Source organism: Kogia breviceps, chromosome 6 (assembly GCF_026419965.1).
Source record: "Kogia breviceps isolate mKogBre1 chromosome 6, mKogBre1 haplotype 1, whole genome shotgun sequence".
Classification (NCBI taxonomy): Eukaryota; Metazoa; Chordata; class Mammalia; order Artiodactyla; family Physeteridae; genus Kogia; species Kogia breviceps.
The window spans coordinates 34,810,552-34,882,640 of NC_081315.1; the positions used below are offsets into that span (position 1 = coordinate 34,810,552).

Below are 72,089 nucleotides of genomic sequence, written 5' to 3' on the forward strand. Positions count from 1 at the left end.
TTTAAAATAGAAATCAGAGGACCTCTCAGTCCTCTGCTCAGATCTCTGTGATGAGTTCTCCCAGAACAACCAAAGATGTTACAGTAGATTGCAAACCCCTCTGTAATCTGACTCTCCACTGCTGTTAACCTCTTTTCCTCCTACTTATCCCTTTTTCTCCTCCTTCCATACTAACAGCCTTACTATTCCCCAAACATACTTGGCACATTTGCACCTGCTGTGCCCTTTTTTCTGGAATGCTCTTCCTAAAATATCTATATGGCTCACTCACTTTTCTTATTCAGATCTCTGTTCAAATGCTACCTACTCAGAGATGAATTTCTTGATCACCATATTTAAAATAAACTACTCCTTACCTTACTTCATCCTGCTTTACTTATTAGAAATTAATGCTAATCACTATTTGGAAGTCTATATGTCTCATTTATTTTGTCTATTTCCTGCTTCATCTCAACAGATTGTGGGGAATTATATCTGCTGTTATCCACTGTTGTACTTTGGTGCCTACTAGGCCCTCAATAGATACGTGTGAAACGAAAAAAGGAAAAATAATGTCTTTCAATCTCTGTTCTGAAAATGATGGGATTTAAAAAGAAAACACCAGGGAGACAGCCACCTTCAACCCTGCCACAAAAGTATGATGCTCAATGAAATTGAATATCAGTGCTGTGGTAAGTTTTTAATACCGATATTTGTTCATATTATCTGCAAGTAAACATAAAATTTCTGGAGCAGAGATCAGAGGTATTATTACTCACCGTCATAACTTTACTAATTCCTTTTACCCTAATTATTTCTCTGAAGTAATGTGATAGCCAGATGGACACGCCTGCAAGTAAGAACGCTGTTTTTGCATTACAGGAGTGGAACCTGAAAAATATGAATACAAGTTTATATACATGTTGCCTTCCTCTGGTCCAGAGAGAGGAAGGAAAGCTTAATTTCCCTAATTTAAACAAATTATAATTGGGAAATGAAAGAGAGGGTTTCAAGGTTCTTATCCTTTGGAATGTAAATGAATGTCTCCAGGGGGGTTGGAATGTGTCAAATACCTCCAGTTTTGCAAGCCCAGGAAAGTTTCCTGGATTCCAAATGTAAATGCATACCTCCCACAGAGTAAATCTCAGTCATCCTTTAACTGCCAAGGCTTGTTTCTTAACCTAGGTCCCAGATTTCTTTGTTCAGAAAGACTTAACTATACAAAAATTTAAAAATATTTTCTCTGCAGTCCTGCCATCCAGTCACCTTTTTATCTACGCTCTTTTTCTTCTACTGAGCATTCTTATTCTTTCTTCTCAACAAGTTTTTAATTTCCCAAGTAATACACACACATACACACAATCCTACACCATTACATTTTATAAATTCAAATGATTAGAGAAAACAAAGTCACTCTTTTGTACCACCCAATTTCATATTCTTCTTTAGAGATTCTTCCAAATCAGTTTGCAAGCATTTTGCCTATATATATATATATATATATATATATATATATATATACACACACACACACACACACACAATCAGATATGTATACATATATTAAGAAATATATAATTGTTAATTTTACTTTAAAGAGATGACACTTTATGAATTGTTTTTCTCCCAGTTTTTGTCACTCAAGAATGTTTTAGAGATAATTTCATATCAATATATACACCTCATTATTTTTAAGTGCTAAATGATTAGATGTCTTACACCTGCTCTTCTCTCTAATTAGAATGTTATTTCTTCTCTTCCGTTTTGTTCTTAAGAGAAATTTGACTCATCCTTTAAAACCTAGCTCAAATATTACCTCTTGTATGAAACATTTCCTTACCATTCAGGGTACATTAACTTCTGTTCTAATGGCCTGAAAGGCTGGGAGGAGAAGAGGAATAACCCCTGAATTAAAGGACCCAACCCATGTGTAGGGTTCATCCCCTTGGAGGGGTATCATAAATTAAAGCACAAGGTCCAGTGGAGTGGGATGAACTGGAGTATAATTGTGGGCAGTATTCATATCTATGGGCGAAAAGGGTAATAATTACAAATCAGTGGGCAAGAGGGGGAAGGTTTGTACTGGCGTTCTAGATATTTTCCTTTTTTGAAATAGGATTTTTTTTCTACTAACTAGAGTGACCAAGGAAAGCATCTGATCCTAAAGGAGATAGAATTAGGGTCTGTGTCAGGATCTCTTCCAGTTTGTCTGAGGTTCAGCATAGAATTCCAGTCCCACTAAGAGACTATGGAAGAAATGGTTTCATGTGGATTAGCACACTTTTGAAATTAATGGAAAAGGTTGTAATAACACCATGAATAAAGAACTTTTCTGAGGAATGATCTTAAAATGAGAAAAATAATTTTAAATCCTTCTTTTCTACCAGGCTCTATCAGGTTTGGTTCAAGAACTTGAGGGAATGACACTAGAAAAAAATGTTTTTTTCTGAAATTGGTTATGGAAGGGAGAGTGAAGGCACATACTCTTTCTCTCAGTACTTCCTTTGTATGTTACTGTTATCTTTAATGACACTTTCTGATAGTTAATATAGTGTGAGATCCTTGAAGGTAAGATTTACCTATGATTGAACTATGTGTGTTCAGTGACTAACATAATACCTGGCACTTAGTTGATGCTAAGACATTGTTTCTCAAATTAATTTTTAAATCATTAACTATTTGAATTTCTTCAAAAAATGAAACAAATTTATTTACTCTTACAGAACTTAATAAAACAGCAGAAAATTAGAATTGATTATCATTAAACTTTCTGATTATCTTTGATATTCACTCTGCTCCAAGCCAGAAATCTAAAACTGAACTAATGCTGCAGTCAAGCTAGCAGCAGATATTGATATGTGCCAGTAGAGAGCAGCATGACTCTTTACTGCTAGTAGCACAAGGATTCTTTCCAGGACAAAACTTTAGTCAGGCTTCTCTGAGCCCTCTGCTCAACTAGGCCTGATCTTGGGATTATCTTAATACTTGTAGAGTCTAGTTTTGGCAGAATCCTGCTAAGTGCATTTAGCCAGAATCCCCCATGATTAATATCTGATCACCCTCAATATCTGCCCAAATTCCTTTATCCTCTACTATGCCCCAGGTAATATCTGATCATCCTGACCTACCTTCAGCAAGAATCTTGTTAGGTCAGTTTAGCAAGAATAACACCTTTCCCTCTTACTAATTTTCCATTTATTTCCACCCTGCCCCTCTTATTTGCTCCTTGACTATAAATTTCTACATTTCCTTGCTGTATTCAAAGTTGAGCCAAATAGCTCTCCCCTACTGCACAATTCCATTGCAATAATCCCTATACAAATTGCAGCAGTCCTGAATAAAGCCTACCTTCAATCTCTAAGAAGTGTCATGAATAATGTTTTCTTTAACACAAGCATAGTCTAAAACCTCAGAAAATTCTGAGGTTGATCAGCTGGTATAAAGTCTTCTACAGTAAGCTACTCTACTTCTTTATATACAAATGCACTTTTAAATAAACAATTCAAATAATTGAAAGATATAGTTTTCACCATCAAAGAGCTGATATTTCTATAATTAATAAGTGAAATTTTCTTTTTGCATTGACATTGCATCAGTTTTGCTCAAACATTTCCCAGATAGTGAGATTTAAACAAGAAGCTTGAATATCTAAAGTTTGAAAGGATTTATATTTATTTATTCATATGCCTTCTTTTTCTACAATATATTTGAGGCTACTCTAAAATAAACAAATATATACATATACCACAAAAAAAGGAAAATTAATGTGATTATTTCTAGGAAGTGTAATTGATACTTAATATTCATTTCATCTATTACAATATTTTTGGTTTTATGGTTTGTTTTTTTCTTGGTACAATGGCTATATATGTCTTTTTAAATTAAAATGTAAATGTGGGGAAAACACTTAAGGCATTTGGTGTCCACTTGTTCCCTTGAGTTGAGATTGGCCAAATCTGATAGTGAAGAAGTGAAAAGAAGAAGGGCAGGAAGAGTACTAACTAGTGACCACTTAGTAACCACCATCAAAGTGGTGAAAAGCTCACTCTGAAATGCAACTCCAAGAGCTTGCGATTAATAAGGGAATCAACTGATAGAAGAGATAATGAAGAAAACTATTTACAAAAGCAGCAGTAATAACAAGAACAGCAACAAAGATGAAACACCCTTCCACATAAAACTGGATTCATGTAAGACTTAAATGAAAAAAAATCATGAAACCTACAGAAGGATGCAAACTAAGACTTGAGTAATTGAAAGATTCTCTGATTTTACATAGACACAAATTCATACAGTTAAGAATGCTTCCTGGGCTTCCCTGGTGGCGCAGTTGTTGAGAATCCGCCTGCCGATGCAGGGGACACGGGTTCGTGCCCCGGTCTGGGAAGATCCCACATGCCGCGGAGCGGCTGGGCCCGTGAGCCATGGCCGCTGAGCCTGAGCGTCCGGAGCCTGTGCTCCACAACGGGAGAGGCCACAACAGTGAGGCCCGCATACCACAAAAAAAAAAAAGAATGCTTCCTAAGTTAGTTAATAAAACAAAAGTGATAAAAATACAGGGTTTGTTTTATATTTTAATTAGATATGCTGATTCTAGGGAAAGTCATATAGAAAAGTCAGCTCCTGTGAGGTGGCCTCTTCTCCAGCTCTCACTGGGTTCTCGCAATATCCTTTTTCCTAGCCCCTTCAGGCCAGGAGTGGTGATCGCTTTCTACTGAAGCCAGTCTCTGGGTGCCTCATTATTCCTTATCAGTTCAGGTCCCTTAATCTTGCCTGCATCTTTGGAAATAACCTCATGAAACTCACTTTAGTCAAATCCTCTTGAGTGGAATTATTCTTGCTTAGCTACAATCCAGTTTTTTGAGTGATTAGGTGGTAAAACAAAACTTGCCACCCCAAAATGTGTCTCTTTGGCTTGATAGTTTGAGCTGATAGTTTTTAAGAATCAAAAGGCTCAGGAAGTCTTTCTTTTTTCCTCCCCCTTAACTGCCTAAAAGAATTTAGATAAGGGGCCTTGTCCAGGAAGAGCCCTCTCACCAGAGATATCTGCAGATAACATGGGCTACTGTGGTAGGGAAACTCAGCAGGGCCTGGAGACCAAAGTCCACTCTGTGTCCCACTGTCTCTATGGCATAGCAAACATTTGTTTACCAAAAATTTGTTTTTCCATCTCCATGTGAATTGACTTCCTCCCCTCTGAAGCCTCAAACTCCTACCCCCCTTCTTCCCTCAGATGGCATATAAGCCTCGATTGCCTAACTTGTCCTTGGGCCTCATAGTCTTACGGAATCTCTATGCATATGCAGTTAAATTTGGTTTTTCTTCTGTTAATGTTTCATGTCAATTGAAGTGTTAGTCCAGTCAGAAGAACCTAGAAGAATAAAGTTTATTTCCTTCCCCAACAAATATAAATTGACTTTTGCAATTAGGTATTTTTTCAACTGAGGGTTCAACTTGTGTTGATTAGTTTATGCTGGATGAGAACAAACAATTGAGAGAATATTTAAATTGGGTATGTCTTGATTTCCATTTAAATTAATTAAATACTAAAGCAGTATAGGATGCTGGTTTCATCAATAAAGTACACTCCTTACATGGATGCACAGATCATATATATAATCTCTCCTTTTCATTTAATCTTATTCTGATCCAATTTTCAATTTGCCTTTCTAAAAATAAAAAAAGGGGACTTCCCTGGTAGTCCAGTGGTAAAGAATCTGCCTTACAATGCAGGGAATGTGGGTTTGATCCCTGGTCAGGGAACTGAAATCCCACATGCCCGTGGGGCAACTAAGCCCATGCACCACAACTACTGAGCTCACGTGCCTCAACTAGAGAGCCTGTGTGCCACAACTACAGAGCCCACACACCCTGGAGCCTGCACACCACAACTAGAGAGAAGCCCACACTCTGCAAGGAAAAGCCCGTGTGCCACAACTAAGACCCAAGGCAGCCAAAAATAAATAAAATAAGTAAATAAATAATAAATCTTTAAAAATTAAAAAATAAAAATATAATAAATAATTGAAGAAGTTTGTTATAGAAATATACAGCTTCTGAAGCTAGACACACAGTTTTCCCATGAGGGTAATCTTGGATCCTAAGGTCAGGGGTGCAGCATTCAGAAAGATACTTGAGACCAAAGAGAAAAGCTCCCAAGGATTTATCTTTTTCTCACATCTGCTCTTTTCTTCTCTCCCCATATGGCTCTATCTACTCTTCAATTTGCAATGCAAACAGAACTTTGCTGCTCTGGTGCCATAAATGAATTGTTTAAGAGCTCAACCCCAAATCCTATAGAACCTCTAAATTTAGATTCCCGGTCATAACCTGATTAGCCCTACCTGGGAGAATATCTTAATTCCTTCTTGATCATCTGTGACCAAAAGGGTCACTTTTACAAAATTGACTTTTGAGGTTCTAAAGCTGTAGAGTTCAGAACATCATTTTTAGCTGGAAACATACCCAAAAAGGTTTATTATTTCCAGAAACGGTGATCATCTTTTTAAATATATAATTTCATATAATCTTCCAGAAACCCTATAAGCAAGTTACTATATGAACATAATTTATAGATAAACCTCAAGGAGCGTCAATCAATTGTTCAAGGTCACAACAATTAAGTAAGAGAACTGGTATTTAAATTCAGGTCTGCCCCAAGTCTAGAGTCAGAGCTCTAAGCCGCTCCATCAAACTCCTGTATCAAGTCTTGGCTCAATGAAATTATTTTATGAGAAGACAAAATAAGCGAGTGTAAGTACATAGCTCTTTGACGGCCTGCCTTAATCCAAAAGTAACATTTTAAAATATCCAGAGAAACAGATAGAATTCACCCCCCCAAACAGCTCTCTATAAATATTGCTTTTCATAACCTGGCTTTTGATATGTACTGGACAGCATAAAATTTAAAGTTGCTATCTCTGGCAAGCTAAACCTAATTTACTCTTTCCTACTTAAGCAAGATGTAGAGGCAAGCTAGGGCAGAGGAAGCAGTATGTTCTAACAAACTAGCAGAGAGAACACTGGGCTCTTTCTGTCCCCTTGCACCTCTGCACTCACTCATTTGTTCAGCCAATATTCATTTTACACATATTAAACTCATATCTGATGTTTTGCAATTTACAAAGCATTTCCAAAGGTTTTCATATTTGCTCCGTTCCTTATAGTAAGAGAAGATGTGTTATTCTCTTTTATATTAAGAAATAGTAGTGAAAATAATTCCCTTGTGTTGCTCAGTTCATCACAAGGAGACCAGGTAGCCACACTATCAGGTCTATTTTCATTCACTATCTTGTCTGGTATTCTATGGAGGGCACCATGAACGTCAAGGGAAAAAATTACATTTGATTTCTTATCTCAGTGAATTTACAATTATGCGGACAATATTGAACTTTACCTGTTGTCCTCTGGAAAAGGGATTATTGCAAAGAAACACCCTTTCCTATATGACTTTGGTAAGAGTCATGGATGCCCCCTTGTTTACTGGTAACACAGACACAGTTACCCACCACATTTCCATTCTTGCCTTGTAAATGATTAACTGAACAAAATGTTTGTTGACTAAACTTTGGTTATGATTCTTTCCTCACCCGAGGAGCCTGAACTTTGTCCTACCATCTGCCTGGATCAATAAACAACCCCATTTTATAAAATTTATTTTTTTATTGAAGTAACATTGGTTTAGAACATTATATGTTTAATGTGTACAACATTATATTTCTACTTCTGTATAGACTACACCGTGCTCACCACCAAAAATTTAGTTTCCATCTATTACCATACAGTTGGCCTCTTTACCCATTTTCCCCTCTTCCCCCACCCATTCCCCTTCAGTAACTATTACTCTCTCCTCTGTACCTATGTTCATTTTCATTTGGTTTGGTTTGTTCATTTATTTTGTGGTTTTGTTAGTTTGTTTTTTAGATTCCACATATGAATGAAATCATACAGTATTTGTCTTTCTCTGTCTGACTTATTTCACTTATCATAATATCCTTAAGATCTATCTATGCTGTTGCAAATGGAAATATTTCATCTTTTTACATGGCTGAGTAGTAACAACCCCTTTTTAACAGCCTATCTGAGAATAGGCTGGCCTCAGGGTGAGACATTCTCTGATCCTCTATTCCATCACACCACCCTTCATCCCACTTCTCCACTCATGGTTCTTTCTAGCCTTGTTGATTTCTCTGAATGAAAGAAAAAACCTTTTGTCTAGCTCTCCCACCCCCAGCTTTCCTGAGGTATAACTGACAAATAAAAATTGTGTACATTTAAGTTGTGCAATGTGATGATTTGATATAAGCATATGTTGTGAAATGATTACCATGATCAAGTTAAATAACATGTCAATCATCTCTTACAGTTAACTTTGTCTGTGTGGTGAGAACACTGAAGATGTACTCTCAGCAAATTTCAAGTATACAATAGAGTATTATTAATTATAGTCACCATGCTGTACATTAGATCCCGAGAACTTATTCATCTTATAGCTGGAAGTTTGTACCCTTTAACCAACATCTCCCCATTCTCCCACCCACCAGCTCCCTGGTAACCACCTTTCTACTCTCTGCTTCTACAAGTTTGACTTTTTAGATTCCACACATAAGTGAGATCACATAATATATAACTTGCCTGACTCTTAAGATGCTTGCTGATCTATCAGTCAGAATGTTCTCCCTATTGCAGTGGTTCTTCCTCCACCCCACCCCACCCCAATCCTCTGTCATCTTGAAATAGTTTAATTCTTTTAAATAAAGTTTCTTTCTACTAAGTCCAGATTTGTTTGTTTTTTGAAACTACAATATTACAATCTATAAGGGACATTCTCCTTTTCACGGTCAGAGTAAATGTTCTTTTGAAACAGTAATCTGACTTTATCCTTATCCAAGGTCAGATATTCCCATGTTCTTAGCTCTAGGTATTGTCCAATTCTCTTCATAATACCAACCCTAATTTTTAAAGCATTTTATAGCTCTTCACTTCTAATTATATATGACTTATGTCCTAGATAAAACAAGACACCTTTATTGTATTACAAAGCCATATTTTTTTCCTTAAATCTGTGCAGAGTCCCATAATACTAGATTACTTTACTGTGCTCTGTAATATTTTTCTAAAATGCAGTGTACCTCCCTTATATTAATCAGTATCATATATAGTATCATATATATCATGACATGAATTAATTTGACCATTATTTGTTTATTCAGATTGGTTCATTTAGAAAGATACAGCTTTATTTTCTAGGATTTGCTCATTTGGCATTTATTGAAAGAACAGACAACTGCAAAACATCAGTGACTTATAATGTGAAAAATTAATTTCTTGCTCATGCCACTTGAAGGCTACAATTCAGTTATGGTGTAGTTGGGCTCTGCTAAGCTTCATTTGTCTTCTCATTCAAAGACTGAAGATGAAGGAGGAGGTATTATCTGGTACATTATGTTCTCTTGGTGGAGGATAAGGACAAGAATGACAGCCAAAACACACAAAGACATTCCAAGCTTTTGCTCAGACATGGCCTATGTCATGTCCTTTCATATTCTATTGGACAAAGCAAGTTACATGGTCAATTGTAACATTATTGTACTAGAGAACTATACTTCACCTTCAGCAATGGCTGTGCATTTGTTTCCTAAGGCTGCCATAGTACCACGAATTAGGAGGCTTAAAACAACAGAAATGAGGAGGAGACTGGAAGATGGCGGAAGAGTAAGACGCAGAGATCACCTTCCTCACCACAGATACATCAGAAATACATCTACACATGGAACTGATCCTATAGAACACCCACTGAACGCTGGCAGAAGACCTCAGACCTTCCAAAAGGCAAGAAACTCGCCACGTACCTGGGTTGGGCAAAAGAAAAAAGAATAAACAGAGACAAAAGTATAGCGACGGGACCAGCACCAGTGGGAGGGAACTGTGAAGGAGGAAAGGTTTCCACACACTAGGGAGCCCCTTCGTGGGTGGAGACAGTGGGTGGCGAGGGGGGAAAGCTTCAGAGCCACGGAGGAGAGCACAGCAACAGGGGTGAGGAGGGCAAAGCGGAGAGATTCCCGCACAGAGGGTCGCTGTGGACCGGCACTCACCAGCCCGAGAGGCTTGTCTGCTCACCTGCCAGGGCGGGCAGGGGCTGCGAGCTGAGGTTCGGGCTTCGGTCGGATCCCAGGGAGAGGACTGGGGTTGGCGGCGTGAACACAGCCTGAAGGGGTTAGTGCGCCAAGGCTAGCCGGGAGGGAGTCCGGGAGAAGTGTGGAGCTGCAGAAGAGGCAAGAGACTTTTTCTTCCATCTTTGCTTCCTGTTGCGTGAGGAGAGGGGATTAAGCGCACCGGCTAAAGGAGCTCCAGAGACGGGAGCTGAGCTGCTGAAGAGACAAGATACTTTTTCTTGCCTCTTTATTTCCTGGTGCGCGAGGAGAGGGGATTAAGTGCGCTGCGTAAAGGAGCTCCAGAAACGGGCGCTAGCTGCGGATATCAACACGGACACCAGAGACGCGCATGAGACGCTAAGGCTGCTGCTGCCGCCACCAAGAAGCCTGTGTGAGAGCACAGGTCACTTTCCACACCTCCGCTACCAGGAGCCTGTGCAGCCCGCCGCTGCCGGGGTCCCTGGATCCAGGGACAGCCTCCCTGGGAGAGCACACTGCGCGCCTCAGGCTGGTGCAACGTCACGCCGGCCTCTGCCGCTGCAGGCTCGCCCCGCATCTGTACCCCTCCCTCCCCCAAGCCTGAGTGAGCCAGAGCCCTCGAATCAGCTGCTCCTTTAATCCCGTCCTGTCTGAGTGAAGAGCAGACGCCCTCAGTCGACCTACGCGCAGAGGCGGGGCCAATCCAAAGCTGAACCCCAGGACCTGTGCGAACAAAGAGGAGAGGGGGAAGTCTCTCCCAGCAGCCTCAGAAGCAGTGGATTAAAGCTCCACAAAAAACTTGAAGTGCCCTGCATCTGTGGAAAACCTGAATAGACAGCGAAATATCCCAAGTTGAGGAAGTGGACTTTGGGAGCAAGATATATTATTTTTTTTCCCCCTTTTCTCTTTTTGTGAGTATGTATGTGTGTGTGTGCTTCTGCGTGAGATTTTGTCTGTATAGCTTTGCTTTCACCATTTGTCCTAGGGTTCTCACCGTCCCTTTTTTCTGTTTGTTTGTTTTTTCTACTTTTTAAAATTTTTCTTCTTAATAATTATTTTTTATCTTAATAACTTTATTTTATCCTACTTTATTTTATCTTCTTTCTTCCTTTCTTCCTTTCTTCTTTCCTTCCTTCCTTTCTTCCTTTCTTCCTTCCTTCCTTTCTTTCTTTCCTTTCTATTTTTTCTCCCTTTTATTCTGAGCCGTGTGGATTAAAGGCTCTTGGTGCTCCAGCCAGGCGTCAGGACCAACACCCTAGCCGAACAACTAGCAAGACAGGACCGCAGCCACATCCATTAGCAGAGAGGCTGCCTAAAATCATAATAAGGCTACAGACACCCCAAAACACACCACCAGAGATGGACCTGCCCACCAGAAAGACAAGATCCAGCCTCATCCACCAGAACACAGGCACTAGTCCCCTCAACCAGGAAACCTACTCAACCCACTGAACCAGCCTTAGCCACTGGGAACAGACACCGAAAACAACGGGAACTATGAACCTGCAGCCTACAAAAAGGAGACCCCAAACACAGAAAGATAAACAAAATGAAAAGACAGAAAAACACACAACAGATTAAGGAGCAAGGTAAAAACCCACCAGACCTAACAAATGAAGAGGAAATAGGCAGTCTACCTGAAAAAGAATTCAGAATAATGATAGTAAAGATGATCCAAAATCTTAGAAATAGAATAGACAACATTTAACAAGGACCTAGAAGAACTAAAGAGGAAGCAAGCAACGATGAACAACACAATAAATGAAATTAAAAATACTTTAGATGTGATCAATAGCAGAATAACTGAGGAAGAAGAACTGATAAGTGACCTGGAAGATAAAAGAGTGGAAATAACTACTGCAGAGCAGAATAAAGAAAAAAGAATGAAAAGAACTGAGGGACAGTCTCAGAGACCTCTGGGACAACATTAAATGCACCAACATTCGAATTATAGGGGTCCCAGAAGAAGAAGAGATAAAGAAAGGGACTGAGAAAATATTTGAAGAGATTATAGTTCAAAACTTCCCTAATATGGGAAAGGAAATAGTTAAGTCCAGGAAGCACAGAGAGACCCATAAAGAATAAATCCAAGGAGAAACACACCAAGACACATATTAATCAAACTATCAAAAATTAAATACAGGGCTTCCCTGGTGGTGCAGTGGTTGAGAGTCTGCCTGCCGATTCAGGGGACACTGGTTTGTGCCCCGGTCCAGGAAGATCCCACATGCCACAGAGCGGATAGGCCTGTGAAACATGGCCACTGAGCCTGCGCGTCCAGAGCCTCTGCTCTGCAACGGGAGGGGCCACAACAGTGAGAGGCCCGCGTACTGCAAAAAGAAAAAAAAATTAAATACAAAGAAAACATATTAAAGCAGCAAAGGGAAAACAACAAATAACATACAAGGAAATGCCCATAAGGTTAACATCTGATCTTTCAGCACAATCTCTGCAAACCAGAAGGGAGTGGCAGGACATATTTAAAGTGATGAAGGAGAAAAACTTACAACCAAGATTACTCTACCCAGCAAGGATCTCATTCAGATTTGATGGAGAAATTATAACCCTTACAGGCAAGCAAAAGCTGAGAGAGTTCAGCACCACCAAACCAGCTTTACAACAAATGCTAAAGGAACTTCTCTAAGCAAGAAACACAAGAGAAAGAAAAGACCTACAATAACAAACACAAAGCAATTAAGAAAATGGGAATAGGAACGTACATATCGAAAATTACCTTAAATGTAAATGGATTAATTGCTCCCACCAAAAGACACAGACTGGCTGAATGGATACAAAAACAAGACCCATATATATGCTGTATACAAGAGACCCACTTCAGACCTAGGGACACATACAGACTGAAAATGATGGGATGGAAAAAGATATTCCATGCAAATGGAAATCAGAAGAAAGCCGGAGTAGCAATTCTCATATCAGACAAAATAGACTTTAAAATAAAGACTATTACAAGAGACAAAGAAGGACACTACATAATGATCAAGGGATCGATCAATGAAGAAGATATAACTATTGTAAATATTTATGAACCCAACATAGGAGCACCTCAATACATAAGGCAAATACTAACAGCCATAAAAGGGGAAATCGACAGTAACACAATCATAGTAGGGGACTTTAACACACCAATGGACAGATCATCCAAAATGAAAATAAATAAGGAAACACAAGTTTTAAATGATACATTAAATAAGATGGACTTAATTGATATTTATAGGACATTTCATCCAAAAACAATAGAATACACATTTTTCTCAAGTGCTCATGGAACTTTTTCCAGGATAGATCGTATCTTGGGTCACAAATCTAGCCTTGGTAAATTTAAGAAAATTGAAATCATATCAAGTATCTTTTCTGACCACAACACTATGAGACTCGATATCAATTACAGGAAAAGATCTGTAAACAATACAAACACATGGAGGCTAAACAATACACTACTTAATAACGAAGTGATCATTGAAGAAATCAAAGTGGAAATCAAAAAATTCATAGAAACAAATGACAATGGAGTCACGATGACCCAAAACCTATCAGATGCAGCAAAAGCAGTTCTAAGAGGGAAGTTTATAGCAATAGAATCCTACCTTAAGAAACAGGAATCATCTTGAATAAACAACCTAACCTTGCACCTAAAGCAATTAGAGAAAGAAGAACAAAAACCCCCCAAATTTAGCAGAAGGAAAGAAATCATAAAGATCAGGTCAGAAATAAATGAAAAAGAAATGAAGGAAATGATAGCAAAGATCAATAAAACTAAAAGCTCGTTCTTTGAGAAGATAAACAAAATTGATAAACCATTATCCAGACTCATCAAGAAAAAAGGAGAAGTCTCAAATCAGTAGAGTTAGAAATGAAAAAGGAGAAGAAACAACGGACACTGCAAAAATACAAAAGATTATTAGAGATTACTACAAGCAACTGTATGCCAATAAAATGGACAACCTGGAAGAAATGGACAAATTCTTAGAAATGCACAACATGCTGAGACTGAACCACGAAGAAATAGAAAATATGAACAGAGCAATCACAAGCACTGAAATTGAAACTTTGATTAAAAATCTTCCAACAAACAAAAGCCCAGGACCAGATGGCTTCACAGGCGAATTCTATCAAACATTTAGAGGTGAGCTAACACCTATCCTTCTCAAACTCTTCCAAAATGTAGCAGAGGGAGGAACACTCCCAAACTCATTCTATGAGGCCACCATCACCCTGATATCAAAACCAGACAAAGACGTCACAAAGAAAGAAAACTACAGGCCAATATCACTGATGAATATAGATGCAAAAATCCTCAACAAAATACTAGCAAACAGAATCCAACAGCACATTAAAAGGATCATGCACCATGATCAAGTAGGGTTTATCCCAGGAATGCAAGGATTCTGCAATATATGCAAATCAATCAATGTGATACACCATATCAACAAACTGAAGGAGAAAAACCATATGATCATCTCAATAGATGCAGAGAAAGCTTTTGACAAAATTCAACACCCATTTATGATAAAAACCCTGAAGAGTGTAGGCATAGAGGGAACTTACCTCAACATAATAAAGGCCATCTATGACAAACCCACAGCCAACATCGTCCTCAATGGTGAAAAACTGAAAACATTTCTACTAAGATCAGGAACAAGACAAGGTTGCCCACTCTCACCACTCTTATTCAACATAGTTTTGGAAGTTTTAGCCACAGCAATCAGAGAAGAAAAAGAAATAAAAGGAATCCAAATCTGAAAAGAAGAAGGAAAGATGTCACTATTTGCAGATGACATGATGCTCTACGTAGAGAATCCTAAAGATGCTACCAGAAAGCTACCAGAGTTAATCAATGAATTTGGTAAAGTAGCAGGATACAAAATTAATGCACAGAAATCTCTGGCATTCTTATACACCAATGTTGAAAAATCTGAGAGTGAAATTCAGAAAACACTCCCATTTACCATTGCAACAAAAAGAATAAAATATCTAGGAATAAACTTACCTAAGGAGACAAAAGACCTGTATGCAGAAAATTATAAGACACTGATGAAATAAATTAAAGATGATACAAATAGATAGATAGATATACCATGTTCTTGGATTGGAAGAATCAACATTGTGAAAATGACTTTATTACCCAAAGCAATCGACAGATTCAATGCAATCCCTATCAAACTACCACTGGCATTTTTTACAGAACTAGATCAAAAAATTTCACAATGTGTATGGAAACACAAAAGACCCCGAATAGCCAAAGCAATCTTGAGAATGAAAGATGGAGCTGGAGGAATCAGGCTCCCTGACTTCAGACTATACTACAAAGCTACAGTAATCAAGACAGTATGGTACTGGCACAAAAACAGAAATATAGATCTATAGAACAGGATAGAAAGCCCAGAGAAAAACCCACACACATATGGTCACCTTATCTTTGATAAAGGAGGCAAGAATATACACTGGAGAAAAGGTAGCCTCTTCAATAACTGGTGCTGGGAAAACTGGACAAGTACATGTAAAAGGATGAAATTAGAACACTCCCTAACACCATACACAAAAATAAACTCAAAATGGGTTAAAGACCAAAATGTAAGGCCAGACACTATCAAACCCTTAGAGGAAAACATAGGCAGAACACTCTATGACATAAATCACAGCAAGATCCTTTTTGACCCACCTCCTAGAGAAATAGAAATAAAAACAAAAATAAACAAATGGGACCTAATGAAACTTAAAATCTTTTGCACAGAAAAGGATACGATAAACAAGACCAAAACAACCCTCAGAATGGGAGAAAATAGTTGCAAATGAAGCAACTGACAAAGGATTAATCTCCAAAATTCATAAGCAGCTCATGCAGCTCAATATCAAAAAAACAAACAACCCAATCCAAAAATGGGCAGAAGACCTAAATAGACATTTCTCCAAAGAAGATATACAGATTGCCAACGAACACATGAAAGAATGCTCAACATCATTAATCATTAGAGAAATGCAAATCAAAACTACAATGAGATATCATCTCACACCAGTCAGAATGGCCATCATCAAAAAATCTAGAAGCAATAAATGTTGGAGAGAGTGTGGAGAAAAGGGAACACTCTTGCATTGCTGGTGGGAATGTAAGTTGATACAGCCACTATGGAGAACAGTATGAAGGTTCCTTAAAAGGCTACAAATAGAACTACCATATGACCCAGCAATCCCATTACTGGGCATATACCCTGGGAAAACCATAATTCAAAAAGAGTCATGTACCAAAATATTCATTGCAGCTCTATTTACAATAGCCAGGACATGGATGCAACCTAAGTGTCCATCAACAGATGAATGGAAAAAGAAGATGTGGCACATATATACAATGGAATATTACTCAGCCATAAAAAGAAATGAAACTGAGTTATTTGTAGTGAGGTGGATGGACCTGGAGTCTGTCATGCAGAGTGAAGTAAGTCAGAAGGAGAAAAACAAATACCGTATGCTAACACATATATATGGAATCTAAAAAAAAAAAAAAAAAATGTCATGAAGAACCTAGGGGTAGGATGGGAATAAAACACAGACCTACTAGAGCACGGACTTGAGGATATGGGGAGGGGGAAGGGTAAGCTGTGACGAAGTGAGAGAGTGGCATAGACATATATACACTACCAAACGTAGGGTGGATAGCTAGTGGGAAGCAGCCACATGGCACAGGGAGACCAGCTAGGTGGTTTGTGACCACCTAGAGGGGCGGAGTAAGGAGGGTAGTGGGGAGGGAGATGCAAGAGGGAAGAAATATGGGAACATATGTATATGTATAACCGATTCACTTTGTTGTAAAGCAGAAACTAACACACCATTGCAAAGCAATTATACTCCAATAAAGATGTCAAAAAAAATAAATAAATAAAATAAACAAAAATTTATTTTCTCATAGTTCTGGAGGCTAGAAGTCCAAAATCAAGATGTCAGCAGAGCCATATTTCCTTTGAGACTGTAGGTAGAATCCTTCCTTGCTTCTTCCTAGGTTTGATGGTATCTGTCAGTCCCTGGTGTTCCTTGGATTGTAGATGCATAACTCCAATCTCTACCTCCATCTTCACATGGAGTTTTTCCCTTATATCTTTACACTGTCATCTATAAGGACATCACTATATTGGATTAAGTCTCCTCCCTGCTACAGTAAGATCGTTACTAATATTCTGAGGTACCAGGGATTAAGATTTTAACATATATTTTGAGGGGACATAATTCAACCCATAACAAGCAAAGAGGGAACTCATTCTTACAAATTATAAATCTGCCACCATTTTTCTTCCTTTCTCCCTATTAGTAACCTTTCAAGAATATACACTATAACAGTTACCTCAGTTACCTCTGACATTGATGAAGTAGAGGAATGGATCAAGATTCAAGATGGAATTCTTTCTTAGAAGATGGCCAAAATAGTAGAAAGTAGACTGACTACAGAGTGGAGATCAGAGCAGAAACCCACAGTTGCAGTGGACCAGTATAGGTGCAAGCTATTTCTGTGGCTTCAGATCTTCAGGAATTGCCCCAGTTCACCAGTCCCCTGGTGTAGTTGACTATGAGATTCCTGTGAGCAAAAGGAATATGGAAATTACACCTGAGTCTCTAGGCACAGAGGCAGAAGCTCTTAGGTAGGTTAGAATGATTATCCCTTTCCAGAATTGGTTCAACTCTAGCTAGGCAATCTCATCAGAGACAGAACTATCTGGAGCTAGTGAAAAAAAAAAAAGATGAAAATAAAGTAGGAATTCAATTTTCTGTTTAAAGATTAGAGAATTACTGGACTTGACTAAGCAATTAGGGGAATATCTAAAAAACCGTCTCTTCTCACTCCCCCCAAATCTTTCTGGTTTCCACAGTTGTGGCGTCTCCTCGTGCCCTGAAGCCAATCCTGCTAAGAATGAGGATGAAGTGAGAAGACGAAGCTAGAGGTGGTGCAGGGAAGTGAGGTGTACTTAACTGCTACAGTCCTTTGCCACAAGATTCTTTGAATGAGCTTTTGAATCAGCTGGCTTGGGTTCAAATCCCAAGTCAGCCACTTAGTGGCTATAAATTTTTGCTACTTACCTAACCTAACTGAACTTCTTTTCTTTTGTCTTAAAATTAGGATAAAAGCACTAACTGATGTGAGGAGAAAAATAGATAATCTATGAAAAGTACTCAGCATAGTTCCTCAGCAATGCATCTTAGATCCATCAGAGAAATGAGGTCACAGGGCAAACTGCAGCCCCCAAAACTGGAGAGACAGGAGAATACATAGAATGAGAGCCAATGAGAGTGAAAGCCAGTGGAGCCAGTAACTGGTAGGAACTGACGAAATGCTGGAGGCTCAGTGTGGATTAGTTTAAGAGTTAAAAACTCCGGAGGGCCCAGTCAGAGAAAAGCCCCAGGCTTTTGTGAGTTTTACTTCCAAGAGTCTCACCAGGTTATCATGTTGAAGAACAAATGGAGAAAAATCCCCTGGGTTCAGACAGTGAGAAGGGAAAAATAACTATCTAAAAAAAAAACAAACCAAAAAAACCTAAAGGGAAAAAATCAGAATGCAAATTTCAAAAGTACCTGAAATTAGAAGGCTTTGAAAAGTGTCTATAGTCATTAGGATATCCTTCGTCCTGCCTTCTTAATATTACAGTTGCATAGATTTTCCAAAAGGAACATTATTTCATCAATATTATCCTTACTTTCTATGCAAAGCTCACAATGTCTTCATGATTAATATGTACAGAGACAATATCAATGTATTTGATTTGTGTCTGTGTTTATTTTTAAAATACATTTAGGCCTAGTTCAAATATGAGAAGTGTCTTCAAACTTGAGGGTCATGGGGAAAAAAGCATAGATTCATCTACTTAATAAAGCCTTCCTGAATGTTAGAGGATATTTTGAAACTTAAATCTGCTTATAAATAAAAGTTCCATCTATGGGAAAGAATTGGAGGTAAACAAAAAGAAAAATGTAGCTAAATATTCTGTCTAGTATTTGTACTGTTGAAAGATAATTGTCTTGTTTTCTTCACCCTTCAAAATTCATTGAAAAATTTAAATATTTAAGGAAGTGTTTCCTAGAGTTCTTCTTTTCAGAATTTCAATGGCTATTTTTTTTTTTTTTTTTTTTTTTGCGGTACACGGGCCTCTCCCGTTGCGCGGAGAGTTGTGGCCTCTCCCGTTGCGGAGCACAGGCTCCGGACGCGCAGGCTCAGTGGCCATGGCTCACGGGCCCAGCCGCTCTGCGGCATGTGGGATCCTCCCGGACCGGGGCACGAACCCGTGTCCCCTGCATCGGCAGGCGGACTCTCAACCACTGCGCCACCAGGGAAGCCCTCAATGGCTATTTTTGCTCTGTGTCTTTCAAATAAACTTTATAACCAACATGTTTTGCCGAAGGAAAAAATAAAAATAAAAAAATAAACCTAGAGTGTCCTCCACAAAGAAAAGAAAAAGTTAAAGAAAAAGATCTTACCATAATCTTATCTCACGTGGTGGACGGGAAATACTCAACTACAGACTCCTCTGGGCTTCCTGTCTCATAAAGGGGAGGAAAAAGATAACAGAGGAGACCAAAGCAAGGACACTAGAGGAAATTCAAGTAAGTGACACTATAGCAAACATTAAATACAGCCTAACTCTTAGTCAGATAATATCCAAAATTCTTACAATACCAAAGTCTGGTGAGGATGTGGAGCAGCAAGAACTCTGATTCACTGCTGGTGGGAGTGCAAAATGGTACAGCAACAGTGACAGTTCCTTACAACGTTAAACATAGTCTTAACCATTCAATCTCACAATGACACTTCTATATATTTATTCAAATGAGGTGCAAACTTATTTCCACACAAAAACCTGCACGTGAATCTTAATAGCAGCTTTATAGATACTCGTGAAAATTGGAAGCAGCCAAGAAGTCCCTCGAGAGGTGAATGGGTAAACAAATTTTGGTACCTTCAGACAATAGGATATCATTCAGCAATTAAAATAAATCAGCTATCAAAGCACCAAAAGACGTGGAGGAACTTTGAATGTACATCATTAAGTCAAAGAAGCTGATCTAAAAAGGCTACACATGCTGTTTGAGTTCAACTATATGGAATTCTGGAAAAGACAAAGCTACAGATACAGTAAAAGAATCAGTGATTGTCAGTTCACAGGAGGGAATAGATATGAATAGATATTCTTGTGTGTCGGGGGTGGGGGGTGGCGTTGAAACTATTCTGTATGACACTATAATGGTGGATGCTTGACATTAAGCATTTGTCAACACCCACAGAAATGTACAATACAAAAAATTGAACCTTAATATAAACTATGGACTTCATTTAATACTAATGTTTCAACAACGGTTCTTCAATTATAACGGATATACCACATTGATGCAAGATGTTAATAAACAGGAGAAAGCAAACAGGAGATAAGAGATATATCAGACCTCTCTGTACTATCTGCTCATTTTTGTAAACCCAAAACTGTTCTGAAAAATGAAGTCTGCTACTAATAATAGCAATAAAATCCACTCCGTCACACTGCCACAGGTTTTCACTATAAATATCGAAATCTTGTCATTTATAAAACAAATATTAGGACCCTCAAATTAGATCTAAAAGAAGTAAGTGTGTCATACAGAAGGAAAAGACAAGAGAGATGGCGTGAAAGACAAGAGAGAAGGTTAAATTTGTTCATATTATTAGCCTTTGCTCATCCCTAACTTTTTAGATCAAAGAATATCTTGGTAAACAATGAAGGAAACATCACAGATCCTTATCTTTAAATAATGATAATTTACGGGCTTCCCTGGTGGTGCAGTGGTTGAGAGTCAGCCTGCCGATGCAGGGGACACGGGTTCGTGCCCCGGTCCTGGAAGATCCCACATGCCGCGGAGCAGCTGGGCCCGTGAGCCATGGCCGCTGAGCCTGCGCGTCCGGAGCCTGTGCTCCGCAACGGGAGAGGCCACAGCAGTGAGAGGCCCGCTTACGGCAAAAAAAAAAAAAAAAAAAAAGGTAATTTAAAAATTAAGTTAAGCTACACAATAGTGTTAAATATTACAGTGTTAAATATTAAATTTGTATATTTAACAATTAAATGTTTTAACATTTTATTCAACTCAAATAAATATAAAAAATAAAATGACCAACTACATAAGACCAAATCATATACAATCTAAAATTAAGTCCCTGGCTAAGCCTGCTCTACTTTGATTTTCTATCATGAAAAAATTATCATTTTTCAAAAACCACCGAACTGTTCATTTTATTTTATTTTTTGTTTGTTTGTTTTCGGGGTTCTTTTTGCCTTTTTTTATTGGAGTAAAATTGCTTTACAATGTTTGTTAGTTTCTGCTGTACAATGAAGTGAATCAGCTGTATGTATACCTATATCCCCTCCCTCTTGTACCTCCCTCCCACCTCCACCCCCCATCCTACCCATCTAGGTCATCACAGAGCAGGAAGCTGAGCTACCTGTGCTATACAGCAGGTTCCCACTAGCTACCTATTTTACACATGGTAGTGTATTTATGTCGTAGGGCTGGATATTAATGCCTTTTACAATTAACAACCACAGTTCTCTTAACTCCTTTTTTTTCTTGAACACATGAGCCACTTTCATTCAGTTAATATGTATTCAATGCCCAGCCTGCTAAATGCCATGCAGTGAGCTAATTACAGAATAGCACTCTGTTTTAAATGTATACACAGACTAATAAGGGAGTTGGACAAGTAAATTTTAATTACGGCACAGTGAGGTAAATGCTAAATAGGATGCGGTGCAAGGTTTCAAAGGTCACTTGGAGGGATATTCAGTCTTGCAAGAGTCAGGAAAAGCCTTTCAAAGAAAGTGCAATCAAATTAGAGTCAAGAGACAAAGGAGAACTAATCAGGCTTTGAATTAACTGGGTTGGAGGTATTGATGGGGGTATAAGGTGGGAGCAAAGGAGAATATCCTCAGCTGAAGACAGAGTTGGTGCAGAGACATGAAAAGAAAAAAATGTGAAGGATTCATGCGTTCCAAAACCCTTGAACTTTTTTTGAATTGAAGTATAGTTGAGGTAAATATTACATAAGTACAGGTGTACAATATAGTGAGTCACAATTCTTAAGGGTTATACTCCATTTATAGTTATCATAAAATATTGGCAATATTCCTGGTGTTGTACAACATATCCTTGTAGCTTATTTTATACCTAACAGTTTGTAACTCTTAATCTTCTATGCCTATCTTTCCCCTCCCTCCTTCTCTCTCCCCACTGGTAACAGCTAGTTTGTTCTCTATATCTGTGAGTCTGCTTTTTTTTCGCTATATTCACTAGTTTGGTGTATTTCTTTAGATTCCACTTATAAGTGATGTCATACAGGATTTGTCTTTCTGTCTGACTTACTTTACTTAGCATAACGCACTCCAAATCCATTTTTCTCATTCTCTTATCTAAATTCCAATGGTGTCAATGGTGCCAATGGCTAACTTTACCTGGAAATTTCACACTGTATCATTGAACATGTGATTGGGAGCAGAGAGAAGTGAGATTTTAAAAATAATAATCCAAAGGTGAGTGCTGTTTACATTCTTTCCTTAGCTGTCACCAGTTTTTGATTTTCAGGGATTCTTAAGAGTTAAAGGCAAAGATTTTTAAATAGAAGGTGTTTTCCAAGTGACTTAGGACACAAGCAAGTACTACAATGCCTTCTTTGACAGGTGTCCCTAAACTAATCTAGATATCCTGATCCAGGGTCCTCGATGCCCTCCTGTTTCTTCTCTGTTTCTTACTCCTCTAGTAAGTTTATTCTCTCAAAGGTCAAGCCCGCCCATTTGATTATTCATCAGTGAATGAGTAAGGGACGCTCTCTTCCAAGGTCTCTTATACTCTGTTGCATCATGTTTATATTTTTCTCCCTCTACTTTGCCTTCACTTTCCTCTCCCTCCTTCTCCTCAACCCACAGATGGCTATTGGCAGATTTAGAAATTTGATCATGAACCAAGAATGTAAAATAACAGGAGAATTTCTACATCTCTGTATGAATAAACATGACTCTGTGTGGCTCACTGCATCTGCAGGTATGATTCCATATTTGTATTACTCCATTGCAACACAAACTCCAGAAAGCCTAGCCCTACAGACTAATCTCCGCCTCCTTCTCTGGCATTCAGAATAAAAGCTCACCAGAAACATTCCAAATGCACCGCAGTTTTCATCTTTTTTTGCAGCTTGAAACCTGAGTGGAGATTTGAAGAAAACTGGATTGGATCACCAAGTTTCTTTCACAGGACCGTCTGGACAGGTTTTATCTCATTATTGCTGACATTAATATTTAGATTTTAGATATAACAAATACAGAATGCAAATTATTTACTACAAAACTGTTTTAAAAAAGAACTATAGAGATAATGAAGTTTTTATCAATACTTTAGTCACTTAATAATGTACAACATGTAAAGCTTTATTAAATCACTTATTTATCATTAAAAATAATATCTTGTATTTATATAATGCTTTGCTGTTTAAAGAGTTTTAACATAACACTACAGTATCCTAATTGCCTTGTAAGTCCTGCATGTTGGACATGTTCTCTATTTTACTGATAAGAAAACAAAGCAACAGAGTAGAAAAGTTAGAGGAGAGACTGAATTCTAGTCAGGTGTGAAATATGTCAGAAGCAGTCTATTACAACCAGAGGCCTTGAAAATATTACTATCACTTTTAAGTGAGAGATATCAGATACACAAGAGCAGAAATCCAAGTCCTTGGTAAGTTGTTGACAAGTAGACCATTGTCAGGATAGTACTTATTTTATCTAGGAGACTTTAGTGGAACCTAGAGAGCCCGAAGAGATTTGATTTAACAATTAAATAATTGAATTTAATGAGGATTTTTTAGCATCTATTTAGTGACACAGTGCTGAGGTTCTGGATAGAATGATGTACAAGAGGATATTCTCTACTTTCAGCCACTTTGTGCAAATACAAGTAAGTCGAAGAAGGTGAGGCTGAAGTGAGCTCTTTGCAACTACACTCACCCTGGTATTCAGCACTTATCACTGTGCTTGGTAACAACAGAGGAACTCAGACAGAAAGTACTTGCTGAATGAAAGGCAGATTGGGAGTGGAGGAGGGGAGGATGGAGAAACACAGAAAGAAAAAGAGGAAGGAAAGAAGAAATAAAGAGAAAGAAGAAATATTTCTTCCTTCAACTGAATTTATGAATCACAGTTTTAATAATTTTTGTTGGTATTTCCAGACAACAGTAACCTACATACTCAGTTAGGAAATGAAATTGACAATTTCTAACTGAAATAGGTCTTTTGAGAAAGAAGAAACCTGCTAGAGGTGAATCTGTACATTGTGATGTGAGATAATTTATTAAAAGAAGTTAGGTAAACAAAGCAAGAGATTTTATTATATGCCACCTAGTTTAACTATGAGATTTAAATTGACCATGAAGGGTCAGCCAGGAGTCAGTCAACTGCTTGATAATAAATCAGCTACTCCCGATTGACTATAAGCCAATTCTTACAAACTTGGCAGAACATCAAGAAAGTTGTTCACATGAATAAACAAATCAACAGACAGGGCAAGGGATGCTTTCCTCACACAGTTTTTTTCTAGTGATTATATGAACAATAGACTTCCGTGCAAACCATTAAGAAAGTTAAAGACAACTGGAAATACATGATGGGAAAACTACAGATATCTTCAATTTATAAATAAATAATAAATTACTAGCTATCAGTTAGGACAAAACAGTACTCCTGATGGGCAAAATTGATCAAAATGATGAAAAGAACCAATAAACTTATGAAATATGAAAACATGAAAAATTATAAAATATCTATGCAATACAGATTTTAAATAATATATATTCACTTATGAAAGATTGTAACAAATAAATTTCCAATAGTGATGACGCAGTGAGAAAACAGGCAGTTTCATATACTGCACAAATGTGCACACTCTTTTAGTGATTTGTTAAAGACAATTGCCAGTTTCGTAAGTGTGTATACCTTTTACTTTGGCAATTCCATCATCACTGCAAAGATAAGTGTGAAAAGACCTATGCTCGAAGAAATTTGTTGCAGTACTATTTATATTGGAAAAAAGGAAAAACAGGGATTCCCAACAATAGAGTTGTATCATCTATGTTACATCCATACTATGGATTGCTATGTGTTATTCATAAGAATAAAAACAGAATTTATGTACCAGAACCAAAATATGTTCACATCATACAGTTCAGTGTAAAAATAGATTACAAATGAATGTAAAATAGAAAACAAATCAAACTACACTCATAAGTGTGTAGATTTTATATATATTTAAATATTTAGAAACTTAAAAACAGCATTATTAGGAATGGTCATTTCTTATGTGTAGAATAAAGAGAGCACTTTCATTTTCTCTATATCATTTAATGTTTTCCACGTGTCAAAAATAAGGATATTTATATGTGCATGTTTACATGAATGCATGAATGTGTACGAATTTATCCTTCCTTGTGTAAGACTGATATGGTTCAATCCTCAAAGAGTCTCCTGCAGGACAAACCTAACCTAATCTATAATGATGTCTGCTTTTTCATAGAACCTCATGACATATGCATAAGGTTTTAAACTAAAACTTTTCAAGTCTGACAAAAAGTGTGTAATAAATAACATCCATTTTCTTTCCTAGGGCGGTTGTAGAAAGAAAATAGGCACTTCTTACAGTGAGGCCAGCTGGAAGGCTATTTTCATATTCAGTCAGTAGTTGTTGAGCTTCCTAACTAGGGCAGTGACCATGAAGATAGAAAAGAGAAGAAAATAATGGAGATGGAATCAATGGATTTGAGTGCCTGGTGCTAGTGAAGGAGAGATAGGAGGTAACATCTGAAAGTTTTCACCTCTACTGTTTAGCCTGAAATGTAGTAGGGGAAACACTACCAGAGGAGATTTCAGTTAAGTCAGTGGTCTAAATACTTGGTTTGATTTGTAGGTTACATCTTTCTAAAATTTTACCTTCAGGTATTTCTTCCTTTGGGTTAATGCATTTGTTACCATATCTGCTAATTTTACTTCCTCTTTAGAGTGTACCTCTCATAGTTTGGGATGCTCTGTATTAAAGGAAACACATTAGGTGTCTAAAAGAACTACTGCCTCCAAGAGACTCTTGTTATGGTATGAACTTTCTGAAAAAGACAGTAAAAGCCACAGCAGTCACAAATGTATAGGGGTATAACAACTTACCTGGCAGTTTTTTGGGCAAGGGTGCATATTAGCTGTAATGCTAATATCAAAGAAGGACAACATTTGTTGAGATGCTATATCACAAACTCAGAACGGGGTAAAGGAGTAAAAATGGGGAGTAAAAATGTAGTGAAAGAAGTGGAAAGCCAATAAAGGAAAGTGTGCTTAATTAAAAATTTTAAGACTAACTCTGACATGAAATGATTTAACATGGGATCAGGAGAGGAACTGTCAATGATAACCATGTTGTTTAACCTTATAATTGTCACACAAGTCACTCAATGGGAGTGTCGACTTCCTTACTGATCAAGTGAGAGAGAAAAGTATAAGTAATGCTAGGGGTCACACAGGAATCTTCTCTACCCTCAAGAATCTGTGTCTTAGACATAGCCATTACAGTGTCATTAATTTCATCTTCTTTTTAATACACTCAACAAGCATTTGATTTTTTTTAATTAAATGAAACATATTCAGGAACTAAGGAAGCTCTGACTTTGATATCTGGCAATAGCTATCAAATGTGATGATCAATCTTTATTGTTATTTAATGTATACAGAATTAATCAAAGTGATTCTTTGCCAAAGAATTGTATTTTCTCAATCTCTTAGCTTTATTATATGCCCCATCAATTTTGACAGAGAAATAGAAAGCTCTGTTGAATGTATCACACATTTTGTACATAGTTTTGAAACATCTTACTTTATTGTGCTTTGTACTTATTCTTTCATATGTTAGACTTATTAATAGGATTAGAAACTTAAAACACCAAGGCTATGTTATATCCTTCTTTAATATGCCTTTACCCCATATGCTCAACAGCTAAGAAATGCTAGACATCCAAGAGAAACTCAATGTACAGGGCTATTATTAATGTTAAAACATTTTAAAGTACATATAAAGTGGAAAGCATACCTTTTTATCTTTCAGTGTACCACTCTATGATGAATTCTTCCAAACCTGCCTATTTAGATTACTTTGGCAGAATCCATGGAATTCTACTGTATAAAGAATTTATCCAATATTGGCATGATGTGGAGGCATTTGAGGCAAGGCCAGATGACCTTGTCATTGTCACCTATCCCAAATCTGGTAAGTCTCTTTGTTATGTCAAAGTTGTTCCCTTTTCACCTAGGAATGACAAACCTACCTTGACTGGTAATTATTGAGCCATTCACCCCTCCCACACTCATTCTTTATATTAAATAAGGACAGATATAGCAGTTTGGGTATAGACATAGAAAAAGTGGCATACGATAGCTCTATTCTAAGACCACAATCTGTACCTATAATTTGAGCAGCACATTGACAAATGGGTATTGTTGGCCACTTTAGAAAATCACATAGTATAGATGGATGAATATGGAACCATAACTAAAATTTAAAACTACCCACTGTGTTTACCTTATGTCATTATTGTCATTGTTGTATAGACAAAGTATAAGCAACTTTCACAGATTTTTTAAAACTTAACACTTTTTCAGCTAACCAGCTCCTCTTTATAAAGTCCATCTCTGAAACTCTATTTGCAAGCAATGTTTTTTTTTCCTAAAATTAGCTTGTTAGTCATAACTCCGGAGTCTTACAATCCTAGACCTTTAGAAATTAGAAAGGTCCAGTATAGACTTCTTCTCTATCTTCTCTATCTCTATCTTCTCTATCTCTATCTTCTCTATCTCTAACTGTTCCAATTAGCACTTAAGTATGTCAAACACTAAATATGTCTTTGACTACTCTGACTGTAAAGAGCTCCTGCATTTCTCTTCCTTGTCTAGATCTATGTCAGCACAAAACCAGTCACATGAAGAGGACACCTGAGAGCTATTCCAGAGTCAATTTCTCTTCTGCATCTCCCATATTCAATCAATCAATGTGTTTTGCCCATTTAGTCTCTTACAGGTCTCTTGTCACCTTTCTTATTGACCCCTCACTCCACTGTTTTACTTACTTTGGCTCTAGAGGAATTCTTCCAAAATATAACCATGATAATCTTGATTTTTTGCTTAATGTATGCTAATGCCTTTGAAAAACTTTTAGAAAACAACTTGAACTCTAGTATGAACTACAAGGCTTTTTAGGCTCAGTGTCTGGTTGCTGCTGTAAGCTCATCTCTACCTATCCCTTCAGGTAGCCTCTGATTTAGTCTTTATAATCTATATCCAATTTGTTTCCTTGTCACTTTACTATTTGTAAGTATCTGGCCTTTGATTAAAAAAACAAACAAACAGATCTTCTGTCTGGTAGACCACTTTCCTACCTTACAAAACTTGTGAATTTATGCCAATAATTTGTTAAAGCTAAGCTCAATTATCATGGTCTCTTGAAGGCATTTCTTGTGGAAACATCATGGCAGCAGCAGAAGCACACAAAGTTCCTCCCTTACAGTCCTTTGAATCCCTGTGTCCAACTATATTACAACATCTTAAGGAAAAAGAAGTGTTGTAATTATTGAGCATTCTTTCTGACTTTTCAGAGGGCCTACGAACATCACAGGACAAGGACCAGATTTATTCTTTTCTATATACTCTGTACTAGGACTCAACCTGAGGCATAGAAGCTATCCAGAAAATTTGTGGATGAAAGTATGCTTACTTTTCAGCTGTAAAAATTTAGTTCCAAGACTGTTATCAGCTTGTACAATTCATCATCGACAAATTCAGATTTCTACCACTGGTGTATCTTATTACAATGTTCTTCCTTATTTATTAATACTATGTTAGGATCCTATAAGATTAAATCTTAGAAGAAATATTTCTTGACTCCTGTGGTTATTCTGGCATCTTTCAAATACTATTGCATTGGTAAATTCCTATTTATCCAACTATAAATCTATCACTCCCTGCATCATCAGCTATGCATCATCAGCGGGAGACTCAGATTTGTTTAATTTTTTCAGGCACAACATGGGTTAGTGAAATTGTATACATGATTTATACAGAGGGTGATGTGGAAAAGTGCAAAGAAGATGCCATTTTTAATCGAATTCCTTACCTGGAATGCAGAACCGAAAAGGTGATGAATGGTAATGCTTAAGTTAATTTTAAAAGCTATATACACATTTTAAGTGTGGGTGTAAATGGTGCAAGGAAAGAGACTATAAGCAAAAATGGCAATTAGTATTATGTCTTCTACATAGGAAAGAATGTAAATTTAATTTTAAATCTTGACAGAGTTTATTGTATAGCATATGCCTGGAATAGAGTGAATAAGGATAGCTCTGACATGCTTTCAGCAGAGCCTAGTAATATGTGAGCATTTATCTCTTTATGGGATGTATGCAACAGTACTTTAAATGCCAGAAAAATATCCATAAATTTTTCAAAGATATATGCAAAAATATTTTTATCACAGATTCTTTTAATATTATGAAAAATTAGAAACAATATATATGTTAATCAACAAAAGAAGAGTTAAAAGTGATATGAAATCATTAAACATGTTATGATGTCATATGTTTCTTGACATTGAAGTCTTGCTATAATATATTGAGAAAAATGCAATTAGGGGACTTCCTTGTCTGTCCAGTGGTTAAGACTTCACCTTCCAATGCAGAGGGTGAGGGTTTGATCCCTGGTCAGGGAGCTAAGATCCCACGTGCTTCATGGCCAAAGAACTAAAACAGAAGCAATATTATAACAAATTAAATAAAGACTTTAAAAAATGGTTCATATGAAAAAAATATTAAAAGAAAAAAATGCAATCAGAAGATATTAAAAATTTCATCTGTGTGTGTGGTATTTGTATGGCTGTGAGTCTGGGCATATAGACATCCTTGTATGGAAAGATGCTTACCAAAATGTTAATAATGATTTTTTTTCAAAGGTGAAAGTTTATTTGATCTATTTTTTCTCTATAAATTTCTCTACCTAAACTTCTGTCATAGTGAATATGTATTATTATTATGAAAACAATATAGAATATATAGTTACTTTTATTTTTTAAAATCTATGAAAATCCATATAAATATTTATAACTTTTGAAGTTGTCTAACTTTTGTTTTTTTAAAAATTAGGAGTAAAACAATTAAAACAGATGGCATCTCCTAGAATAGTGAAGTCTCATCTGCCACCTGAGCTTCTTCCAGCCTCATTTTGGGAAAAGAACTGTAAGGTAACCAGAGTCACGTTCTCTTAGAACTTCACTGAACTCAAAGAATTTTACAATGATAAAGTTATGTAACATCCTAACTGTGTCTTATACACACTTGTTTATTTATTCCTTCATTAAATCTATAGACATTTTTTTAAATGTGGATCATAGTCAGTATAGTTAGAGAATCTAGATTTCTGTTCTAACTCCAGAGGTGATTCTGAGAAAAGCAGGTAAACTCTCTAAGCTTCAGTTTCCTCATCTATAAGAGAGGGATAATAATTGCATTCCGCATCGAGCTGTTATAAGGATTAACTAAAATAATTCTTGTAAAGGGCTTAACATAGTACCTAGCATGTTATAAATAATATATGGTAGCTACTTTTTTATTTGTTATTATTAGTAATTGCATTCAATATACTCTTTTTGCAAACTATTGTGCTTGGCATTGTGAGGCATGCAAATGAACTAGACAGGGATAAACCAGACAAAAATAATATAATAAGTATTTACTGAGTGCCTATCACGAGCCAGCAATATGACAATTAACAAGATGCATGCAATCCTTGTCTTCATGAACACATGGTCCACAGGGGGAAAGTGACAAATAAACAAACAATACTTAAGGTACTATAAGTCAAGTAAGAGAAGAATTCTAGCCCAGACATTGAGGGCATAGAAGTTATCCAGGAGCAAGTAACATCTCAGCTGATATATGAAGGATGTATAGGAATTAGTCTATACAATCCCAGAGGCAACCCAAGGTGGGATGTGAAACCAGTTCAATTTAGCTGGAAAGCTGAGTATCCATACTAGCTGGATGAGTGAAGGGAGATAAGCTGGGTTTGTTTATAACAGACATGGAAGCCAATTTAGAAAGTTTGGGTTCCACTTTGATGATAATGAGGAGTTACAGCCATATTAAGCTGCTGATTTATATGATCAATTTTGCTTTTTAGAAAAAATAATACATGGAATATTAAAGTACAGGCAAAACATTGTCTTAAAACACTGAAGCTGTTTCTCAAGACCTTACTAGCTTTATTAAGACACACTATGACCCATACTAAACATATAAGATATTAAAGCACTATATGTAGTCATTACTGACAAAAAAGGGGATCTGAGTGATGAAACATTTCCATTTTGTACTCTGACGTAACAGGGTATATATGACATTTTCTGGAGATCCATGGTGCAAAATTTTGAAGATTCCAATGTTTTTTGTTTGTTTGTTTTTATCATAGGCAATCTTAGAGAGATCACATACATCCTGCTGAAATCATTCCATACATAAGAGCTCTCTCTCTTTAATAAACATTATTTATGTATCTTTTGGGAAACATGTCATTACTATTTTTTCAAGAGATTTGGCCAAGTTACTTTTTTTCTTTGGAGAATGAAATGAAGCCTTGATATTACCCCCCCCTTTATTTATTTATTTTTTTAATTTTTAAAAATTTAAAAAATTATAAATTTATTTATTTTTAGCTGTGTTGGGTCTTCATTTCTGTGCACAGGCTTTCTCTAGTTGCAGCGAGAGGGGGTTACTTTTCGTTGCAGTGCATGGGCTTCTCATTGCAGTGGCTTCTCTTGTTGCGGAGCATGGGCTCTAGGCTTGCAGGCTTCAGTAGTTGTGGCATTCAACTTCAGTACTTGTGGCATTCAGCTTCAGTAGTTGTGGCGTGCAAGCTCAGTAGCTATGGCACATGGGCTTAGTTGTTCCACGGCATGTCGTATCTTCCCGGACAAGGGCTTCAGCCCATGCCCCCTGCATTGGCAGGTGGATTCTTAACCACCATGCCACCAGGGAATTCCCCCCCTTTACTTTTAAATGAAAATACATACTGTACCTTTATAATAGCCTCAGTCTTCACAAAACTGCTGATCATCTCAGAGATCATCAAAGACTAGGAGACAATTGCATGGATTCACATCCTGAGCACTTACAGGGTGATTCACTGGTAGACAAGAAGAGAGGTGGATTGAGACTGTTAGTAAAAGTGTGTTTGGAGTGTTGGACTAGAAACTTTAAGTGATAAAAAAGAAGAAAGTAAATAAAAATGGGGGGGAACAGGCTAATAGATAAAAGAAACAATTGAGGCCAATAAACTTGAGAACTTGGAGTTGTTGCAGAAGAGGTATATTCCTGATAAGAAAGAAAGAATAAAGAAACAGGCCTGTCTTGGAAGAAAACATGGTGCTCAAGGACAAGCCTTCAGAAAGTTTAGGGTACCGACAATTTTCAAGATTTGGCTAAAAATATTGTTAGGTGAAGTAAAAGAGAGGTAATTATCAATGACCACATGAACCTAGAGAATCATATGGTTCATGCATACAGACACTAAAATTATACAGTGTGGTGAAAAGTTTTGGTATGGAGAGTAACACTGTGAGGCAGGTGTTCAAATCTTCAATTAAAGCAAGGGAATGACCACAAGTTTAAAAATGGCTCAGCTGGTTGAAGTATGAATTATTATAGGATCAGAGGTTTTTCAAGTGTAGGAATTTTAAGATAGATTGTGATCCCAAGTGAACTGTGGGCAAACTAGAAATTTTGACCTGAGTGGAAAGACCTAGATTTACCTCGAAGGCAGGATGAGTATGTGCAGTGAAAAGTTAGGGAAGAGAATAGGATCTTCCAAGAAAGAGATAAGACAAACGGATGGAAGTTTAAGGAAAGAAGAATTGCTTTAACTCCCCACCTTCCCCCGCCCCACATCCTGGAGAATAAAAACTTTCATGGAGGACCTGGAGCAAAGGTTTAAATATGGATAGTATTTTTTAAAATTTAATTAATTAATGTATTTATTTATACAGCAGGTTCTTATTAGTTATCTATTTTATACATATTAGTGTATATAAGTCAATCCCAATCTCCCAATTCATCCCACCAACACCCGCACCCTGCTTACCACTCTTGGTGTCCATATGTTTATTCTCTACATCTGTGTCTCTATTTCTGCCCTGCAAACTGAATATTACAAGGGTAATATACCCTTGTACCACATCTTTATCCATTCATCTGTCAATGGACATTTAGGTTGCTTCCATGACTTGGCTATTGCAAATAGTGCTGCAATGAACATTGGGGTGCATGTGTTTATTTGAATTATGGTTTTCTCTGGGTATACGCCCAGGAGTGGGATTGTTGGGTCATATAGTAATTCTATTTTTAGTATTTTAAGGAACCTCCATACTGCTCTCCATAGTGGCTGCATCAATTTACATTCCCACCAACAGTGCAGGAGGGTTCCCTTTTCTCCACAACCTCTGCAGCAATTGTTGCTTGTAGATTTTCTGATGATGCCCATTCTAACCAGTGTGAGGTAATACCTCACTGTAGTTTTGATTTACATTTATCTAATAATTAGTGATGTTGAGCAGCTTTTCATATGCCTTTTGGCCATCTGTATGTCTTCTTTGGATAAATGTCTATTTAGGTCTTCTGCCCATTTTTTGATTGGGTTTTTGTTTTTTTTAATATTGAGCTGAATAAGCTGTTTATATATTTTGCAGATTAATCCTTTGTCCATTGATTCATTTGCAACTATTTTCTCCCATTCTGAGGATTGTCTTTTTGTCTTGTTTATAGTTTCCTTTGCTGAGCAAAAGCTTTTAAGTTTCATTAGGTCCCATTTGTTTATTTTTGTTTTTATTTCCATTACTCTAGGAGATGGGTCAAAAAAGATCTTGCTGTGATTTATGTCAAAGAGTGTTCTTCCTATGTTTTCCTCTAAGAGTTTTATAGTGTCCAGTCTTACATTTAGGCCTTTAATCCTTTTTTTTAAAATTTAGTTTATTTGTGTATGGTGTTAGGGAGTGCTCTAATTTCATTATTTTACATGTAGCTGTCCATTTTTCCCAGCACCACTTATTGAAGAGACTGTCTTTTCTCCATTGTATTGACCATAGGTGCATGGGTTTATCTCTGCACTTTCTATCCTGTTCCTCTGTTTTTGTGCCAGTACCATATTGTCTTGATTACTGTAGCATTGTAGTATAGTCTGAACTTGTGGAGTCTGATTCTTCTGGCTCTGCTTTTTCCCTGAAGATTGCTTTGGCTATACGGGTTCCTTTGTGTCTCCATGCAAATTTTAAGATTTTTTTGTTCTAGTTCTGTAAAAAAAATGCCATTGGTCATTTGATAGGGATTGCATTGAATTAGTAGATTGCTTTGGGTAGTATAGCTGTTTTCACAATATTGATTCTTCCAACCCAAGAACATGTTATATCTCTCCATCTGTTTGTGTCATCTTTGATTTCTTTCATCAGTGTCTTATAGTTTTCTGAGCACAGATCTTTTGCCTCCGTAGGTAGGTGTATTCCTAGCTGTTTTATTCTTTTTGTTGCAATGGTGAATGAGATTGTTTTCTTGATTTCTCTTTCTGATTTTTCATTGTTAGTGTGTAGGAATGCAAGAGAATTCTGTGCATTAATTTTGTATCCTGCTACTTTGCAAAATTAATTGATTAGCTCTAGTAGTTTTCTGGTGGCATCTTTAGGATTCTAAATGTATAATATCATGTCATCTGCAAACAGTGAAAGTTTTGCTTCTATTCCAATTTGTATTCCTTTTATTTCTTTTCCTTCTGTGATTGCCATGGCTAGGACTTCCAAAACTATGTTGAATAATGATGGTGAGAGTGGACATCCTTGTCTTGTTCCTGATCTTAGAGGAAATGCTTTCAGTTTTTCACCATTGAGTATGATGTTTGCTATGTGTTTGTCGTATACGGCCTTTGTTTTTGTTTGTTTGTTTTTTGTGGTACGCGGGCCTCTCACTGCTGTGGCCTCTCCTGCTGCGGAGCACAGGCTCCGGACGCATAGGCCCAGCAGCCATGGCCCACGGGCCCAGCCGCTCCGCGGCATGCGGGATCCTCCCGCACCGGGGCACGAGCCCGTGTCCCCTGCATTGGAAGGCGGACTCCCAACCACTGCGCCACCAGGGAAGCCCACGGCCTTTGTTTTATTGAGGTAGGTTCCCTCTATGCCCATTTTCTAAAGAGTTATTTTTTTTTTATCATAAATTGGTTTTGAATTTTGTAAAAAGCTTTATCTGCATCTATTGATTTGATCATATGGTTTTTATTCTTCAGTTTGTTAATATGGTGTATCACATTGATTGATTTGCGTATATTGAAGTATCCCTGCCTCCCTGGGATAAATCCCACTTGATCATGGTGTATGATCCTTTTAATGTATTGTTGGATTCTGTTTGCTAGTATATTGTTGAGGAGTTTTGCATCTATATTCGTCAGTGATATTGGTCTGTAATTTTCTTTTTTTTTGTAGTATCTTTTCTGGTTTTGATATCAGCATGATGGTGGCCTCATAGGATGAGCTTGGGAATGTCCCTTCCTCTGCAATTTTTTGGAAGATTTTGAGAAGGATGGGTGTTAGCTCTTCTCTAAAGGTTTGATAGAATTTACCTGTGAAGCCATCTGGTCCTGGACTTTTGTTCGTTAGAAGATTTAAAATCACATTTTCAATTTCATTACTTGTGCCTGTTCTGTTCATATTTTCTATTTCTTCCTGGTTCAGTCTTGGAAGGTTATACCTTTCTAAGAATTTGTCCATTTCTTCCAGTTCTCCATTTTATTGGCATAAAGTTCCTTGCAATAGTCTCTTATGATGCTGTGTATTTCTGCAGTGTCCATTGTAAGTTCTCTTTTTCATTTCTAATTTTATTTATTTGAGTCCTCCCCCTCTTTTTTTTCTGATGAGTCTGGCTAAAGTTTTATCAATCTTGTTTAACTTCTCAAAGAACCAGCTTTTAGTTTTACTGATCTTTGCTATTGTTTTCTTTGTTTCTATTTCATTTATTTTTGCTTTGATCTTTATAATTTCTTTCCTTCTACTAACTTTGGGTTTTGTTTGTTTTCTTTCTCTAGTTACTTTAGGTGTAAGATTACATTGTTTTTTTGAGATTTTTCTTGTTTCTTGATGTAGGAATGTATTGCTATAAACTTCCTTCTTAGAACTGCTTTTGCTGCATCCCATAGGTTTTGGATTGTTGTGTTTTCATTGTCATTTGTCTGTAGGTATATTTTGATTTCCTCTTTGATTTCTTCAGTGATCTCTTGGTTATTTAGTAACGTATTGCTTAACTTCCACGTGTTAGTGTTTTTTAATGTTTTTTTCCATGTAATTGATTTCTAATCTCATTGCATTGTAGTTGGAAAAGATGCTTGATGTGATTTCAATTTTCTTAAATTTATTGAGTGTTGATTTGTGACCCAAGATGCGATCTATCCTGGAGAATGTTCCATGAGCACTTGAGAAGAAAGTGTAATCAGCTGTTTTCAAATGGAATGTCCTATAAATATCAATTTAATCTATCTGATCTATTGTGTCATTTAAAGCTTGTGTTTCCTTATTAATTTTCTGTCTGGATGATCTGTCCATGGGTGAAAGTGAGATGTTAAAGTCCCCCACTATTATTGTGTTACTGTCAATTTCCTCTTTTATAGCTGTTAGCATTTGCCTTTTGTATTGAAGTGCTCCTTTGTTGGGTGCATAAATATTTTCAATTGTTATATCTTCTTCTTGGATCTATCCCTTGATCATTAAGTAGTGTCCTTTCTTGTCTCTTATAACATTCTTTATTTTAAAGTCCATTTTATCTGATATGAGTATTGCTACTCCAGCTCTCTTTTGATTTCCATTTGCATGGAATATCTTTTTCCATTCCCTCACTTTCAGTCTGTATGTGTCCCTAGGTCTGAATTGGGTCTCTTGTAGAAAGCATATAGATGGGTCTTGTTTCTGTATCCATTCAGTGAGCCTGTGTTTTTTGGTTGGAGCACTTAATCCATTCATATTTAAGGTAATTATCGATATGTATGTTCCTATTACCATTTTCTTAATTGTTTTGGGTTTCTTTTGTAGGTCCTTTTATTCCCTTGTGTATCCCACATAGAGAAGTTCCTTTAGCATTTGTTGTAGAGCTGGTTTGGCGGTGCTGAATTCTCTTAGTTTTTGCTTGTCTGTTAAGCTTTTGATTTCCTCATCGAATTTTAAAGACATCCTTGCCAGGTAGAGTAATCTTGGTTGTAGGTTCTTCCCTTTCATCACTTTAAGTATATCATGCCACTCCCTTCTGGCTTGTAGCATTTCTGCTGAGAAATCAGCTGTTAACCTTATGGGAGTTCCCTTGTATGTTATTTGTCATTTTTCCCCTGATGCTTTTATAATTCTTCTTTGTCTTTAATTGTTTTTCAATTTGATTACTATGTGTCTCTGCATGTTTCTCTGGGGGTTTATCTTGCCTGGGACTCTCTGCACTTCCTGGACTTGGGTGGCTATTAGTTTTCCCATGTTAGGGAAGTTTTTGACTATAATCTCTTCAAGAATTTTCTCAGATCCTTTTTCTCTCTCTTCTCCTTCTGAGACCCCTATAATTCGAATGTTAGTGCATTTAATGTTGTCCCAGAGGTGTCTTAGGCTGTCTTCATTTATTTTCATTTTTTTTCTTTATTCTGTTCCACAGCAGTGAATTCCACCACTCTGTCTTCCAGGTCACTTATTCGTTCTTCTGCCTCAGTTATTTTGCTATTGATTCCTTCTAGTGTATTTTTCATTTTAGTTATTGTATTGTTCTTCTCTGTTTCTTTGTTCTTTAATTCTTCTAGGTCTTGGTTAAACATTTCTTGCATATTCTCAATCTTTGCCTCCATTCTTTTTCTGTGGTCCTGGGTCATCTATCATTATTCTGAATTATTTTTCTGGAAAGTTGCCTACATCCACTTCCTTTAGTTGTTTTTCTGTGGTTTTATCTTGTTCTTTAATCTGGTACATAGTCCTCTGCCTTTTCATTTTGTCTGTGTTTCTGTGAATGTAGTTTTCTTTCCACAGGCTCAAGATTGTTGTTCTTCTTGCCTCTGCTGTCTGCCTTCTGGCAGATGAGGCTATCTAAGAGGGTTGTGCAAGCTTCCTGATGGGAGGGACTTGTGGTGGGTAGAGCTCGTTGTCGCTCTGGTGGGCAGAGCTCAGTAAAACTTTAATCCACTTGTCTGCTGATGGAAGGGAATGGTTTGCCTCCCTGTTGTTTGTTAGGCCTGAGGTGACTCAGGACTGAAGCCTACAGGTCCTTTGGTGGGGCTAATGGTGTACTTTGGGAAGGCTTATGCCAAGGAGTACTTCCCAGAACTTCTGTTGCCAGTGTCCTTGTACCTACAGTGAGCCATAGATGCCCCCCAACTCTGTAGGAGACCCTCCAATACTAGAAGGTATGTCTGATTCAGTCTCCTGTGGGATCACTGCTCCTGCCCCCTGGGTCTTGATGTGCACACTACTTTGTGTGTGCCCTTCAAGAGTGGAGTCTATGTTTCCCCCAGTTCTGTTGAAGTCTTGCAATCAAATCCTGCTAGCCTTCAAAGTCTGATTCTCTGGGAATTCCTCCTCCTTTTGCTGGACCCCCAGGTTGGGAAGCCTGATGTGGGGCTCAGGACCTTCACTCCAGTGGGTGGACTTCTGTGGTATAATTTTTCTCCAGTTTGTGAGTCACCCACCCCACATTTATGGGATTTGATTTTATTGTGATTGCTCCCCTCCTACCATCTCATTTCAGCTTCCCCTTTGTCTTTTGGGTGGGGTATCTTTTTTGGTGAGTTCCAGTGTCTTCCTGTCAATAATTGTTCAGCAGTTAGTTGTGATTCTGGTGCTCTTGCAAGAGAGAGTAAGTGCACATCTTTGTACTCCTCCATCTTGAACCAATCCGTGGATAGTATTTTGAGATGCAGAGAATGTTCAAGACAGAGGGAACAGCATGAATTTTAAAAAGGGATGAAAATTATGAAGTAAATTGTTGGATATAGTGGCAAAGAGCTCCATTCAGCTAATAGGCAAAAAGGACTAGGGAGAGTTTTAAGTAAGGTTGGAAAAGTTCAATATGGATAATGATAGCTTTGATGAGAAAAGAAAGTTCACTTTATTTACTGTAGTATTTGGAGCTTTTTATAGTGGGACCTTAAAACTGAAAACCATACTTCTTAGAGTATATAAAAAGATTTCTTTAAAATTGTTTGAAAATGTATTAACTTGAGTAAGACAGGTTATGAGCCTAATATATCCAGGAAAGAGTGGAGAGTCAAGAGCAGCCATTCCCAATGGCATTGCTCAGGTGCCTGAAGGAGGAAGTGGAAGACCAGAGAGATGGAGTTTACTTTTGCAGCTCTTTTCCTGCAGCACTGAGTGTCTGACCTAGAAAAGACTGTAACGATCTGATGTAAATCATTTGTTTAGTAGATAGAAAATGTAGGTCCAAAATGATTGGTGCTTTGCACAAGATGGTAGAAATTAGTGCCAGAACCAGCGTCTAAAACCAAGGCTTCCTGACTGTTCATTTATTGATGTTTCCTTGCTATATAAAATGGAAACTCAACAAGGTGTGAGTGAAGATTATATTTTTTCACTGACAGCAGCATGCACTTAAAAAGAACCTCATAAACATGATTTTTTCTTCAAGATTGCAAGCAAGAAAATAACAGGACTTTTTTTTTTTTTTTTTTTTTTTTTTTTTTTTTTTTTTTTGCTATAAGGAATAGTGGTGTAGTATAAAGGCCAGAAGACTTTTTACTCTCATTGGGTACATTTATTCTCAACCATGTATTCTGACTAAGCTTCAGTTTAGTTTCTTCACTTATAAATTGGGGATAATAATCTGCCTCATCCATTTTATATCAATGGAATTTGAAACACTCAAATGAAATGTGTGAAATAAAAATGAATATGGCACAAAAATGAAAAGTGAGAACTAACATTGAACAACAAAGCAAAAGATATTGTCACTTCAGATTATTTAAGGAGTTTTCTTCTTTATAATTTTATATATTTTCTACAATAAATATGTTATGTTTATAGTTGAAAACATAAACATTTCCTTTTAAAATCTTGATGAGAATATATTTGAAAAATATTAGCTGATTTAATATCTAATTTCACCTTCTTAGATCATCTATGTTTGCCGGAATGCCAAGGATGTGGTTGTTTCTTATTATTATTTCTTTTTAATGGTGACTGCTAATCCAGATCCTGGTTCTTTTCAAGATTTTGTGGAAAAATTCATGGATGGAGAAGGTATGAACAGTTTCTTTTTCTGAATTCTTTCAAGGTAAATGATACAAGACAAGTGGCATTTCTGGGCAAACATTTTTGTTGTCTGTTCTGGTCTGTTATCCTTCCTGGTCCTTAATTAAAACACAGAAATTCTAGAAGACCTTGAACTTTAGAACAAGCACAGAGTTTCCAGATGTGGATGGCAAACTGCAGAATCTGGATACTCTAGTTTGGTGCCTACAAATAAGTATACAGATGTATGTGTGTTCAATTCTCTCTCATCTCTTTTTATTACAGAAGCACTTCACAGTGTGTTATTACAACTTCATTGAACAAGAGGGGAAAAAGACAGAGGAGAGAAAATGTTCTTTTGTTTCTAAGAAAAATTTCAGATACTACATGGGGCCAGAATTCACAAAGAAGTCTGAATATCTACGAAGTTCTTACTCATTCTAACCACTGTACAGTCTGAATAATTCAACTAGATTTTCTCAGAACAGTACAAGAGTTACTTGAGCAGAAATTCTGGGAAAATTTGTCTTTTTATTTAACTCCCAACTAAAGCAACTGAGTATTCAAATTTGAGAAAGAAAGTGTTCAGGAGAATCTAGTATTAACTAAAGAAGGCCATTCTGATCCTGTAGTAATAATTGTAAGGAAAAAAGATAATAACACCATTTTTATATCCACAAAATTTAATATTGACTCAATGAAAATGTGGTATGTGTGCTTTATGCTTGTTGCTACATTTGGAAAATTTTATGTTAAAGCATCATGAATAAAATACATGCCTCAAGATCATCAAACCGGTGTTATAAGGCAGAGAAAGATAATGTACCTCTGCAAAATGAATGAATAAGATCACTATAAAAATCATTATATGACTTTTTCTAGAAAGAAACAAATGTAACAAAACAGAAACATATACAGAAAAGAAACTAATGTTTACCACAGGTGAGGGGAATGGGGAGGGGAAAAATAGATGAAGGAGATTATGAGGTACAAGCTGCTAGTTATAAAATAAATAAGTCACAGGGAAGTAATGGGCAGCATAGGGAATATGGTCAATATTTTACTATAATTTTACAGTGTGTAATCTATTAAAATATTGAATCACTATGTTGTACAACCACTATAATATTGTAAGCCAACTATACTAAATAAATAAATAAATAAATTGTCGGTAGAGTCAAAGAACAGAAGAGGTATGTAACGATTTAATGCAAAGCAGAGTACTTTGACTCACACATCATTATATTATCATACCAGCTTTTTACTGGGTAAAACACTTGGATATATGTGAGAGAAGATGAGGGAAGAGAAAGGAAGAAACCGTATTTGGTCATACCACATCACCTCCAAAATCTTCTAATTTTTTAGAGTGAGAATGATACTAAGGGTCCCTAAGAGGACACCTCTTACCACTTAAACTGTGAGTAGTGTAACAAAAATTATATAGCTGCTAGCTTCAGTTACCAAAGCTAGTTTTTAAATGGTATATTTGAGACCTGGACTGAATTCTGTTCATAATAATGTTGCTAATTCCACTACTCAACTCCTTTCACTAACAACCTGATTTCACAAACACACACACACACACACACACACACACACACACACACACACACACCATTTTCAAAAATGCTCTCATAAGCTCTGAATCAAATGGATGGAGTCTTCCTTCACTTTTCCTCTGAGTCATAAACCATGTCATAATAATGAAAGTTGAGAATATGTTTCTGTATATAGTTTATTCAACATACTGTGCTGCTTTTGCTGCAGAGAAATTTGCTTCAGATGTGCAGCTGATCTCTAGTTTTCATTCCATGATCATTTATTTATATTTCTTTGTGTGAAGACTCATTTTCAAGCTATATAAAGATGATGCTATATCCTCACATTGTTTTTATCTCTAATTTTAGTTCCTTATGGTTCCTGGTATGAACACACAAAATCTTGGTGGGAAAAGAGAGAGAATCCACAAGTGCTATTTCTTTTCTATGAAGACATGAAGGAGGTGAGAAAATCAAAACATATGGCAACTTAGTAATTCTCAAAATGTTAGAATTTGACAACATGGTAAATAAAAAATTCTGCCTTTAAATAAATGATGCAGCCAACTCCAAAAGTTAAAATAATCCAGATACTTTAGCACAGATTTGAAGCTAGTAAATAAAAACCTTCTGTAAGTGAATACATATAAACCCAAGTCTCAAAAAATTACCAAAGATAAAAGAAGGAATTTGAGTTCTTAAAACAAAACAACAACAACATGCACACACATATGCACACAAGGAATCACAATGAGGAAGAAGAGTTAACTGGTTTCCAAATCCATAGAGGTAGGAATTATCAGACAAGGACCATAAAATAACGATGCTGAACATGTTTAAAGAAACAAAAGAAGAAATTAAAAATTTTACAAAGAAACAAGAGATTACTAAAATTGAGAAAGCAGATTTGGAAAAAAAAAACAGCAAAATAGAATTTCTAAAATAATTTTTAAAAATTAAAGTTAGAAAATTTAAAGATAGTTTAAATAACAGATAAGACATGGCTAAATAGTGAATTAGTAATGTAGAAGATGATGCTGAGGAAAGTCCACAGGATGTACCACAGTGAGATAAAAAGAATACTTTAGAAGAGGTAATGAATATATAAGATAGATTAATAAGGTCCCACATACATCAACTCAAACTTCCAGAAGAAGAGAGTAAAGAGAATGCTGGAACAACAATATGAAAAAGAGTGAGGACATCATAATTTCTTCATAATCTGTTTTTTTTTCCAGCTTTGTTAATAATCAGGGTAATTTTAAATAAAACTTACCAGGATGCCCTTTCACATCCACCAGATTGACAGCAATTAAAAAGTCTGACAATAATAAATACAAGCAGGTTGTGTGTTAGTGAGAAGCAACACACTTCTGAGAAGAGTATAAAAATATACAAACACTATGGAAACAACACGTTACCTAGGGAGGGCAAATATGCACATAATTTAAGACTCAGAAATTCCACTAGTAGATATATGCTCTTGAGAAACACTGACTTGTGTGTAGTAGTTTATATATATGGCAACCTTCATAGCAGCATTCTCCATGACCATAAAAATTGGAAACAACCCAAATATACATATATTCAGGAATCAATACATGATATATACTATTATTCTACAATCAAATATCATATTGCAATGAAAAAGAATACACTTCAAATGTGCACATCAATTGGGTAAAACCAAACCATATGTTGTCTAGGGATACATACATGAGTTTCAAATCTACAGAGTAAAGCACAGGATTGAGTAGGTCAATTTCAGGATAGCAAGTTTGTTGTTGTTTGTGGAAATTGGAATGGAGAATGAAAAGAATGAAGCTGGAAACTTGCAAATGGAAAAACTCAACGAATTGTGAATGTTTTATTGCATACATTGGGTAGTAGGTAAAGGTGCTATATTGATTTTTATTCTTTAAAGCACATATGTGCGCATATCAAATAATTTTTAAATGAAAGGCAAAATACTGGGTCTTTTTATTAAGGGGTAAGAAATATCTTCTCTCATTCTTTATTAGTACCAAGAAAGCAATCGATATCCATGTCTTGTCCACATCTTTGCACAATTATTAAGATTCATGTGGCAGTAATTCTAGAGTTGTTTTGATGAGGACAAATTTAAAATAAAATCATAAGTATTATTTTAGAAACTGAATTATTATTTCTTTCTTTTTTTTTTTTTTTTTTTTTTTTTTTTGCGGTACGCGGGCCTCTCACTGTTGTGGCCTCTCCCGTTGCGGAGCACAGGCTCCGGACGCGCAGGCTCAGCGGCCATGGCTCACGCGACCAACCGCTCCGCGGCATGCGGGATCTTCCCGGACCGGGGCACGAACCCGTGTCCCCTGCATCGGCAGGCGGCCTCTCAACCACCGCGCCACCAGGGAAGCCCTGAATTATTATTTCTTTATAGAATTTAACACAGAACAAATTGGAATGAGAAGCAGCCATGATCTGTAGTTTATTTTATTACTTAAATTTGTGTTCTGTAACTAGAATATTGAAGACAGTAAATTTGAAAGGCACACGAAAAAAATTTATTAGTTAATCCAACAATTTCACCCTTCCAAATTGTTCATGTCCATTTACTCCCTATTTTGGTCAATAATGGCCATGCTTAGGTTTCTTCTCTATTTGAGTGAATGAGGAACAGAAGAATAAATGTTTTCTCTTGTTTCTACAACATATCAAGTAGAAAGAGAAAAAGACAGTAATCTTGTTATGTAGAGATACTACCATTTTTTGTGGAAAACAAGTAAATAAAAAACATGTGAGAGGGCTTCCCTGGTGGCGCAGTGGTTGGGAGTCCGCCTGCCAATGCAGGTGACACGGGTTCGTGCCCCGGTCCGGGAAGATCCCACATGCCGCAGAGCGGCTGGGCCCGTGAGCCATGGCCACTGGGCCTGCGCGTCCGGAGCCTGTGCTCCGCAACGGGAGAGGCCACAACAGTGAGAAGACCATGTACCACAAAAAAATTTAAAAATAAAAATAAAAAAAACATGTGAGAATACGTATATGGTACAATGGATTTATATAGGGATTTATGGGAGCAAAAATAGAGTTAACTCAAATTGGAATAGTCTAGGAAATCATCCCAAAGAAGGTGATACTTAAGCTGAAGTTTGACAGGCAAGCTGTAATTTGTAGGACAGAGAACTAGAGAACAGCATTCTGTGTAAAGCATTCTATACACCAGAATAAGCATTATAGTTGGTTTTGAGAATCGTTGCATTGAATGATTAAGCCGAATAATACGGTATGCTATAGAAGTGACTAGAGATGGGGATGTTTGTAGCTATGGTTCATAAAAATCTGATATTGTTCCATGTTGAGTATTTGACTTTTTACACCCTTTCTTAATCTTTCTGGTTCCTTTGCTTCAGTTACATCATTAAATTAAAAGAAAAATGAAAGCTGTCTGCATATTTGAAACCCAAAACTTGATCTGTCAAAGGGGACTGTAGTTTTTAAGAGTGTATATTATATTCACAGATAGTATTTATTGAGCATGTACTATGCATAAATGACTAAAGTATTTTATAAACACCATCTCATTTAGTGTTCTAAAAATCTTTGAAGTTTCTTTTATGCCCATTTTATGAATTAGGAAAATTATGCTTAGAGAAATTTAAAAATACCACTTCCCCCAAAAATGTTTTTGCTCACTAGAAGCCTAATTCCAATATCCGTGGGAGGAAGAGGAGGGAATAAAAGTTTTCTTTCTGTGTCCTTTTTTATCCACAAAGTAATGTATTCAATTTTAGTAACTGAGTCTTCAAAATATTTTTTTCTTCTTAGAATATCAGAAAAGAGGTGATGAAATTGATAGAATTTCTGGGAAGGAAGGCATCAGATGAGCTTGTGGACAAGATTATAAAACACACTTCATTCCAGGAGATGAAGAACAATCCATCTACCAATTACACAATGCTACCAGATGAAGTCATGAACCAAAAAGTGTCTCCCTTCATGAGAAAGGGTGAGATAGTCATGTTATTTGCCTCCATTGCTGTAGGAAGTCATAAGTTGAAATAGTTATAGGCAAACATCTATTAAGATCTCTTCATGCCTGTGGACCCTGCTTGTTTTCTTCAGAGCTGTTTCACATTTGAGTGACCAGTTCTGCAGAAGCATAAAATATTAGTACCACTACTAATACTACTAATAAATTACTATTACTTGTTGATTACTTGGTATATGCAGCAAATTATATTAAGAATGACCAGCAGCCACCCCAGCCTCAGTACTAGCACTAATACCACATTCTACTGCTATTACTTATTAAGTATTTGTGCCTTGGTGCTGTATCACATACATCATATAAATTTATAAATATAAATTCTAATCAAAAAAAATTCTAATGCAAGAGTTAAGAGAAAAATTCTGTTATAATCTAATTTTGAGATGAGGAAACAAGCTTAGAACAATTAGTCAGCTTTTCCTTAACCAAGTGGAAGGCATTTTTTAAGACTAAATGGCAAATATCCAAACTTATCAAATTGTATACATTAAATATGTACAGTTCTCTGTATATTAATTATATTAATTAATATTAAAAAGACTAAGTTTCAAAACACTTAGTGGCAAATACAGCTTGGCTTAGCAAAAATATCAAAATACAATGAGGTGACATCTATTGGGAGGAGGCATGGTGGTCTTGATGAGACATAGTCAGTTTATAAATCCAAAGGCATGTAGGATATGCAGAGTATTGGGACATCCAGTCTTACTGATACGTGAAGCAGAAACATAACAGAGAAAATCTTGCTCTTGGAACCATATTGTCAATGAGAGGGTCAGGGATTTTTTTAAACAATTGGAATAACAAACCTGCCACTGGGTGAAAATAGGGCACACATGAAAGAGAGTTAACATGCAGAGTAAATTTAAATTATTGAATCCTCAGATTATCTCAGTTTCTTTTCTCATAATGTCCTCATACAATGTCCTTAAAATAATGGCCATGTTTGTAAAGGGCTTTGTACTGTTATACCCTCAGACCCCACATGATTCTCATGACACACATTTTCTATCTTCTGCTTTTCGGGTCTTTTCATTGGGAAAGTTTAGATCTCCTTGAGCTAACAGGGCAATTGAACAATTGATTAATTTAAAATACAAGGTGACTTCCTTCTGTCAGGGGAGGGTTGGATGTGATGAAAAGCAAAAGAGAAGAGCCTGCTAGACTATTGTAACACACAGGTGGGAAATGCTGAGGAGCTTCTCTGTCGGTGGCAGCAGAAATGGAGAGAAGGCAATGGCTATGAAGAAACTCTGAATATAAATAAAGAATTAGATATTGTGGTTGAAGGATAACTGCCAAGTTTATGCAGTGGATACCTGCTGTTGCCATTGACCAGGTTATGGAAAAGGTCACCAAAAAAATGCAATTTTGTAGGGAAGGAAATGAATTTATTTTTAAACTGGGTGAATTTGAGATGCTCGTATTGAATGAAAGTGGTCATATCAGGTACGCACTTGGATATGAAGACGTAAGTCTGGATTTTAATATTATTAGCATGAAGATGATATTTAATATCTTGGGAGTAGGTAAAACATGGATCTCAGGAGCCCCAACATTTCAGAGGAAATTGGAGAAGAAAAATTAAGTGAAGTATTGATAGCATAACAGGGGAAGGTCAGAGAAATAAATTTGCTGGGTTTTTTGTTTATTTTGTTTTGTTTTGTTTTAACAATAAGGACAAATCCTTGTTTGCACTCTCAAATATATAGTATTTATGGTATATATTTTATTTCTATAATTAAGGATTACAAGAATAAAATTAGATTAGGTGTTAATGAAAGTGATGAATATTAGAAAATTTCATTATTCTGGCTGGAAAACATAATATTTACTATTTTTTTCTCTTTTGTTACAGGGATTGCAGGAGACTGGAAGAATTATTTTACAGTAGCCCTAAATGAGAAATTTGACATGCACTATGAGCAGCAAATGAAGGGGTCTACACTGAAGTTACGAACCGAGATCTAGGAAGGGTTTTCTTGACACATCTGAGATTAAAGTGTTCTTCTCATCATTCCTTACCTCTTTTATTTTAGACTAGTAGAGAATGAGTCACGTGAAAGATCATGATCAGGTTCACATGATTACTGAGATCTTCGTATAAAAAAGCAAGAAAGATTTTTTCCCTGCTGTTATCTTTTAAATTTTTTTCCTTTTCTTTCTTTATTACAAATTATTACACAAATCTATAACCTATGAGAATGATGTGGGAACATATAAATTATTGAAGTTGTTAAAGCCTCATCAAAAATAACCAAACATTCCAAATTCTTTAACTTTGTATTACTTTTTTCCATTTATTAGTACATTTAGTATATACATATACATTTATATACATATATGCATTAATATATATATTTACATGGAATTTGAAAACCTTGACAGAAAGAACTAAAGAATAAATAAATATGAGGGCATAAATAGATCTATTATTTCCTTCTGGATTTTTTTTTCACTTTCTGCAAAATGGCTTAATTTGGAATTTACCTTAGTTTAATGTGAATTTGGGGCATAACAGAACTGATTTCCAGATGTTTATAAGTAATCCCAATGAGTGTTATTTATGCTTGAATGTCTTTAGCTAATTTGAAATAGTTATGCTTTAGTATTATTTCTGTCCTATACACAATATAATAAAATTAAGTTCTGTAAAGTTTTAAAGAACATGATATATGCCAGTAAAATAAAATACAAACAAAAGTAAAAGAAGAATTATTATTTTTTTATTTAAACAATGTTGTTTTGGCTTATATCTCCTATTTTTCTCTATTCTCTTGATCATTTTTTTTCTATAGCATGTTTCTTTTAACAGTCAATGTTTCCTTTCGCTAAATCAGAAGACACACAAGATCTCAAAAAATTCACTATGGGTCTTTAGTAGAATAGAATGTCATTACTTCCTAAACTCAAAGATCAAATCTAGGGAGAAACTGATATATGTTTTCTTACCCTTTGAACTCATTTTCTTACCCTTTCCTGGGCAAGGTTATTGTTTGTTCTCAATTAACTACACCTTTTCCATTCATTAGACATATGCTTGTCAGGTTTCCAAGGCATTCTCCATTGTGGAATCAAATATCCTAACTTATTTCAAAAGTGCTGGTTTTGCACCAAATTTTAAAATGACATATTTTATGTATGAAATTTCAAAATTAATTTAGACTAGTTCTCTATTTACCTTAGTAATATAATTATGTCCATTGTATTTTTCCTTGTCTTTGATTTGTTTAACTGTTTTCATCTACTAAAATTATATATGCAATTAGGAAATTTATTCTTCCAATAGAGAAAAAGCAATATTTTGAGATAAGAAAGCTATTCTTGTGTTTTTTGGCAATAAAGAAATTTCACAACCTATTAGGGAGCAAATTTAAATGCTTTATTGTACATGATTTAATAAAATCTAGGATTCACTTAATTACTAAATGAAAATCTACATTTAAATATGTAAAAATGTTAGCATATTTTTTGGCTCAAAGACCTGTCTTTGATATTGGGCCATAACTTGTGCTTTTGGTCTTAAGACATCATTGGTAATAAACCAGCACAAAACCCTATATTTGTTCCCCTGAAAGATGAGGAGGATTATCTTCTAAATTGCAGAAGTTTGTTACCAAGAAAATGGATTCTTTATAGAATACATGCCTTTTAAATGAATGAGGAAAAAATCTACTTTGTGCCTCAAATCTTCAAGTCAGAATAAATAATAACTATTTTTGGATTTTTTTTGTTTTTTCTTGACTATGGTATATACACATAGTATATATTTAATAATAAAGGAATCCATAGTAGATGCGATAAACTGTTTTCAAACTTCTTTGAATCCATATTTATCTTCTATTTAGACTTACCTTAGATAGTGAAGTATCCCTCACTTTTCTTCACATTATACATATTCTTAATAATTACAAGCATTTTACAGAGAAAATCCATCACAAAGAATTTAAATGATTTCCCTGAAATCTTACATTTAGAAAGCAATGAGATTTGTTTTATAATACAAATAACTGACACCTGCTTTTCCAATGCAAGTCATTGAAATGAAGCGGTAGTCATCCCAAATTTTCAACCAATATCCTCCATGCCCTGTCCATTCCTTTATTCAATAATTTTTTTCCTTCAAGTTTTATTGAGATACAATTGACATACACCACTGTATAAGATGTACAGCATAATTATTTGACTTTACATGCATCATGAAATCATTATCACAATAAATTTAGTGAATATCCATCATCTCATATAGACACAAACTTTTAAAAACAGAAAAAAAAATTTTTCTTGTGATGAGAACTCTTAGGATTTACCCTCTTATCAATTTTCATATGTGAATACAGCAGTGTTAATTATATTTATCATGTTGTACATTACATCCCAAGTGCTTATTTTTCTTATAACTGGATGTTTGTACCATATGAGTGCCTTCATCCAATCCCCCTCTACCCACACCCCATCTCTGGTAACCAAAGAACTGATCTCTTTTTCTATGACTTTGTTTGTTTCTTAAGTATAGTTGACTTAAAATGGTATGTTAATTCCTGGTACACAACATAGTGATTTGATATTTCTGTACATTTCAAAATGATCACCATGATAGGTCAAGTTATGATATATCACCATACAAAGGTATTATATACTTATTGACTATACTTCCTACACTGTACATTTCATACTTGTGACTCGTTTATCTTGAAACTGGAAGTTTGTACCTCTTAAACTTCCTCACCAATTTCTTATCTCCCCTCATCTCCCTTCCCTCTGGCAACCACCTGTTTCTTCTCTGTACCTATAACTCTGTTCCTGTTTTGTTATGTTTGTTCATTTGTTTAGATTCCACATATGAGAAATAATACAGCATTTGTCTTTCTCTGTCTCACTTATTTCACTTAACACCCTCTAGGTCCATCCATATTGTCTCAAATGGCAAGATTTCATTATTGTTCATGGCTAAATAATATTCCATTATATATATGTATATATAATTTGTTTTATAATACAAATAACTGACACCGGTTCTGACACTTCTGTCTGTAATATATATATTACAGAGAGAGAAAATCAGTCAGAAAGAATTTAAACGATTTCCCCCAAATCTTACATTTAGAAAGCAATGATGAGTATGAAAGGGACCTTCAAGATGGCGGAGGAGTAAGATGTGGAGATCACCTTCCTCTCCACAAATACATCAGAAATACATCTACATGTGGAACAACTCCTACAGAACACCTAGTGAATGCTGGCAGAAGACTTCAGATTTTCCAAAAGATAAGAAACTCCCCACGTACCTGGATATGGTAAAAGATAAAAAGGAAAAACAAAAGACAAAAGAATAGGGACAGGACCTGCACCTCTGGGAGGGAGCTGTGAAGGAGGAAATGTTTCCACACACTAGGAAGCCCCTTCACTGGTGGAGACGGGCGGTGATGGGGGGGGCGGGAAGCTTTGGGACCACAGAGGAGAGCACAGCAACAGGTGTGCGGAGGGCACAGTGGAGAGATTCCCTAATAGAGTGTTGGTGCTGACCAGAATTCACCAGCCTGAGAGGCTTGTCTGCTCACCCACCAGGGTGGGTGTGGGCTGGGAGCTAAGGCTCAGGCTTCAAAGGTCAGATCTCAGGGATAGGACTGAGGTTGGCTGCATGAGCACAGTCTGAATGGAGCTAGTGTGCCACAGCTAGCCAGGAGGGAGTCCAGGGAAAAGTTTGGAACTGCCTAAGAGGCAAGAGACTATTGTTTCAGGGTGCGCAAGGAGAGGGGATTCAGAACACTGCATAAACAAGCTCCAGAGATGGGCATGAGCCGCGGCTATCAGCATGGACACCAGAGACTGGCATGAAATGCTAAGGCTGCTGCTGCAGCCACCAAGAAGCCTGTGTACAAGCACAGGTCATTAACCACACCACCCCACGTGAGAGCCTGTGCAGCCAGCCACTGCCAGGGTCCCGTGATCCAGGAACAAATTCCCCGGGAGAACACATGGCATGCCTCAGGCTGGTGCAATGTCACACTGACCTCTGCCACTGCAGGCTTACCTCACATTCCGTAGCCCTCCCTACCCCCGGCCTGAGTGAGCCAGAGCCCCAGATCAGCCACTCCTTTAACCCTCTTCTGCCTGGGAGAAGAACAGATGCCCTCAGGTGACCTAAATGCAGAGGCAGGGCCAAATCCAAAGCTGAACCCCAAGAGCTGTGCAAACAAAGAAGAGAAAGGGAAATCTCTCCCAGCAGTCTCAGAAGCAGCAGATTAAATCTCCACAATCAACTTGATGTACCCTGCATCTGTGGAATACCTGAATAGACAATGAATCATCCCAAAACTGAGGCAGTGGACTTCGGGAACAACTGTAGTCTTGGGGTTTACTGTATGCGACTGACTAGTTTCTGACTTATATGTTTATAATAGTTTAGTTTTTAGCACTTGTTATAATTGGTGGATTTGTTTATTGGTTTTGTTGCTCTTTATTTTTTATTACGTTTTTAAAATTTTAATAACATTTAATTTTTTATTTTAATAACAGTATATATTTTATTTTATTACTTTTTTCTTTCTTTTTTGTTCTCCCTTTTCTTCTGAGCCCTGTGGTTGACAGGGGCTTGGTGCTCTGGCTGGGTGTCAGGCCAGAGCCTCTGAGGTGGGAGAGCTGAGTTCATGACACTGATCTACCAGAGACCTCCTGGGCCCTCATAATATCAATTGGTGAGAGCTCTCACAGAGATCTCCATCTCAGTGCTAAGACCCAGCTCCTTTCAAAAACCAGCAAGCTCCAGTGTTGGACACCCCATGCCAAAAAACTAGCAAGAGAGGAACACAACACCACCCATTAGCAGAGAAGCTGCCTAAAATCATAACCTACACAAACCACTGAACCAACCTTAGTCACTGGGGGCAGACACCAAAAACAACAGGAACTACAAACCTGCAGCGTGTGAAAAGGAGACCTCAAACACAGTGAGTTAAGCACAATAAGAAGACAGACAAACACACAGCAGATGAAGGAGCAAGGAAAAAACCCACCAGACCAAACAAATGAAGAGGAAATAGGCAGTTCTAACTTAAAAAGAATTCAGAGTAATGATAGTAAAGATGATCCAAAATCTTGAAAACAGTATGGAGAAAATACAAGAAAAGTTTAACAAGGAATTAGAAGAACTAAAGTGCAAACAATGATAAACAGCACAATAAATGAAATTTGAAATTCTCTAGAAGGAATCAATAGCAGAATAACTGAGGCAGAAGAATGGATAAGTAACCTGGAAGATAAAATAGTGGAAATAACTACCACAGAACAGAATAAAGAAAAAAGAATGAAAAGAATTGAGGGCAGTCTCAGAGACCTCTGGGACAACATTAAATGCACCAACATTCGAATAATAGAAGTCCCAAAAGAAGAAGAGGAAAAAAAAAGGAATGGAGAAAATATTTGAAGAGATTATAGTTGAAAACGTCCTTAATATGGTAAAGGAAGTGGTCAATAAAGTCCAGGAAGCATAGAAAGTCCCATACAGGATAAATCCAAGGAGAAACATGCCAAACTATCAAAAATTAAATACAAAGAAAAAATATTAAAAGCAGCAAGGGAAAAGCAACAAATAACATACAAGGGAATCCCCATAAGGTAACAGCAGATCTTTCACCAGAAACTCTGTAAGCCAGAAGGGAGTGGCAGAACATATTTAAAGTGATGAAAGGGAAAAACCTACAACCAATATTACTCTACACAGCAAGGAGTTTATTCATATTTGACAGAGACATTAAAATCTTTACAGACAAGCAAAAGCTAAGAGAATTCAGCATCACCAAACCACCTTTACAACAAATGCTAAAGGAACTTCTCTAGGCAGGAAACACAAGAGAAGGAAAAGACCTACAATAACAAACCCAAAACATTTAATAAAATGGTAACAGGAACATACATATCGATAACTACCTTAAATGTAAGTGGATTAAATGCTCCAACCAAAAGACATAGACAGGCTGAATGGGAACAAAAAAAAGACCTGTACATATGCAGTCTACAAGAGGTCCATTTCAGACCTAGGGACACATACAGACTGAGAGCAAAGGGATGGAAAAAGATATTACATCCAAATGGAAATCAAAGGAAGCTGGAGTAGCAATACTCATATAAAATAAAATAGATTTAAAAATAAAGACTGTTACAAGAGATAAGGAAGGACACTACATAATGATCAAGGGATCAAACCAAGAAGAAGATATAACAATTATAAATGCATATGCACCCAATGTAGGAGCACCGTAATACATAAGGCAAATGTTAACAGCCATGAAAGGGGAAATCTACAGTAACAAAATAATAGTAGGGGAACTCAACACCCCACTTTCACCAGTGAACAGATCATCCATAATGAAAATAAATAAGGAAACACAAGCTTCAAATGATACATTAAACAAGATAGAATTAATTGATATTTATAGGACATTCCATCCAAAAACAACAGAATAAACTTTCTCCTCAAGTGCTCATGGAGCATCCTCCAGGAGAGATCATATCATGGGTCACAAATCAAGCCTTGGTAAATTTAAGAAAATTGAAATCATATCAAGTATCTTTTCTGACCACAACACTATAAAACTAGATATCAATTACAGGAAAAAAAAACTGTAAAAAATACAAATACATGGAAGCTAAACAATACATTGCTAAATAACCAAGAGATCATGAAGAAATCAAAGAGGAAATCAAAACACACCTAGAAACAAATGACAATGAAAACACGACACCCCAAAACATATGGGATGCAGCAGAAGCAGTTCTAAGAGGGAAGTTTATAGCAATACAATCCTACCTCAAGAAACAAAAAACATCTCAAATAAACAACCTAACCATACACCTAAAGCAATTAGAGAAAGAAGAACAAAAAAAACCCCAAAGTTAGCAGAAGGAAAGACATCATAAATATCAGATCAGAAATAAATGAAAAAGAATTGAAAGAATTGATAGCAAAGACCAATAAAACTAAAAGCTGGTTCTTTGAGAGGATAAACAAAATTGATAAACCATTAGCCATATTCACCAAGGAAAAAAGGGAGAAGATTCAAATCAATAGAATTAGAAATGAAAAAGGAAAAGAAACAACTGACACTGCAGAAATACAAAGGAACATGAGAGATAACTACAAGCAACTATATGCCAATAAAATGGACAACCTGGAAGAAATGGACAAATTCTTAGAAAAACACAACCTTCCAAGACTGAACCAGGAAGAAATAGAAAATATACGCAGACCAATCACAAGCACTTAAATTGAGACTGTGATTAAAAATCTTCCAGCAAACAAAAGCCCAGGACCAGGTGGTTTCACAGGCAAGTTCTACCAAAAATTTAGAGAAGAGCTAACACCTATCCTTCTCAAACTCTTCCAAAAGATAGCAGAGGGAGGAACACTTCCAAACTGATTCTATGAGGCCACCATCACCCTGGTACCAAAACCAGAAAAAGATGTCACAAAGAAAGAAAACTACAGGCCAACATCACTGATGAACATAGATGCAAAAATACTCAACAAAATACTAACAAACAGAATCCAACAGCACACTGAAAGGATCATACACTATGATCAAGTGGGGTTTATCCCAGGAATGCAAGGTTTCTTCAATATATGCAAATCAATCAATGTGATATACCATATTAACAAATTAAAGGAGAAAAATCATAGGATCATCTCAATAGATGCAGAAAATGCTTTGGACAAAATTTAACACCCATTTATTATAAAAACCCTCCAGAAAGTAGGCAAGAAGGGAAGCTACCTCAACATAATAAAGGTCATATATGACATACTCATAGCCAACATTATTCTCAATGGTTAAAAACTGAAAGCATTTCCTCTAAGATCAGGAAGAAGACAAGGTTGCCCACTCTCACCACTATTATTCAACATAGTTTTGGAAGTTTTAGCCACAGCAATCAGAAAAGAAAAAGAAATAAAAGGAATCCAAATCAGAAAAGAAGAAGTAAAGGTGTCACTGTTTGCAGATAACATGATACTATACATAGAAAATCCTAAACATGCCACCAGAAAACTACTGGAGCTAATCAGTGGATTTGGCAAAGTAACAGGATACAAAATTAACACACAGAAATCTCTTGCATTCCTATACACTAATGATGAAAAATCTGAAAGAGAAATTAAGGAAACACTCTCATTTACCATTACAACAAAAAGAATAAAATACCTAGGAGTAAACCTACCTAAGGAGACAAAAGACCTGTATGTGGAAAAGTATGACACTGATGAAAGAAATTAAAGATGATACAAACAGATGGTGAGGTATAACATGTTCTTTGATTGGAAGAATCAACATTGTGAAAATGACTCTACTACCCAAAGCAATCTACAGATTCAATGTAATCACTATCAAACTACCACTGGCACTTTTTCACAGAACTAGAACAAAAAATTTCACAATTTGTATGGAAACACAAAAGACCCTGAATAGCCAAAGCAATCTTGAGAAAGAAAAACGGAGCTGGAAGAATCAGGTTTCCTTACTTCAGACTATACTACAAAGCCACAGTAATCAAAGCAACATGGTACTGGCACAAAAACAGAAATATAGATCAATGGAACAGGATCAAAAACCCAGAAAAAAATCCCACACACATATGGTCACCTTATCTTTGATAAAGGAGGCAAGAGTATACAATGGAGGAAAGACACCCTCTTCAATAAGTGGTGCTGGGAAAACTGCACAGCTACATGTAAAAGAATGAAATTAGAACACTTCCTAACACCATGCACAAAAATAAACTCAAAATGGATTAAAGACCTATATGTAAGGCCACACACTATAAGATTCTTAGAGGAAAACATAGGCACAGCACTGTATGACATAAATCACAGCAAGATCTTTTTTGACCCACCTCCTAGAGAAATGGAAATAAAGACAAAAATAAACAAATGGGACCTAATGAATCGTAAAAGCTTTTGCACACCAAAGGAAACCATAAACAAGACAAAAAGATAACCCTCAGAATGGGAGAAAATATTTGCAAATGAAGAAACTGACAAAGGATTAATCTCTATAATATACAAGCAGCTCATGCAGTGCAGCTCTATATCAAGAAAAGAAATAACCAAATCCAAAAATGGACAGAAGACCTAAATAGACATTTCTCTAAAAAAATATACAGATTGTCAACAAACACATGAAAGGATGTTCAACATCACTAACCGTTAGAGAAATGCAAATCAAAACTACAATGAGGTATCACCTTATGCCATGGAGAATGGCCATCATCAAAAAGTCTACAAATAGTAAATGCTGAAGTGGGTCTAGAGAAAAGGGAATTCTCTTGCACTGTTGATGGGAATGTAAATTGATGCAGCCATTATGGAAAGCAGTATGGGGTTCTTTAAAAAACTAAAAATAGAACTACCATAAGACCCAGCCATCCCACTACTGGGCAAACACCCCGAGAAAACCACAATTCAAAAAGAGTCATGTACCACAGTGTTCATTGCAGCACTATTTACAATAGCCAGGACATGGAAGCAACCTAAGTGTCCATCAGCAGCTGAATGGATAAAAAAGATGTGGCACATATACACAATGGACTATTACTCAGCCATAAAAAGAAATGAAATTGAGTTATTTGTAGTGAGGTGGATGGACCTAGAGTCTGTTATATAGAGTGAAGTAAGACAGAAAGAGAAAAACAAATACAATATGCTAACATATATATATATATGGAATCTAAGAAAATAAAAAAAGGTTCTGAAGAACCTAGGAGCAGGACAGGAATGAAGATGCAGATGTGGAGAATGGCCTTGAGGGCACAGGGAGGGGGAAGGGTAAGCTGTGACGAAGTGAGAGAGTGGCATTGACATATATACACTACTAAATATAAAATGGATAGCTAGTGGGAAGCAGTGCATAGCACAGGGAGATCAGCTTGGTGATTTGTGACCACTTAGAGGGGTGAGATAGGGAGGAAGAGAGAGACACAAGAGGAAGGGGATATGGGATTATATGTATATGTATAGCAGATTCACTTTGTTATACAGCAGAAACTAACCATTGTAAAGCAATTATAATCCAATAAAGATGTTAAAAAAAAAAAGCAATGAGATTTATTTTACAATAGAAATAACTAACACCTGCTTTTCCAATGCAAGTCATTGAAATGAAGCAGTGGTCATCCCAAATTACATCAAACTGGAAAGGTTTTGCACAGAAAAGTAACTACCAACAACATGAAATGGTCACCTACTGAATGAGAGAAGATATTTTCAAACCTAATATCTGATAAAGTGTTAATATGCAAAATATACAAAGAACTCATACAACACACCATCCAGAAAAACACATTTGATTAAAAATTGGGCAGAGGATCTGAATAGACATTTTTCCAAAGAAGATATACTCATGCCCAGCAAGCAAGTGATGCTCAACATCACTAATCATCTGGGAAATACAAATCCAAACCACAATGAATTATCACCTCACACCTGTCAGAATGATTATTATCTAAAAGATATTATATTACATTATATTTATATTATTATACTTTGTTATATATTATTATATTTGCTATATATTATACTTTGTTATATATTATATATACATATAATATACTATAATATATATTATATCATGTTGTTAGTGTATAGAAATTCAGCATCTGCAAACTGACCATTTTACTTCCTCCTTTCCAATTTGGTTTCCTTTTATTTCTTGTTCTTATCTGATTGCTGTGGCTAGGACTTCTAATACTATGTTGAATAAAAGTGATGAGAGTGGGCATCCTTGTCTTGTCCTGGTTTTAAAGAAAATGTTTTTAGCTTTTCACCACTGAGTACGATGGCTTCATAATTCCTGAGAGCAAACTTGGTAAGAGCAAATGTGAGCAATATAGGGAGCAATGGGGCGTGTGGTTGCTTTATGGCATGTGAGTTTTGGGGGTTGGGGTGTTATAAGAAGAGAGGAAAGCAAGAATACTAGAGTAGAGGAAGAGTGCAGAAATGCATTGAAATTGTATATGCACCTATAAATATATAGTAGCAGAAGTGGACATCCTGATAGAGCTTTTTAAGACAATGGAATGAAAAGCTCAAATGCAATTTCTAGGGACTGCCCTGTAAGGAAAGTAGACTTGGTAAAATTGAGGGGGAAGCCAGCTGTTGATGGTAGTTCCATAGGGATAAAGTCACTACTGTTGTGGAAAAAATTCTGTGAGAATAACTGCATCTGGTTCATTAAGAACTTAATTAAATTGCCCATTTCTACTTAGTCACTGCTCATAAGTCATCACCATTTTTCTAGCCTATATTGCTATTGAATTAGAAAGTGAATGCAGGAAAAAAAATGATGAAAGTTCACACCGACAAAGCACTAATTACCAGTAGAGCATTATACTAAGTGCTTCATGAACGTTGTTTTAAATTTGCACACTTTCTTTATGAATTCGGTACAGTGTTATCATCATTTTATATAGGATAAAACTGAAGTACAAGGATAGTATGTAGCTTTCCCAATGTCCAAGAGAACTGGGATTGGAATCTAGGCAATTCTGTTCTGCTTGAAAACCCTACCTCATCCTTGACCAAACTCAGTGCTTTACAAGTTAGAAAATTGACACTGGACAAATTAAGAAATATTTCCTAGTCTATACCGAGAACAAGGTGGCAGAGACAAGGTTAGAAAGTATCTTTAGGTGTGACCTTCAACTCTAAATCTCTAACAAAATTGGCTGTAAATGGTGGAGACTAGAAAGTGAAGGGTATTTAAAAATGAAGTGATGACAAAACAGAGTTAATTACAGACTTCCTGTGGTCCAAATGACCACAAACAGTGTGAATGGAGTGGGGGTGTGATTTGTAACACACCATTCTGTGCTTGCTATACCTTCACCCCCTATAGACTTTCAGTATATTCAGCCTGTTTCAGAAAGTTATAATTCTTCAGAAAAAGTTTAAAATGATACAAAGAATAGCATGAGCCACCTATATTTATAGAAATCTGAATCACCATTCTGTGTTTATTTCCTGGTTAAAGTCCTTTATTATTTTATGAGTACATTGAGATATTCATAGGGTGTGTTCAATCAACTATGTCAGTTAAAATACTGTATAGCCAGATAACATAAAATTAACCCTAGACTCAGCTTTTTATTTCTTTAAAAATATGTAGTACCTTAAAAGATCTCACAGGGCTTCCCTGGTGGCGCAGTGATTGAGAATCCGCCTGCCGATGCAGGGGACACGGGTTTGTGCCCCGGTCCGGGAGGATCCCACATGCCGCGGAGCGGCTGGGCCCGTGAGCCATGGCTGCTGAGCCTGCGCGTCCGGAGCCTGTGCTCCGCAACGGGAGAGGCCACAACAGTGAGAGGCCCGCGTACCGCAAAAAAAAAAAAAGATCTCACAGATCTCAAGTTAATATAAACTTTGGAAATTTCAAGAACTATTGTGTATAATATCACCTTATTTTTATTAAAACCAAAATGAAAACATCATTATTATTCCTTGCAGAAGAAAATAATGCATTTTATTTCATGCAAGTAAAAGCAATCATTTGCTTTGTATTTCAAATAGTCATAAAAAAACCATTTTAGACTAGCCACCCTTGGGAATTCCCTGGAGGTCCAGTGGTTAAGATTCCGGGCTTTCACTGTTGGGGGGCCAAGTTTGATCCTTGGTCAGGGAACTAAGATCCTGCAAGCCACGTGGCACTGCCAAAAAAAAAAAAAAAGATGACTCACTCTTTGATATGTGTTTACCTCATCCAGCTATGAAAGTCAAAATTCTCAAGAGCATTAACAATATAACTTCTTCTAAAGCAGTAAATGATAGCAATTTATACAAAAACAATTTCTATTAAAAATCTAGAAGATAGGAGCTTAAAAGAAAACAGAAAATTCTTCTAAGGACTTAGTTATGAAATAATTTCTAAAGATGTCTTTAATAAAAAATTTATTATACAGTATTTTGACTCTGTTGATATACACACAAGTACTACTCATTCTAAAATACAAACCATTAAATATTCATTTATTTAAAACTTATGCAAAGCAATGTACTCAGTAGGGACGCCTCCGCAACCACACACTTTATCAGGCTCAGAGTGGTTGCTGTTCAGATATGGGGTGGGTATCTCTAAAGCCGTATAGGTCAGGGAGGGAGGAATGGCCGGGTAAAGGTTGGGATATTAAAGTACAAATTACATGTTAATAGAAAATATCATTTTTACCTTTGCTGAGGCAGCTTATGAGGACTAGGGCTAAAGATATACTTCCTTAAGGGAGCTTTTGTTGTTTCTTTTTCAAGAAATGTAAACCACAGAAAAACATATGGGCACTAGAGGTTTCTGCTCGCTACCTCTACTTTCCCAAGCCTACAAAAGAAAAGGAACCAACTTCTGTCTCTACTTTCTTCTCTTCCACCTTGGAATAAGAGGAGAAATGTCTTCAACTCAAGCCCTTTTAACGTTATGGTGAACAAGAGTGGGGTTTACCCTCCTTGCATGTGTGTGTTGTGTGTTGTGTGTGTGTGTTGGGGGTGGAGGGGGTGTGCATAAATGGGAAGAAGACTGGACATCACGTAGCAGGCTTTGTTATTTCCTTCTGCAGGGTCAAGATAAGGCCAGGATTATATACAAAAACCACAGCTGTCAAACAGGGCTTTTCTCTTCGGCAGCTAAAAGAGTAAGCGTTCCTGTAGCACCCAAGATTATAACTTTGGTGCTGAGACATTCTCTGTCTATTGTTCTGAAAACTAACTTTTATTAACAATGCAAAGAAAGAAAAAAGAATACATGTCCATATTCACAGCCCCAAGAACCTTGCCTCACCTAACCAAATGAAGCTCTCTTTCTTGAGGAAGAAGAGAATATATTTGATTGGTAGCAGTTGTATGTGAGAATTTACTTAATGCTCATTTCCATTTTCATAGTGTCTACCCAATGAGCAACAAGAGAGAGATTCTGTATTTGAGCTCACTTTTACGTTGTAGACATTGAAGTTCATGATCTCATCACTCTACTATGTTCTCTCTGAAGGCTGATTACCAGACAGGGTCAAATTATTTATCAAAGAAATCAGTTGTGAGATTAATTACATGCTTACATTCACCAAACACAATTGATTAAATAAAATTAATCTGCTTCCTATACCTAGGACTAAAAACTTTTAATATATCATATAACTCTATGATAATTAACATAAATCTAAAAGCCTTTAATTCATCAAAACGTTTACCAAGTTCATTCTAAGGGTCAGGATCAGTGTTAGTCTATAGCAACAGCAAGTACAGTTGTGACTGTTGTGTACTCTACAATTCTAGGAGGGAATATTCATACTGAAGTATAAAACCTGATGTCCCTAAGTGAGACCTTGAAAGACAATTCGTTTATGAAAAGGAATAAGCTCCAGGCTTTGCCATCAAGGGACTTTGAACTAAGTTGACTAAGTGGATTCCTTAGTTTTTGAAGTCATCTAAGGAAGTAAATCTTGATTCTGTAAGCTCACTTTTGGATATTTTCATTTCATTTCATTGACATTTTCCAATGTCAATAAATTTTTCTGTTTCTTGTGAATATTTCTTTACCCCTCCACTGTTACCATCCTTCTTGTTCATTAAAGATGACCAAGGTGTATAAGAATATCAATATTCAGATGAGGGATTTTCCAGTTCTGAATAGGGAAGTGAGGAAAAAAACATTCTGGTGACATGTCAGTGTAACCTGCCTTCAGAAGGGAAGTAGATTGATCTTTACACTAATCCCTGCTTTTTCTTATGTAAATGATATGATGACTCAAGGAATTTCAAGGGAGTGGCTCTTACCATTATTTCTGTCACAGGAAGGAAAAGACAGCCTTGTCCTCAGGAGTTTACAGACAAGCAAGTAGTTTCAAAAAAGTTTAGTTTCTCCTTTGGACTCACACATTCTTAAGAAGGGTAACTAGAAAACTATTATATATGCAGATACCACTGGTATAAGAAAAATGAAATTTGGAGAACATTGATAAATATTAGGATATTAAATCAGATACTCTTAGATAAGAAAAATAAAATGTCCTTAAAACATAAAAAGAGAACTAGGGAAAGCATCATAATCTGAGAAAAATCGTCATCATTTTTGCCTTGAGTTATATATCACAAAAACAAAACGGCCAGTTTCAACATTTTTTGTCACTTTCATTTTTAAACTTGCTCTTTTAAAAATTTAGAACTTTTATTCAGTATTACTAGGTTCACAATTTGAAGATATAATTTTTATAAACATGTAGTTAAAAATAAAGTCCACTGTGGTTATTACAAGCATGCATGGCTAAAATTTAGAAGCCTTTTTCCTCACAAATGCGTATATAAAAATCACATATATATTCAGCATTTCTATGTATTTGCTTTGCATATGCAATTTTTAGAGCATAAGACACACTCCCTGTCTTCAAAGAACTTATCTTCTTATAAGATAAATAATAAAAAACTAAAATTTATTAATATATATCAGGCTATTATGCAAAGATAAATTGCATGCCACAATTCCTGAGAAGAAAATAAATAAAATAAAAATGGCAAATTGGGGAAATATTTGTTCCACTTATGGAAGAAAAATGATTACTGTCCTTAATACACTAAAAGCTCTCAAACTTACCAGAATGTAAACATTTTAATAGAAAAAATAAAAAAGAGACTAACAGTAGTTTACCCACCCCTTTTAAAAATCATTAAATGAGAATATCATAAAAAAGTCAAGCTCTATGTAATTAAAGAAATGCCAACTAAAATAATGAGATGGCAATTTTTGCCTGTAAGATTATACTGCTCCACAATGGTAAGATTATACCATCTGCCATATCAGGAGTTGGTCATTAGGATTGATTAAAGGTGCACTGATATTCCACTAATGAGAATTTAAATTGAATGGAGTACATACCTTTGATTTAGCAATTCTGCTTCTAAAAGTTTTTTCCAAAGTATGAAATATTTTTCTTAATAGTGAAATTCAACATAAAACAGGTATGTATAACATAATACCATTTTGGGGGGACCAATTTGTGTAAAAATATTTAGAATACTCTGCAAATACCCAAATATTAATAGTGGTTGTTTCTGTGGGTGAATTTAGAACAAATTTAAATCCACATTTTCTGTATCTTCTGGAATTATTTTGCAGTGTAACTATATTACTTTTACAAAGAAAAAATAGTTTAAGATTTTGTGTGCCTTTAAAATTTTATCTTTCCCACCTGCCATAAAATAATTTCCTAATTTTTATTTAACTCCTCATAGAATTTATTTATGTATTTATTTGATTAGACACTCAGTGACACTGAAAGAATTCAAACTTCTTAAATATTTCCATTTAGACTGGTTGATGTGTACACAGGGCTAATTTTAGGGAAAAAAGAATACATGCATTGTGAATCTTTTCTGTCTTTCTTAATCTTTTAGCTCTATTATTTTGTTCCTTAAGCCCACATGACATGAGTTAGAAGTCACAAGTTGTTTTCTGAGCCTGATTCTTTACCTGATGTTTATAGGATCTTAGCCAAATCATTTAGAATCTCTGAATCTCAAGGGAAAATTTTGAGGTATCAACAGGTTGAGAATTCCTTCAATCAATCAATTTATTTATAAATCAGCAAGGCAAACACAATGCCTTTCTTTTTTTTCCTAGTGTAGCGTCCTGGGACATGATAGATCTGGTGACTAAATAAATGAATAGATAGATAAATGAATGAATGAAGCATAGAATATTAATACATGTTTTAAAACAAGAGTGAGACGGCTTAAAGATGGCGGAAGAGTAAGATGCGGACATCTCCTTCCTCCTCACAGAGACATCAGAAATACATCTACACGTGGAACTTCTCCTATAGAACACCCACCGAATGCTGGCAGAAGACCTCAGACCTCCAAAAAGGCAAGAAACTCCCCACATATCTGGGTAGGGCAAAAGAAAAAAGAATAAACAGGGACAAAAGAATAGGGACGGGACCTACGCCACTGGGAGGGAGCCGTGAAGGAGGAAAGACTCCCACACACTAGAGGCCCCTTCGCGGGCGGAGACTGCGGGCGCCGGAGGGGGAAGCTCCGGAGCCGCGGAGGACAGCTCAGCCACAGGGGTGCGGAGGGCAAAGCGGAGAGATTCCCGCAGAGGATCGGTGCCGACCGGCACTCACCAGCCCGAGAGGCTTGTCTGCTCACCCGCCGGGGCGGGCGGGGCCGGGAGCTGAGGCTCGGGCTTCAGTCGGATCCCAGGGAAAGGTCTGGAGTTGGCAGAGTGAAGACAGCTTGAAGGGGGCTAGTGCGCCACGGCTGGCCGGGAGGGAGTTCGGGAGAAGTCTGGAGCTGCCGAAGAGGCAAGAGACCTTTTCCTCCCTCTTTGCTGCCTGGGCGCGAGGAGAGGGGATTAAGTGCGCCGCTTAAAGGAGCCCCAGAAGCGGGCGCGGAGCTGCTGAAGAGACAAGAGACTTTTTCTTGCCTCTTTGCTTCCTCGAGTGTGAGGTGAGGGGATTAAGAGCACCGCGTAGAGGAGCTCCAGAAACGGGCGCGAGCCGCGGCTGTCGGCACGGACAGTAGAGACGGGTGTCGGACGCTAAGGTTGCTGCTGCCACCACCAAGAGGCCTGTGTGTGAACACAGGTCACTCTCCACACCGGCCCTCCCGGGAGCCCGTGCAGTCCGCCACTGCCGGGGTCCCAGGATCCAGGGACAGCTTCCCCGGGAGAACGCACGGCGCGCCTTGGGCCTGTGCAGCGTCACGTCGGCCTCTGATGTCGCGGACTCGCCCCGCCCCCGTGCCACTCCCTCCCCCCAGCCTGAGTGAGCTGGAGCCCCCGAATCAACTGCTCCTTTAACATCGTCCTGTCTGAGCGAAGGGCAGTCGCCCTCGGACAACCTACACGCAGAGGTGGGACCAAGTCCAAAGCTGAACCCCAGGAGCTGTGCGAACAGAGAGGAGAGGGGGAGGTCTCTCCCAGCAGCCTCAGAAGCGGCGGATTAAAGCTCCACAATCAACTTGAAGTGCCCTGCATCTGCTGAAAACCTGAATAGACAACGAATCATCCCAAGTTGAGGAGGTGGACTTTGGGAGCAAGATATACTATTATTTTCCCCTTTTTTTTTCTTTTTGTGAGTGTGTATGTGTGTGCTGCTGTGTGAGATTTTGTCTGTATAGCTTTGCTTGCACCATTTGTCCTAGGGTTAGACCGACCCATTTTTCTGTTTTTGTTTGTTTTTTTTTTTAAAGGAAATTTTTCTTCTTAATAATTATTTTTTATTTTAATAACTATACTTTATACTACTCTGTCTTCTCCCTTTCTTTCTTCCTTTCTTCCTTCCTTTCTTCCCTCCTTCCCTCCTTTCTTCCTTCCTTCCCCCCTTCTTTCCTCCCTTCCTCTCTTCCTTCCTCCCTTTCTTCCTCTGCACCTTCCTTCCTTCCTTTCTTGCTTCCTTCCTTCATTTCTTCCTTCCTTTCTTCCTTCCTTCCCTCCCTCCCTCCTTCCTTCCTTTTCTTTCCTTTCTATTTATTCTACCTTTTATTTTGAGCTGTGTGGATTAAAGGTTCTTGGCGCCCCAGCCAGGCACCAAGGCGGTGTCCCTGAGGTGGGAGAACCAACCTCAAGACACTAGTCCACAAGAGACCTCCCAGCTCCACGTAATATCAGACGGCGAAAATCTCCCAGAGATCTCCATCTCAACACCAAGACCCAGCTTCAATCAAGGACCAGCAAAGAACAGTGCTGGACACCCTATCCCCAACAAAGAGCAAGACAGGTCTACAGCCCCATCCATTAGCAGAGAGGCTGCCTAAAATCATAATAAGGTAACCAACATCCCCAAACACACCACCAGACGAGGACCTGCCCACCAGAAAGACAAGATCCAGCCTCATCCACCAGAACAGAGGCACTAGTCCCCCCAACCAGGGAATCTACTCAACCCACTGAACCAACCTTAGCCACTGGGGACAGCCACCCAAAACAACAGGAACTACGAACCTGCAGCGTGCAAAAAGGAGACCCCAAACACAGTAAGATAAGCGAAATGAGAAGACAGAAAAACACACAACAGATGAAGGAGCAAGATAAAAACACACCAGACCTAACAGATGAAGAGGTAATAGCCAATCTACCTGAAAGAGAATTTAGAATAATGATGGTGAAGATGATGCAAAATCTTGTAAGTAGAATAGACAATTTGCAAGAAACAGTTAACAGGGACCTAGAAGAAATAAAGAGGAAGCAAGAAACGATGAGCAACACAATAAATGAAATTAAAAATACTCTAGAAGGGATCAATAGCAGAATAACTGAGGCAGAAGGACGGATAAGTGACCTGGAAGATAAAATAGTGGAAATAACTACTGCAGAGCAGAAGAAAGAAAAAAGAATGAAAAGAACTGAGGACAGTCTCAGAGACCTCTGGGACAACATTAAACGCACCAACATTCGAATTATAGGGGTCCCAGAAGAAGAAGAGAAAAAGAAAGGGACTGAGAAAATATTTGAAGAGATTATAGCTGAAAACTTCCCTAATATAGGAAAGGAAATAATCAATCAAGTCCAGGAAGCACAGAGAGTTCCATACAGGATAAACCCAAAGAGAAACACGCCAAGACACATAATAATCAAACTGTCAAAAATTAAATACAAAGAAAACATATTAAAAGCAGCAAGGGAAAAACAACAAATAACACACAAGGGAATCCCCATAAGATTAACATCTGATCTTTCAGCAGAAACTCTACAAGCCAGAAGGGAGTGGCAGGACATATTTAAAGTGATGAAGGAAAAAAACCTACAACCAAGATTACTCTACCCAGCAAGGATCTCATTCAGATTTGATGGAGAAATTAAAACAAGAGTGAATTTTTATTCATGGTTCTCAAAAAAATGGTCCTCAAACCAGTAGCATCAGCATCATCTCAGAGAGTTGGAATAGCAAATTTTCAGGCCCCACCCTAGACCAACTGAATCACAAACACTGTGGATTGGGACCCAGTAATCTGTGTTTTGTCATGGCCTCCAAAATGATTCTGAAACACACTAAAATTCAAGAATCTCTGACTTAGGTTGTTTTTCAATTAGTATATACTAATCAAAGTTTGATGCGTTAATTGATAATGGGGTTGCCAAGAAATCCATGCACATCTAAATAGTTTTCCTAAAATTAACACCTTATGCCAAAGTTTGCAAATTGCTTTCCTTTGCATGTGCCATACAAAATTGTTTATATTGTTTCATGTATGTAGTTAGGTGCCAATACTTAAACGTTGAGCATTTGGACAGCTCACAAAAAGAATCAAGATCTCTAAAAATGTTGCCCTGTTTTCTGCATGGCAAGGATACGCTGGACATTAACTCCTCCAGCATCATCACCACTTTATTCTACTACTAAACTCCTTCTTTGTGTATTTGTGACTTAGAATTTAAAAAAAAGAAGAAAAGCTGAGAGGTCGTAGAAATGATTAGTGTGACAGAAAACAATTGCATTCTGAAACCATCAGCTCTACCCTCTGGATTTCTGCTGCCAAAATTATTTTATCTTCAGTATATGTTTGTATATCTTTGCTCTTTTCATGATATTGGAAACTCATGTTTCTTTCAGATGAAAACACACACACGTGCAAACAACTTTTCATCATGACCAAAATTATTACAGGACATTCTTATAAGTTGTAGACAAACAGACTTCCATCCACTGACAGTTCAAGTTCTTTCCCTTTGCATTTCTCTCAACCTCTTTGAGGCCACGTGGGAACCTTTAAATCTAGCTAATCTCCAACTTTGCTTACTTTTGGCCACCACCCTGATTCGTTTCCTTCTCAGGGATTCCTGGCTTTTCCAGCTGTGGAAGCAGCAGGCTCTGTCTCTGGGTGTGTAGTTCAAAATTTTTATATCTTAACTGCCTGTGAAGTCACTGACTAAAACATTCGTATCATATCCTTAAACATTTCTTTCCCAGAGACAGGAGTGAGCCTCCCTGAGCGCACCTTGCCCTGCCCTTCAGGACTACCGCCAGTATACCCAGTTTTCCTTTCGGCAACTGCACCACCGACTGAAAACGAAAACTGAAAAAGGGATTAAATTGTGAGGTAAAGTTTTCTTTTTAAATCTCTTTTCTCTAAGTTTTGATCTTGCATCCACAGCGCATTGAGCTCCTTGAATGGTTTCGATTTTGAACACATGTTTATCATTGGGTTGTTTTTGCGTAATTGCAATTTTCCCACGGGAAACTTAGTGTTTCCTGTTATGTTTTGCAGAATCTCAGGCTTTCAGTGATCCCTTTTATTTTTCTGGGTTTAATGGGACTCTTGTGAAGCATGCAAGGATTGAGGGTCTTCTCATGAAACTGTAAGCCTCATAAGCAAAAAAGGAGTCCACTCCAAGTTCTCACTTCTCAGCTCCCATCTCCCCTTCAACCCTATATACACATGTGCACATACACACAGATACACACCACTTTAAGGTAAGCTCCATAATATAGAACATATTATTTAATTCATTTATTTCAGTAGCTGGAGTTTGATGTAGACCAAGTAGAACTGTACTTTGTTAGGGTGAAACAAATGGAAGAAATATTCTTTTCCCATTAAAAGAACCATTCACCTTTCGTGTCAGATGACTCAGTTACTATCTCCTAAGAGAGGCATTGTTTTCCATTTTCCTTTTTTTTTCTATTAATTTTTTTAAAGTCAATTTTAGACATTTTAATTTTTAGCTTATGGCTCAACTTAACTAGGAAGATTTGTAGTATCATGTAGACCACAAAAAATTTATATAACCACATAAAATTTTTTGTCACTTTCTGGTAAGATTTAAAAGATTTTTAGGAAATGATTTTTATATTTTACAGTAACTATCACTCATAAACCATAAAGACTTTTAGGAACCGACTGTTATATTTTAAAGTAAGTATCACTCATAAACTCAATAACATTAGTTATCTTATGTCTTCGGGCCCTCTTCCCTGAATCTATCGTCTCATATAATTCTAAGCTCATCATCATCCACTGGTCAGGATGAAGCAATGTTAATTCAAGACTGCTACTCCGGGCTTCCCTGGTGGCGCAGTGGTTGAGAGTCCGCCTGCCGAGGCAGGGGACACGGGTTCGTGCCCCGGTCCGGGAAGATCCCATGTGCCGCGGAGCGGCTGGGCCTGTGAGCCACGGCCGCTGAGCCTGCGCGTCCGGAGCCTGTGCTCCGCAACGGGAGAGGCCATGGCAGTGAGAGGCCCGCGTACCGAAAAAAAAAAAAAAAAAAAAAAAAGACTGTTACTCCAAAGTTCTTGAATTGGTTATACCCACTTCCCAGATATGATTAGTATGTATTCACAATCATCTTGTTACTCATACCCATCCTTCTCTGACAACATTTTTGCAGCATGAAGAGTTAAAGCTTTTTGTCAGAGCGAAGTTTGTTTTGTTAAAAAAAATTTCCCTACAATCAGGAACATCTTTGACTCTAGTCAGGCCCATCCATGTAGACATGCAGTATGACCAAGTGAGCAGAGCTGGGGAAACTGAACTCTATTTTTGAGATACACACTCACTTGCTGTGTGTCTGAGCAGACTCTCTGAAACTCTGTTTCCTAATCTCAATCTGTAAAATGAAAGTAAGACATCGTCAGGGTGGGTAATGATTAGAGATAATATATATTAAACACAATCAACACTATTTTCTGGAAAAAATTTAATTCATTTTGATAAATCATTTATATACACCTTATATTGTCAGAGAGTAGATTAAAAGTGGTTTAAATTCATGCTTCCCAAATATTCTTATGAGTATAAATTACTTGAGGATTTTATTGAAATATAGATTTTGATTCTGGATTGTGGCCTGAGATTCTGCATTTCTTACAAGCTCTCAAATGATGACAATAGTACATGGTGCTTGTACATGGGCTGTATTTAAATAGCAATTATGAATCAATTATATAACTATAAAGTAATAGTACAAGGTAAATTAAAATGAATAAATAAAGAAATGAAAATGTTAAGACATGAAATGGAGCTAGGAATGATGTTATAAATGTATAACATAATGTTAACCACCTACTGTGTGGGGAAAAAATTTGTCTGTATGATTTATAGCAGACACTATGGAAAATAAATCTGTGTCCTCAATACTCACTTGCTTTCCCATAACAATCTGTATGTTTAATATGAGTTGGTAAGTGGACTTATAATCCTCCTAAATTTTATATTCTAGAGCCAAAGAAGAAAAAGAGAGCATCACTTATTTCCCCCAATTAATTCAGAATATACAAGTGTTCAAATGAGGTCTGGGATTGATATTTACCTTTACATAATCTGGAAAAAACAATTTGCTAAGAAATTAATAGAATAAAATGTTTCAAGGAAAACGATCTCATTTACTATGTGAAGTAAAAATCTAATTCTGAATACACTATGTTGATTTCTGTCATCACTCATTCTTTATATCCAAACTCGGAAGTTTCACTGTCCCCAAGATCTTAGAAGATTCTGGATGGGAAATGTAGGTCTCATCATTCATTCATTTATTCAGTTCATTTAATACCTACTTTATTCCAAACACAGTGTTTACATACTCAGTTTCACTTCTTGCCACTTCCTGCTCTGCTGAGTTTTGTTTTGTTTTTTGTGTGTGTGTGTGTGTGTGTGATATGCGGGCCTCTCACTGTTGTGGCCTCTCCCGTTGCAAAGCATAGGCTCTGGACGCGCAGGCTCAGCGGCCATGGCTCACAGGCCCAGCCGCTCCGCGGCATGTGGGACCTTCCCGGACCGGGGCACGAACCCATGTCCCCTGCATCGGCAGGCGGATTCTCAACCACTGCACCACCAGGGAAGCCCTCTGCTGAGTTCTTGACCAACCACATTATTTGTTCCCTTCTTGAGGCTGCTGACATGATCCACAGTAATTCAGGCTGGTGAATTTTTTCTACTAGAACCTGCCCCTGCACTAACAAGGAACCATGAAAGCAGCCAGATATTTTACCAAAAATAAAGGATAATTGAGAAGCATAGAAAAGGCAACAATTTAATATGGAATATTTAATAGAATTTTCCCCAAATGCCCAGTCTAC

At 37.0% G+C, this 72,089-nt stretch overlaps 2 protein-coding genes across 4 annotated transcripts in view; both read left to right on the forward strand.

Annotated features, from left to right (window-relative positions):
- The first annotated feature begins 23,297 nt into the window (after positions 1 to 23,297).
- On the forward strand, positions 23,298 to 49,851 carry SULT1E1 (sulfotransferase family 1E member 1). The gene is made up of 8 exons (XM_059066190.2): positions 23,298 to 23,392; positions 27,258 to 27,419; positions 29,224 to 29,349; positions 30,340 to 30,437; positions 40,370 to 40,496; positions 42,398 to 42,492; positions 45,827 to 46,007; positions 47,908 to 49,851. Exons 2-8 carry the CDS (start codon positions 27,269 to 27,271, stop codon positions 48,018 to 48,020), a joined length of 891 nt encoding a protein of 296 aa, XP_058922173.1. The 5' UTR covers positions 23,298 to 23,392; positions 27,258 to 27,268; the 3' UTR covers positions 48,021 to 49,851.
- Positions 49,852 to 68,697: 18,846 nt separating this feature from the next.
- Positions 68,698 to 72,089, forward strand: part of SULT1B1 (sulfotransferase family 1B member 1) — a 23,183-nt gene continuing 19,791 nt past the window's right edge. The window contains exons 1-2 of one of the 3 annotated variants that reach the window (XM_067036919.1): positions 68,698 to 68,895; positions 68,985 to 69,114. The gene's annotated coding sequence lies outside the window, so the exon portion shown is untranslated. Of the gene's footprint in view, positions 68,896 to 68,959; positions 69,115 to 72,089 lie in introns of those variants that run through there. The other 2 variants (XM_067036920.1, XM_059066191.2) reach the window with 2 other exon arrangements.

What these genes read in the sequence shown, in the direction of transcription:
- SULT1E1 (XM_059066190.2), top strand. Translation starts at nt 27,269, where the DNA reads ATGATGAATTCTTCCAAACCTGCCTATTTAGATTACTTTGGCAGAATC. An exon ending in TCTATGAAGACATGAAGGAG is followed by an intron (nt 42,493 to 45,826) that starts GTGAGAAAATCA and finishes TTTTCTTCTTAG; the next exon opens with AATATCAGAAAAGAGGTGAT. An exon ending in GTCTCCCTTCATGAGAAAGG is followed by an intron (nt 46,008 to 47,907) that starts GTGAGATAGTCA and finishes CTTTTGTTACAG; the next exon opens with GGATTGCAGGAGACTGGAAG.